Here is a 72089-nt window from a genome sequence, read left to right as displayed (position 1 = left end):
CCTTCACAAACATGTTTGGCAGGTGCTTCAAGAGGTGGCAAAGAAGCAACCATACCAGATTTTTGCAAACGCAGCAAACTAACAAAATTCAAATGACCAAAACGTGCATGCCAAAGTTTTGCATCTGAAATAGCCCTTGAATCAACAACTGCATTTGCAAAATTTTGTCCACACTTGTCATACAAAGTGAGGTTATACAGCCCATGGCACAAAAGCCCAGATGCAACAATTTCATCACCAAAACTGAGATCATGAATTGTACATTTGTCATCCACAAATTTGACTACAAGTCCAAGTCTAGCAAGTGCAGATACATACAAAAGATTCTTCTTGATCCCAGGTACATAAAGTGCATCAACAAGTGTGAAAGGACTGCCATTTGCAACAGTAAGCACAATCTTTCCAACTCCCTGAACAAGATAAGAGGCATTGTTGGCATAAGTGACTGAATTCCCATGAGGGACAGACTCAAGAGAGGTGAACAATTCACGATGTGAGGTAATGTGCTGTGTAGCACTATTGTCGAAATACTACACATGTGAATCTATAGCAATCGACATGCATGCATCACAGACAACACGATTGTAAGTGCACTCTGTACTAAAAGCCCATTCTGCATCAACATCAACATCACAATCTCCTTTCATAGAAGACTCAACAATGGCTGCATTTGTAGTGGAACCAATTTGCAGAGTGGAACCACCCTCTTTCTTCTTAGCCTCTTCGGCCTTCAACTTAGGACACGACTTGATCAAGTGATCATTAGCTTTACAATAATGGCAACACATCTTTTTTTTGCCCTTATCACCAGAATTTCCAGACGAATTGCTGCCAACAGAAGCATTAGGAATAGGATTTTTGCCACTCGCTATAGAACCATAAGAAGAGACTGCATTGCTGTTACCACCCTTTCTTTGAGAAGCAATAGAAGCCTATTCAACTGCCCGCTGCCTAGTCCTATTTTTCCTGGAAAGTGACTGTTGCACGACAGCAATGTGCATAATGCATCAAACTTGACAACTTCAGGATTTCCTTGGGTCATAAGTCTCCAAGTACTAGCAAAAGTTTGGTAAGAATTTGGTAAGGCATCAAGAATAGTCTGCACAAGGGAACTGTCTAAAATGACTTCACCTGCAGAAATAAGTTGCTCATTGATATCCTTGACATCAGCAAGGAAAGTGTCCATATCATCTTCCTCATGGATAATCTTCGACTCCAGCTCTTTATGCAGCAAAGCAATTTTCGCCTCATTGCGACTTGCATAAAGATCAACCAAAATATCCCAAGCCTGTTTGTAGATTTTGTTGAACGAATGTGAGGAACAATGGTGCGCTTCACAGACAATGCAATCAACGCATGAGCCTGCACATCCTTTACATCCCAACGAGATTGTTCTGCCGTAGGCAAAACAACTCAGTAGCAGCAATCCTTGTAGCAAGACCTTCCACATTCTCAACATCGCCTGTATCCTCAGAACCAGGATGTACATCAATGCCCTGCAGAATATTCCAGACGCCCTTTGACACAAGAACATGTTGCATCATGTAAGCCCACATAGGGTAATTGTCCCCATCCAACATGTCCTCAGTAGCAAACATCTTGAACACATCTGTGTTGTTGTCAGCCATGGTAAATGCTGCACCAGATGTGAAAACTGCCTGAAAAGAGGAGAAATGAAGCTAGAACAACATGTGCTATATAGCACATACCGTAGAAGACTTTAAGGTACATGTTATGCAAAAAACGGCACTGACAAAAATTCTGCACAAAATAACGAAATAGCCTGTGCAATACTGTCTGTAGTGAAAACAGAGGCTGAAATGAGCCCGAATCAGAAATCTAAGCAGACTGAGCACTACGAGCACGCCCGAAATTTTAGTCGACCTACGAATGCTCGCCAAAGCTCACAGAAATCAGAGAAAGTGAGCAAGTGTGTGCTGGAGCTGCTGGCGACTGAGCCCGGGAGGACAACACCTGCGCTGATACCAATTGTTAGAATTAGGGTTGCAAGGAAATGCACACAACTTGGAGAAGACGAAGGAAGATCAAGGCACACAATAGAGAGTGTTTTACTTAGTGTGCAATGGAAAGATGGATAGCCCTAGAGTGATGGGCGTATATACAATGCACGGGGGAAACAACCTCCTAAAGAGGGAAAAAATGCCCCAACGGTCCTACTGTGTTCACACACATCACCACCACATGTATATGGTAACAAGGATCTCCTGTTGGAGTGAGAGATTAACGCATAGTTTCATGTGCTCCAAGGATTTTCAATCATCTCTTTGAGAATTCCAAAGAGAATCAAGGGTGTGAAAGCCCTTATTGTTAAAATTCCTAGCTATTTCAATCTAATGATCATTAAGGCCCAAGCCTTCTACGATGGGGCCTCAACGAGACCAATGTCTTGCCGTGCCTTGCCACTACCTAATCTCTTCCTTCCACTTGAGTGCCTTAGCGTCTTTACTACATTTTTCAATAAACTTCCCAGTAAACCCACCTACTTGAGCCTTCACAGCGGAGGGGGGAAGAAGCCTGTTTTGAATGTTAAGGTTTGACCATAAACCACCTTTAGACCTCTTGTGTGCTTCCATTATGATTTCCCTAGCCATGAAGCCCAAGTCTTATCTGCAATGGCAACGGTGCAAAAAAAAGAATTGCGCATAAAGTTTTAACCATAGGTTTGCTTTGGATCATAGTTTTGTACTTAAACTACATTGATTCTTTGATATAAGCTTTGGAAGATCATAAAATACCTCCTTGTCTACATTTTGAAACCTGTAATTCTTTTACTTATACTTGTAGTAGGCATGGGCACTAAACTTTGAAGAGAATTCTCCCTTTTTCAAGTGTTGCTTCCTAGTATGTGTCCCCAATTTTGGGAGTAGGTGGATAAAGGGGTATCTCTTGAGATACTCTTCATAAAATTGAAGTGGAAAAGGCGAAGGGAGCCCGTGGAAAGAGGTGCAGTAGACAGGTGGAAAGTGGGAGAGGGAGAGAGAGAGAGAAATCTCATTTCCTAGATGCAGACGGAGGGTGTGGACATGGGTCGGCAGCTGCGGCAGAGGGGAGAGCGAGAGAGACACAGAGCCAGCTCGTCTGAGTGGTCTGTGTAGCTGGAAGAGGGGGATGCGATGGGTGCGCAGATCCGGCAGCGGGCAGAGGGCAGAGCCAGAGATACACGGAGGGAGCTTGTCTAAGCGACTGTGTAGCTAGAACAGGGGTCGCGATGCATGCACAAGTCCGGCAGAGGGTAGATGCGAAGTCCGAGCTGCAGAGGGTGAGGCCATCGCTGCGCAGGTAGGGCAGAGGGAAGGGGGTCGCGTAGAGGCGAGAGAGAGGAAGGGAAAGAGAGAGGAGAGAGAGGGTATCTGGGTAGATTCGGTGTAATGGGGCCGTAGTAGGGTGGTACGTTAGAAACGAATGGATAATATCAAAAACTTTTCTTTTAAGAAGCTATAATCATTTTACTAATTTTTTTAGAAATGACTTAACCTTTTGGTGAAGTTTTAAACTCGAGCCTTTTCATGATTCTCTTAGTATGGGATTTATTTGACACAGAAAAACTCTTCAACTTCCTTTATGTTATTACCTAACCACACAATGAACAAAACCTCAAAATTTTATTTCTATCTTCATAAAATAAGCCTGGATATTTGGTGGGGAAATAGGACACTTAAATGTCTCAAGACACACGAATCTCCAATTATGGGGCCCCTAGTGCTAAATTATTTAGATTGTCATCATGATTAAAGCATTGTGCCCTATTGCTATGATGTCAGTAGCTTACAAAATTATTGCCAAGGCGATTGCCCTTAGACTAGCCCCCCTACTAAACAAGGTAATCTCTCCCCATCATCATGGGTTCATTAAAGGAAGATCCATCTATGACAACATCTTGGCAGCAATGGTGGGCATCAAATACGCAGTCTCCACCAAGCAAAATTGCATTCTATTGCAACTTGACCTTGACAAGGATTATGACAGAATAACATGGTCATATATAGAAGATATCATGGAAGCTCTAGGATTTGGGCCTCGCCTATGTCGCCATGTTCGCACTCTGGGAACTAGCAGCCTTCGAGCATGGGGTTAATAATGAAAATTCCACCTTGACTCTTTGGTCTCGCTACCCATTCCCATTTCCCCCATTGGCAAGGGGTTGAGGATTTTGTGTTGTTTTTCCACGGGAACTATTTGATAGGCTTCAAAAGTTCTCTCCAATTGGATTTGCTCAGCTTTAGCAACGATGATACAAATGAGATGTACGGGATCATGAAAGCATTGATCACCGTGACTCTGCTATGGAAGAAACTTCCACCTTGTCATTTTGCTATTTATTTTGGTCAAGACCCAATCAAATATTTGCTTATCTGTGATGCTCACCCAAGAGGAGCGCACAGGTGCTTGAACACAGTGCCTTTGCCTATAACTTCCCCTGACCATTTTGTGGGGTCGAACCAGTCGCTTTTGGAGAGAGAAATAAATCTTGATTTCTTAATACTGCACATTGAGCCAAAAGAATAAGCAAACAAATGAACAATCCCGAGGGCTTTTCTTAGCATTTTTGAGTTGGCTTTAAGAAAGAGCAAAGAGTAGTTTGCAAGCAACTTAGCAAGCAGTTGTTTTCCTCTAGGGAGTGACAGGCCTTGAACTTCCCCTTTCCTCATGCTATCCTTGAGTGCAGTCACCAAAGGGTGAGAGTCAATTGCAAAAAGCAGCGGGGCAAGGGGGCAACCTTGCTTAATCGAGCGCTTGACTTCAAACCCTTGCACTATCTTGTTGTTGAAGAGACGCTCATAGTAACTTCCTTCCCCAAGCGTGTGAACAATCGCACACATTTTGGGTCCAAAGCCCAAAGCTTTCATAATAGCCTCAATGTAAAACCACAAGATTCTGTCGTAGACCTTATGTAGGTCAAGCTGAATGAGGATACATTCTTGCTTGGTAAAAGAAGTGTACTCTATGCCAACCATGGCAGCGAGGATGTTGTCATAGATCGCTCGTCCTTTGATGAATTTGTGTTGGTGGGGGGTGATGATTCTGTTCAAGGTTGAAGCCAGTCTTGATGCAACTACCTTAGCCGCATGATCTTGTGTGCAACTCTCATCATGGAGGTAGGCCGTCAGTGCTTAATCAGCGAGCAACAGACAAACTTGGGTATAGGTTTGATCAGTCCTCTTTTAAGGCTGGCATCCAATTGCCCCTCCAAAAGAGCTCTGTTAGCTAGTTGTGACATTGGGATATTGAGATCCTCCAAGAATTCTTTGAAGAATTCAACAGTGAGTACATCCCACCCAGGGGACATTTCCTTCCACATTGCTTTCAAGGTAGTCCTACATTTATTGATAGAGATTGGTCTCTCAACGACATCTGGCTGACCAATAATTTTACTGAGATGGTCAAGCATGAGTTTGGCCATAGTGTTCTGGTCTCTTCCTTTGTTCCCCCTCTCGTCAGTGATTGTTGTGATAGAGTCTCTTCTTCTTCTGACTTTGAGAGCTCTGAAGAAATGAGCATGGTTGGCGGGTTCGGGTTTGAGGGCAAGCTCTCTGGCCAACGATAGGGTCATATTGATCTCCTCTCCTTGCAAATTAGCGAGACGTGCTTTGGCCTCAAGCCATCTTTTGTGCTCTTCCTTACGAGCTCTCCCTTCTTGATTTCTTTTGGAGAGCTATTCCACTTCTTCCTTCATCTCCTTGTTGGCAACCTCTCGAGACATTTTATTGCTGATTGGATTCTACAAACCATTGAGGGCCAAGCTCGAGGTTCAACAACTTCCACATCCTATCATAGCTTGCCAAGAGCCACCTTGGCTAGCGATCTAAAAAGGGAGTCCTAAAAAATATGATCCCTTGAGACTAAATTCTTCTTCCTTCCTTTCGGGGAGCAAGTGTCATTGCTAGCTCTGGCTATGTGAAGTTTCAGAGGAAAGTGATCCCACATACTCTTGGAGGTATTGACACATAGCACCACAGAGGGGGGAAACCAGTCTGCGTGATGGGAGATGTAGCACCTATCCAGATGGGACACTGTATTGGCATATTGGAGGCTCGTGTACGTCAAACCAGGAGAGCTACTCCACGGAACCTGCATTCCACAAATCCAGTACCGCCCATTTCTCACAAAATGCTTGCCATTTGGATTTTTCAGAGCCAGCCAATAGACTAGCCAGCCCCGTCTTATCCTTTCAAGCTTCCACCATGTTGAAATCACCCATGATGCACCAGTCTCCTTTGAGAGGCTGCTCCCTGACTTCCACCCAGAGTTTGGCTCTCCCATTGGCATCACATGGAGCATAGATGTTAATAACGGTAAAGGACTAGCCTGCCCACTTGATCTACCCCCTAGGACTCTTCTCAAGGCATGGTTAAACACAGCGTGGGGCTCTCTCTCTCTATAAAAAATGAAGAGCATCACACTAGGCCCCAAGACGCCATCTATGTAATACACCAACTTATTCCCTATTGCCTACTTCCTACAACAGGAAGCGTCAAGATGGTGCTCTTGAATTAGCCAACAATTTGTATCTCCTTTTTTTACCTCCTCCCAAAAGAGAGAGCTTTTCTTCAAATATTTTATGCCCTTCACATTCCAAGAGTGATTATGTAAGTCATCCATTATGGGGAGAGTGGAACAAATTCCTTCACGTCTAGAGAAACACACCTAGCCACCTCTCTTTCACTCTTCTTCTCTTTCACAGTCAATCGAGAGGAGGATAGCTCTGAGGTAAGTGATCCCTTTGGATAAGCACTTCAAAGGAATTATCCATATTGATGGGGGCTTCTTGCAATGGAAGTTTCTCCGCGCCAATGTTTTTACTCTCTTGCATTTTATCATAGAAATTTGATGCCAACGCTCAACGGCCTGGGGGCTGGGGACAAGGCAAGTTTTTGACGAGGCTTCATGGGAGGCTTGACCATAGGGAATGTTGTGAAATGCAAGCTTGGTGTGGCTTGATTGATGTTATTGTTCGGGCTCGGCTCAGCAGTCGGATGTACTCGGGGAGTGTCCTTATGAGTGCCCATCTTGTCGGACTCGAGCACTTCATTATCTTTTATGTTCCCACCGTCTCCTTGCTTAATAACTTTAACTTCCATGTTGGATACTGGAAATCCTTGTGTTTGTTCAGCTCTAGCATCTTCCCTAGTACCATTTAGATAGGAATCTCTAGCAAAGTGATCGAACCCATTTCTCTTAAAGCATGCTCCAAAAAAACATATCAAATCTAAGAGGGATCACTTTCAGACGTGCACCTATATTAATTACCATGCTCTCTAAAGAAGGTTTACGTATATCCCAACAAATGCATACTTTATTTGCCGCGGTCCCCACCTTCCTGTGTGTTGGAACGAATAGAGGAATACTCAAGGTGCTTGCAAGCTCTCTGAGGTTATCCCATAACCACATAGGTAAGTTGAAAAAATCAACCCACACGGGACACAAATCCTTGAAGGCCTTGGGGGATTCAAAAGACGGGTTCCAAGACAGGGCACAAATTGGGGAGCGGTTGAGGTACAACGAGATTTTGGCAAAGATCTTGTCAGTTATAGTGGGGTTGTTGAATCTAACAGTGAAGAACCTTTTGGTTAAATATTGGATGTAGTCAATCATTTCGCCATGGTCTAGGACCATCGGACCAGAGATCCACCTGATGAGCTCTACTTGTGATGGTATTCTACCCATAAAGCCAAATACCAAGACGCATTGGCCACCGCAGCAAGCTGCTTCTTAATCGCATCGATGGGACAGATACCTTGCATTTATTTTCCACTTCTACCACTTGTGGTAAGATTTTCTTTAGGGCCTAGAAGGCCGTCTCCCCAATCAAAGGTATGTGGGTAGACTCACCTTGCCTCTTCCAATAATCTTATAAAAATTGTGTCTCAGTAGAAAAAATAATACTTGAAAAATCCATGACATTTGAATTGGGGAGCTATGGTTCATAACCACGCTTAATGATAGAAAAAACATATGTTGCCTGTATATTAGAATCAAAGGACTCAATTATTGAAATGAGGCGTTGTTGGTCCATCAAGGAAAAATAAATGACTAGAAGAAGATATGCATATCCATAGGGCAAAATAATTTCAATCAAATCAAAAGCCTTGTTGTATCGTTGTGCATGCCTTGCATACCTTAATTAGAATCGACCTTGTCGCTCATCAACCAAAAACGAGCCATGGAATCATAGAGAACCAAACCAAAGTATACATCCACATACATTAGTTGAGAAGGGGAGCCACCGGCACACGAAGATACGGCTGACAATGGGAGCCACCCAAACAAAAAACAGATTCGTGACCTGGAAATGCCACCAAGGAAGGAGGATCTACCACATCCTCAATCTCATCCACCAAGCCATTGAGAAACAGACGTACCAGATCAACATAGAACCAAGCACCATAAGGATCAATGCAACACTAATCATAATGAAATCGAAGAGAGGAGCTAAAGCCGTCGACAGGGCAAACTCCAAAGCCTCCATCACCTCGCAAGAGCAAGTCAAAGATGTCTTGAGCTTGAGCCCAAATCGAGATCCGCACATCTTAGAAGCCAAATCTTTGAAGCTTGAAGCAAGAACCACCGAACTAGAGTGTTTCGCTAGCCTGTATAACCGGAAGTGGATAACATACTGGTATAAAGGTACAAGCCTTCAAGCACTCAACAAGAGCAAGCATTGAACAAGAGTATAGATCCGTAAAGAAGATTATAGAAATGAAAGGTGAGAGAGAGAGAGAGAGAGAGAGAGAGAGAGAGAGAGAGAGAGCGAGCGAGAGCACTTATTATTTGTTTTGCACAAATCTTGTTACGCCAAGTGAGTGTAAGTGACTGAAACGATTTGATGAAAATACTATGCCAAAAAGCTGATGAATTAAGAACGGAACTTTGAATGTAGCTTGCAATGACTTCTTTAAAATGAAATGGACAAAACTTATGTGGAGAAGAGGAGGAGGACTATATCAGTAAGATGCTCTTCAAAGTTGCACGTGTGGGTAACTGGTTGACAGAGAAATAGCCCAAAACGAATTGTTTAGCTGACTGAAGGTGGTTGAGGACCACATTAGAGTAATTTAATTCTATAGTATCGAGTAGGCCGAGCACGTCCGCAATCTACACGAACAACATACAATGGTGTTTTGTGGAGCAACTAGCCAGCACGGCGATGTCGATGGTGATTTGTCGACTAAGTGTATTCCAAGTGATGTAATGAGGATGCCATGGGGTAGGTGGTTGAACTGGCCATGGAATGAATTCACTCCATTTATGCATGTAGTGTTAGAGCACCCGCTCTTGCAAATTTGGGTAAAGACATTATTGCAACTTGTACATTGCAGTCTCAAATTCTGGCTGCTACTCAATCAGATCAGTTGGAATTGGCCTACCCATTCTAAACTGAAAAGAAAAATCATTTAAATCAAAGCAGTTGATAAGTTGTCATGTCTGTCATAGTTTGAATGGAAACAAAAAGACATTGTTGTAGGCAATGAGCAAAGTTATGTGACAAAGACAGTGAGCAAAACAATGAAATAAAGACGGCAGTAGTTCGTAGCTATATTTTCTTGTGATTTTTCAAAAAATAATATATTCTCAACCTTGGTGGATGTCCGGAACAAACGTTATAACCTAATGCAGTTGTTGTTTTGTGTTGTTTAATATAGAAATGTTCTAAGTTTCTAGCTTTATGTATATTGGTGCTAGTTGCTAAAGTGGTAATTTCAAAATTGTCCACAAAAAGACATTGTTGTAGGCAACGATCAAAGTTATGTAACAAAGACAGTGAGCAAAACAATGAAATAAAGACGGCAGTCGTTCGCAGCTATATTTTCTTGTGATTTTTCAAAAAATAATATATCCTCAACCTTGGTGGATGTCCGGAACAAACGTTATAACCTAATGCAGTTGTTGTTTTGTGTTCAATTATTAATCAAAGTGAGTTTTTGAGCGCTGTGACTGTGTCAGAGAGAGAGAGAGAGAGAGAGAGAGAGAGAGAGAGAGAGAGAGAGAGAGAGAGAGAGAGAGAGAGAGAGTCTTATCTTCTTGTTGCGCGAGCTACGGGGCCGCCATTGGAGAAGCGACACCGCCATTGTGTTAGCAACGGTGAGAGCTACGCACAGATACCAAGAGTGCGCGCTATCGGCTTCTACGTGTGGTAAGTTCCTACGAGCTTCGGTGTGAGTTTTCTTCCAACTCGTGTGTCGGAATAGAGCGTGCAGCATATCTATAGAACCACAACGAGTAGAGCTACACATTAGTACCATCGGGGTCAAGTTTCGGTCACCTGTATTTTTCGGCCTGTCTTCATACGCGTTTGCCGCACGGAGTGGTTATAGGTTGATTTTGCAGTTCAAGTCTTTAGGGTGTTGTTCTTACCTAGTGTATAGACTTCCCCTTGAGTTTGAGATCGATTCAATGATTCTAGATCCTGTTTCGTATAGCATTCGTTCGTAGTACGGATTTCAGTCACTTGCGTATTTTAGAACTTAGATTTGATTTCCTTAGTAGTGATTGTCATTAGAAGATCGAGTAGGTGATTTGACACCCACCTAGTTGTTTCCATGCGCCTGCGGGTCAAGCTCCGTCCTCGTCTGACAAATTCTGTTGTTGGTTAATATAGTTCTAAGTTTCTAGCTTTATGTATATTGGTACTAGTTGCTAAAGTGGTAATTTCAAAATTGTCCTCGAAAGGAATGTGTGTCTGCATGTCCACTCGCATTCTCTTTGAAGGATTGCGCTTGTGCTGGCCAATGCGTTTATGGATGTTATTCGTAACTCCGATATATCTCCTATCGTTTTTCGTGCATCGTATATTGTAGACTATGTATTCTTCCCGCGACGTTGCTTTTTCTGGGGTGGAAGGACGATGCTTGTCTCTGGTTGTTGACGAGTGTCTAAATCTGCAGTTCATGTAGATTGGTTAGGTAAATAAAAAAATGACAGTGCTACGGAGAAATGAATGGAAGCTAGTGATACTTGTTATCCATACTTGCCTTGGTCTGTTGCAACTAGCTCGTATGGGGAGGCTGGTTGGCCGTAATTTACTGCCTTGTGTTCACTGTAGCGCCATGCTACCTTCCGGATTGTGATAGGTGGATTAGTTGCATCGTGCGTGTGGTTTGTCGAAGTCATGAAATTTGTCAATATAGCGGCACATTTTTCTTGAGTAGCTTTTGAAATTTCAACCAAATCAATGTTGTAACCAAACCGCAGCTGCTCCATCGCGTACAATGTAATTCCTTCAGTTTTTGTGTCGATGAGTTGTTGTGCTTCAACATTACGTAACATACTCTCATCATCCTTGTACTGGATATCAAGCTCTTCAAGTATTTGCTTCATGAGACCTGCAGGATGTAGGAGCAAGCTGGTTAGCACAACAGACATAAGGCATTATATTTTCCTTTTCTAATAGTACCTGTTGTCATCCTGTTTGTATTTGGTGTGGCCATCGTTTGGTCTAGAGCTTTATATCTTGCGTCGCACTTATTCATGAAGTTGCGACGCTCTTGAAAAGTATGGAACCCCTCAATATGCGCATGGGGTTTCTCGCCTGTTGAGTTTGCCAATCTCATATGCTTAGTCGTGAGGTAAAATCTCTTAGGTTGTATCATTGGTTGCGTTTCCTTTGCATTGTTCGTGTATTGCTTGAGAGCTGCACAGTAAGATGAGTGATTGTTTCGCATGTGTATCACAGGCAGGTGCAAGATCAGACAAGCGTGCAAAATGTACTGTGTTGTGATCCATTGTTTGATTTAGTTTCCTGCATGTAAAAAAATTATTTTGATGACCTCTTACAGTTTTTTTGAAGCATAAGATCCGACAAATGTTTAAACACAAATGAATGAAGTGAGGAAAGGAAGAGTAGTAAATTTACAAAAGGTGGATCAGAGTGAGCAGGGGTGATAGGGAAGATGTCTCAGCAGTGCAACATATTGAACATGACAAGTCGACAGAAGAGAAGATGAGCAGTTGAACAAAAATTTCTGCTTTGTATAGAAGGCAGTTACAAGGCGATTCAATCTGTTTAATAGAAAGAGGAATTGATACTGAAGAGGGGGAAGGAAACATTCATGTTTAGATGGTCAAAAATCTAGATGGTGTGAACATCTCTGGCGTAGGGAGCTCTAGTAAATGTAGCAGGGTTCGCTCAGTGACGCGTGGCAGCATCACTTATAGAAGGCCAAGGGCGAAAAATTCTTTTACAATGAGCAAAACGTTGGTGTTTATTGTTGCGCCTTGGGACTTGTGTCCATTCATAGCATAGGCGAGAGCTACTGGGAATGTGGATTTATGGTACCAGTGCCCATTGAATGTCCGCCTGCTATGCTTAGACCATCGAAGTGTAAGTTCCTGTTTGGATGTTTCCAGTGTGACTTTGATTGCTTTGATGCCTCCTTCTTCATCTTGGAGGATTTCGTCTACGCGACATATTGATCCATTGGCTACTGTAATTGTTAAGTCTATGTTCTCTGTTATCAGCGCCTTTGCTCCTTTTGCTATTATGTCAATTGTGTGGAAGTCGGGATCTTCAAGCCATTCTTGGAGCTCAGGGACGTTGTGTGCATTTGTTTTGAGGCCAATTTGGATTATGTGACTATGCCGATGGAAGCGTTTCAAGAGAAGGTTATTATAATATCGAACGTCACTCTTGTGTGTGCAAATGATTGTCATATTCCTATCCATGTGTTGCTCTATTTGATCCTGCTTTATGATGCGGTCACCGAGCGCATCTTGGATCTCTTTCTTTGTGGGGAGCCTGACTCTTGTTGTATTGAGGAACTCTATGAAAGAGATATCATTTGCATGGCGCACTGAGAAAGACATAATGTACGTAGTAGCAGTGGACCAATAAGTGGAGCTTGTGATGTGGCATGAGTAGCACTGATCACTTTTATGCCTGCATACTGGTGGCAATTGTGCCAAATCACCGAACAAGAAGACCTTTTTATCTTTGAATGGGTCTAGCAGTGTGCCGTTGGTGACATTCACAATTTGTCGCACGATGAGATCAAAAGTTTGCTTTGTCAACATAGAAATCTCGTCTATGATAATCATGTCTGCCTCTTTAATACTGACGTATTTGTTATCAGTTTCGGAGATTGACAGGGGATATTGTTGTGTGCGCACTGGTATCTTGAATTGGTAATGGACAGTTGTTGCGATGCTACTTAACCTCGTGGCTGCTGCACCAGTCGAAGCAGCGACTGTGATAGTTTTTCCTTGCATTATGAGTTGGCTTGTGATATATCTTATGAGGAAGCTTTTGCCACTCCCAGGAGTGCCTGTGATCACATGCAGTCCACCCTTTGCCGCTGTGAGCTTCTTATAGATCTCTGCTTGTTCAGATGTCAGTGACGCGTTTTGAACGTTTTGAAGCTCGTTTAGAAGGGCAGAGATACGAGATGATGTGTCCTGTTGCTCGTAGTCTGTTTGCACATCTGGAGATTGAAATGAGGCAGCCTTTGTTGAGGATGTCTTCTGTAGTATCATGTTGTGAAATTGGTGTGTTTGGTCTGTCGTGAGCATATTTTGTTGTGTGTACTTTGTGATGTACATCTCAAGATCCTCATCTGTCAGTATCAAATTTCTAAGTTTGCACTCAAGATAGTATGACCTGGACGTGTTCTCTGGTGGGAGCAGCTGGGATTCGTTTCTGAAGGTGATGCTCTTTAGCAGCACGTTGTAAAAGAAAGCCTCCGGATGATGCCCTGGGTGAAAGTCTCTGAAACGGACCAGTCGGTGTTGCCGCTGCATCGATTGGCCATAGGAATTCTCCCTTGAAATATTTTTTTTCCTTTCTTTTCCCTTTGTTACTATGTAATTCTTGTGGAAGTCGTAGAATGTAAGCTTCTCCAGAGTTTGTGGTCGTGCGCAATACAGATCAACAGGGTGCAGGACGACATCATTGTTGTAAGAAATGATTCGTTGTCGTAGTGCCGGGGGTGATGAGTCAACGTATTGGACGCTATCGCTCTTTGAAATGATTGGGATTTGCAAACAGTTTAATGCCACTTCTGTTGCTGAGATAGGTTTTGACAGTAAAGAGGCTGAGATCAGCTTCAATTTTACAGTGTCAAGGCCACCTAGGCCTAAGCGCTCTGCATCTTCTGAGCGGATGTTGAGATGGCCCATTGGTTCAGTTTTGAGTGCATACTTCAAGAGGTAGTAGGACAACGATGAATTGGTGACCCGCTGTATATTCATATGTGCACCCCATAGCAAGAGCAGTGTAGGGTGGTATGGTACGACATTTCTGTCTTCATGCCGGGGCCTAAAGTATTGCCATCTGTGATTTTGTTCGTTGAAGACTGGGTTTGGATTTGGCTGCGCATGACATGGAAACCCGTGTTTACATACTCCATCTCTTTGACCGTGGTAACAACTTGTACGGCACTTGTGAAGTTGTTTCCTAAGTACGAGTTCTCGGAGCCTACTTACTTCTAGCAAAACCACAGAGCCAGTTTCTGTCGGCATATATGCAGCTATTTCAGTAGATAGTTGCTCTTTGTCTTCTTCATGGATCCGCAGTATGATATGAGCATGCAGTGATCCTCTATTTTGGACCTCGTATCTAACCAAGTGGTGTTGCACACGGCCCAACACACCTTTCCCAAGTATATATTTGGACATAAGCATTTGGAACTTAGAGTGGAAGGTGACGGCGCATTCGACTGGGCAGTCTGTCCAAGTGAAGAAGGTGTTCAACTGACGTGCAATTAGCTCGATTGTGTCAATCTCAGGCCATCTTGTGTCTGTGACCTCATCAGCAGTGAAAGTCAAGAAGAAATCAGGCATTCCCCATTCGTCCACCATTGCTATCAAGTCCTTTAGGTTCTTGCGGTGCCAGGAGCAGGAACCTGGCATGCTTGAAGGGGTGCTGTACCGAAGCACATGTCTCACAGTATCTTCTGTTAGAAAATAAGACGTAGATAAATAGATTTTTGAGTAGATTACTTAATGGAGAGAGATAGATTTCACACACAAGAGATTATAGAGTAGAGAGAGAGAGAGAGAGAGAGAGAGAGAGAGAGAGAGAGAGAGAGAGAGAGAGAGAGAGAGAGAGAGAGAGAGAGAGAGAGTACACACGATATACGTGGTTCACCCAATGTGGGCTACGTCCACGGGAAAGCAACCACTCAATGGCTTTAGAACTTCAAAAGAAGAAGTAGTTTACAAAGGGATTAAACCCTTGATAGAGCTCCCGCCTTGCTTCACTCTCACCACCTCACACTCACCTTGTTGCATCAACTTCACACTATGAAATGTGTGTAGAAATGGCCTCCTTTTATAGGCCAAAAGGGCTGCCCTCTCTTATGAGAGACAGCCATGTATAGCCGCCCTTGTGCGAATAAGTCCAAATCGGACCCTCCAATCCGCCCATGTGTGGCCGCCCTTGAGAAGACAAGTCCGCTTTTGAATTCGGCCACCGGCCACCGGCCATTGGCCATTGACTATCGGCCACCGGCCAACCGACCGGTTGTTATCCGACAACTTTCCGGCCGTCGTCCAGCCATAATATTCCGGAAAAAAGGAATATTCCGGCGAAAAAAAAGTCTTGGGGGCCTCCGCCCCCGAGGCCTCTAAAGTTACCCCTGATTCTTGTCCGTGAAAATTTTGGTTTCCGGTGAGTGATTTTCCTTCATGCACGATGGCTTCTCCTCATAATGGGGACCTTACAAATGTGCGCTTTTACCACAGAAAATTACAAAGGGTAAATCAGGCTCCATACTTAACAATCTCCCACTTGGAGACTGATCTCCAAACCAAACCTGTGACTACTTTCCATTCTGGCTTCTTATCCTTGAATGCCGATTGGAGATGAGCAAAAGCTCAACTTCTCCTTGTTGACCACCTTTGTAAACATGTCTGCAGGATTTTCACTTGTATGCATCTTTCCTAGCTTTAGCAGTCCCTCTTCCAAAAGAGTGTGTATGAAGTGATATCTCACCTCAATGTGCTTTGTCCTTGAATGAAAGGCTGAGTTCTTCGCAAGATGGATAGCGCTTTGGCTATCACTGTACAAGACACAATTGTCTTGTTTGAATCCAAGCTCTTCTAAGAATCTATGAAGCCACATAATTTCTTTGCTTGCCTCCATCATTGCTACATACTCTGCTTCCGTGGCAGAAAGTGAAACCACTTTCTGCAGCTTTGAAGCCCAGCTTACTGCTGTGCCTCCAACCGTGAACACATAGCCAATAGTGCTCCTTCGAGTATCTTTGTCACCTGCCATATCTGCATCAGCATACCCTTCTAGAAAAATATCAGTTCCTCCAAAATACAAAGCATTTGTTGTTGTCCCTTTTAGATACCTAAGTATCCACTTCACAGCTTGCCAATGCTCTTTACCTGGGTTGTCCATGAACCTACTCACAACTCCCACTGCATGTGCAATGTCTGGCCTTGTACAAACCATAGCATACATTAGAGAACCTACCGCTGCAGCATATGGAACTTTAGACATATAGGCTATCTCCTCTTGTGTCTTTGGACACATATCCTTCGTTAGTTTAAAATGACCAGCCAAAGGTGTAGAAACTGGTTTTGCATTTTGCATTGCAAACCTTTCTAGTACCTTCTTGATGTAATCTTCTTGAGATAGCTTTATTGTCTTCTTCGTCCTGTCCCTTGATATTTTCATACCAAGTATCCTCTTTGCAGCACCTAAATCTTTCATTGAAAAAGATTTGGACAGCTCCTCTTTTAGGTCTTTGATGTCCTGCATGTTAGCACTTGCAATCAACATGTCATCAACATACAACATTAGGATGATGAATTTCCCATCTCCCAAATTCTTCGTGTAGACGCAGTGATCCGATTTGCATCTTGTGAATCCATGATCCAACATCCATCGAACAAACGTCAAGTACCATTGTCTTGATGCTTACTTTAAACCATACAAGCTCTTCTTTAATCTGCAAACCATTTTCTCCTTACCTTTTACTTCATACCCCTTTGGTTGAAGCATGTAGATTTCCTCCTCTAAGTCACCGTGAGGGAATGCCGTATTTACATCCATTTGATCGAGATTTAGATCGTGAGTAGCCACAAGGCTTAAGACAAGCCTAATTGAGTTCATTTTTACAATAGGAGAAAATATTTCATTGAAGTCAATACCTTTCTTTTGAGAAAAACCTTTTACCACAAGCCTAGACTTGTACCTTTTCTTCCCACCTTCTTCTTCCTTCAGCTTGTACACCCATTTGTTTTGAAGTGCCCGCTTACCTTTAGGCAACTCAACCAACTTCCATGTTTGGTTGCGATGTAGTGAGTCCATCTCCACTTGCATGCTCTTCGTCCATTCTTCTTTGGATTCATGTTGCATAGCTTCTTCGTATGATTCCAGCTCTCCAGAATCTGAGATCAAGAGATGGTTGAAGGAAGGAACAAACCTTTCTGGAGGTCTACTTGCTCTTGTAGATCTTCGGGGAATAGGTTGAGGCTCCTCATTTGGTTGACGTTGTTGCACATTGTCACCGTTTGCAGTCCTTGAGTCTTCACCGTCCTCAAGCTCCATGTACTCATCACCTGTTTCTTTTTTTTGTTTTCTTTCCAAGTAATCTTTGTACATATTTTGTTCGTTAAAAATTACATCCCTACTCCTTAAGATTTTACCATCTTCAGGATTCCATAGGCGATACCCAAAGTCTCCTTCTCCATAGCCAATGAAGAAACACTTTTTGGACTTTGCATCTAGCTTTGATCTTAGGCTTCTATCTATGTGCATGAAAGCTTCACACCCAAACACTTTGAGAAATGCATAATTCACCGGTTTACCTGTCCATGCCTCTTCTGGAACTCCCCCATTCAATGTCGTTGAGGGTGACCGATTGATTAAGTACACAGACGTACTTACAGCTTTCGCCCAAAGCTCAAGCGGTAGGCCTGCATGTAGCCGCATGCTTCGTGCTCATTCCATGATTGTCCTGTTCATCCTTTCCGAAATCCCATTCTGTTGAGGTGTCCTTGGGGTTGTCCTTTGCCTCCGAATGCCATTGCTAGCACAAAAGCTTTCAAAATCTTGGCTGCAATATTTGCCTCCATTGTCGGATCTGAGGCATTTAACCTTGGTACTTGTTTCATTCTCCCCAAAGGCTTTCCACCTTTGAAATATGGAAAATACATTGGATTTATTCTTCATGACATAAACCCATGTTTTTCTAGTCGCATCGTCTATGAATGTTACATAGTACAATGAGCCACCAAGTGATGGTGTACTTGCAGGACCCCAAACATAAGAATGAACCAACTCAAGTTTTTTATTTTTTCTTTCATTTCCTGATTTTTGAAATTTTACCCTCTTTTGTTTACCATAAACACAATCTTCACAGAACTCTAAGTCCACTTCTTTCAAACCTGGTAGAAGCTTCTTTGTTTGAAGGATTTGCATTCCTTTGGCACTCATATGCCCAAGTCGATAGTGCCACATTGCACTATCAACTTCTGTAATTGCTGCACAAGCTGAAGGTTGTGTGCTAACAGTACACAAGTAAAGTGTACCAACCTTTTCTCCCTTGGCAACCACCAAAGATCCCTTTGAGATCTTCCACCGTTTGTTTCCGAATGCAATGTTGTGACCTTCATCGTCCAATTGTCCTGTAGAGATTAAATTTTTGCGAAGAGAAGGAACATGCCTAACATCTTTAAGCTTCCATTCATTTCCGTTAGCAGTTTTGACAGAAACTGTACCTTTGCCGACAATCTCACAAGCTTCATCATCTCCCAAGTATACATACCCAAAATTACCTTTGGTGTAGTCTTGGAAATGTTTCTTGTGTGGTGTCGCATGGAATGAAGCCCCGGAATCTACTATCCAGGAATTAGACACATTGTCTAATGATAGAATTAGAGCATCTTGCTCTACTTTACCTGCCACATTGGCCTCCGATGTTGGCTTGTTGTCTTGAGACTCTGTCTCCTTCTTCTTCTTGGACCAGCAATCCTTCTTGACATGGCCCTTCTTGCCGCAGTTCCAACATTCAAGAACTGATTTTTTGCGTGACTTGCTCTGTCTTGAGCGATCACGACCCTTTTGGCTTTTGAACCTCTCCTTAGGCCTTCCTCTGGTTTCCACTGATAGTGCAGCACTTGATGATTCTCCTGTGCTTCTCCTTCGCATTTCCTCGCTTAGGAGAACACCCACAACATCATCAAACTTAAGAGTATTTGTGCCAGAGATAGAATTACTTACAGCCATCACAAGGCTGTCCCAACTATCCGGTAGAGATGATAGTATAAGGAGAGCTCGCACTTTGTCATCGAAATTGATTTTCACTGATCGAAGTTTACTTATGTTTGTGTTAAAGGCATTTAGGTGTTCTGCAACTGAACCATTCTCTGCCATCTTTAGATTGAACAAGCGCTTCATAAGAAATACCTTATTGGATGCCGATGGTTTCTCGTAGAAGTCGTCAAGTGACTTCATCAAGTCCTCCGTGGTCTTCATCTCCGAAACATTGAAGGCCACCGTTGACGCCAAGCTTAACCGGATTGTTCCCAGTGCCTTTTGATCAAGGACAATCCATGCTTCATCTGCCATTGTTGCGGGCTTCTTCGCAAGACCGCCTAGTGGCAAATAGAGGTCCTTCTGGTAGAGATAGTCTTCAATCTGCATCTTCCAATGTTAGTAGTTTTTGCCGTTGAACTTCTCAATCTTGAGCTTCCCTTCCTCCGCCATAACTCCCACTCAATTCAAGGAATCCTTTCCTTGAGATAATTTAGCTACGAGCAAACCTTGCTCTGATACCAGTTGTTAGAAAATAAGACGTAGCTAAATAGATTTTTGAGTAGATTACTTAATGGAGAGAGATAGATTTCACACACAAGAGATTATAGAGTAGAGAGAGAGAGAGTACACACGATATACGTGGTTCACCCAATGTGGGCTACGTCCACGGGAAAGCAGCCACTCAATGGCTTTAGCACTTCAAAAGAAGAAGTAGTTTAGAAAGGGATTAAACCCTTGATAGAGCTCCCGCCTTGCTTCACTCTCACCCCCTCACACTCACCTTGTTGCATCAACTTCACACTATGAAATGTGTGTAGAAATGGCCTCCTTTTATAGGCCAAAAGGGCTGCCCTCTCTTATGAGAGACAGCCATGTGTAGCCGCCCATGTGCGAATAAGTCCAAATCGGACCCTCCAATCCGCCCATGTGTGGCCGCCCTTGAGAAGACAAGTCCGCTTTTGAATCCGGCCACCGGCCATTGACTTCCGACCACCGGCCACTGGCCAACCGACCGGTTGTTTTCCGACCACTTTCCGGCCGCAGTCTGGCCATAATATTCCGGCGATAAGGAATATTCAGGCGAAAAAAAATTCTCGGGGGCCTCCGCCCCCGAGGCCTCTAAAGTTGCCCCTAATTCTTGTCTGTGAAAATTTTGGTTTTCGGTGAGTGATTTTCCTTCACGCACGATGGCTTCTCCTCATAATGGGGGCCTTACAAATGTGCGCTTTTACCACAAAAAATTGGAAAGGGTAAATCAGGCTCCATACTTAACATCTTCGTCAGTTGCTGTACGATTGGCCCTCTTATAGTTGTCAATGTCCTTTTGCAACAAGCTCGTGTGTGTATTGTTAGCCAACATAACTGCCTGCTTTAGTTGGTACAATATGAGCAGGTATGGCTTGTACAGGGTGTAAACGGAGAACAGAGTCGATGCACGTATCTTTACATATATACTGAAGTTGATTTTACCATCATACTGGCCTTTCCCAAAAGGGAACATGAATGGGAATCCTGCCGTCTCTATTGTGACGTCGTTCACAGAGCTTGATGCAGCAGGCATGCTGTTGGGCTTGAAAGTAATTGTTCTCTCAAGCAGTTGTTGACGGCCACGGAGTTGTAGAGAAGCAAATTCGTAAGTATCGCTAGCGGTGAATGCTCTTCTCCTGGCTGGTTCAACGATGTTTTTGATGATACCAAACATCAAACTTGTGTCAAGCTGCGCCATCAGTGCAAACGGTGCGTTGTCTTTTTGTTGCTGAATGATCTTGCTCACACTATCTTGACTTAGTATGCAGAGGCCAAGCTTCTTATTCGGTCGTTCAACCATCGACATGTACTTCTGTAGTACGAAGTTGTTCTCAAGATTGAATGCAAGTATGTCTGCCACTTGTGATGTAGCTAGGTCTTGCTCTGTGAAGGTTGTTCTATGCTCTTTACTCCATGATAGCAAAGGGTTATCTAATATTGAACGTCTGTCTAGTGTACCTCGTGTAATTGTTGTCACTGTTGAGATGGCATTGACAGATATGTCAATGACGCTCAGTAGCTGTATGTGAAACTGATTTTCGTTCAGTATTCTTCTTGTGTAGTCTGGAAGTAACGGCACACAATATCTGCGACGTGCACTTGAGTTCTCACAAGTGGAGCACTGCACCCATTGCGTTTCTATGTGTGTAGCCTCTAAGCTGGATACCAATAGACTGTTAGCAAACATTGCAATCGATGTCTCGTCTGGAGCTTGAGTACAATCAAAAGAGGCACTTCTTTGGATGAAAACTACACCACAAACAAAGCATATGCTTAAAGGTCTGAATACCGCTACTAAATTGACGATATCAATCCATGATTGTGAGCATGGTAGAAACCTAGCCTTCTTCTTGATTGAAGTGCGATGTCTCGCTTTCGATCTGCTGAGGTGTATCCTACGCTTTCGGTGATGGTCCATTGAAGGCTTAAGTCAAACTCAATCTTAATGATTCAATGTGATGAGAACCTTGTGATTTTTACTTACTAGTCATGTCTAAGCAACGGACAGTTCAAGCGTTTGAAACAACCATGTACCTGGTGCTGGATTGCGCTGTTGCGGGGTTTCGACCTGGGAAGAGGCAAGCGGTAGCTGATTTCTTGAATGTCCCTTGCACAGAATAAGTACGAAGCGTTAGAAAAGTAATAGCACAATGTTTAAGGTTCTGAGAGTAATCTAATTATTTGTATGTGTTCTTTACTTCTTATGTTATAGAAAAAAAAAAACGTGTTAGTGTCCCTGCACGGGGGAGTTTGCACAGTCCTCCCCAATTTTTATAATACGAGGGAACGTGCCATTCCCACGGCAGCATGCAATTTTCGGTGTGTTCCTTTTTACTGTGTCCTCAATGTTCAAGATTAAAATGTGGCACTTTGTACTCACCGCACGCTGCAATATGTCGCCGTTGCAAATGAAGAGGAGATTTGTCCAAGTTTCTCTTGATCTGTTTGCACTGAAACACGGTAGAGTTAGGCCATAAATAGTTGCGCCTGCAGAAACGAGCTGAGTAAGGTAGTTGAACGTGGACATGATACACACAAAGCTACTATAATTGCCAGTGAGACCCCTTTATCCTCAGCATGGATACCCCTTACCCGTGCATAATAACTCTCCCCTCCTAGACGTTGCACAAGGTGGACATGGTCTCAAAACATCAAATTAGTTATCCATGCAAGATGCAGTAGCAAGTAATGAAGATCTACAGGACAATTGGCAGCATTGTGAAACGAGGAATCACCAAGCAAACAATTAGAGCTGATAAGAGGGATTCGCTAGTAGTGTTGTGTGCTGTGACTAGCCCTGTTTTGTAGCCCTGGTCTGCGAACGCCATCTGTGTACTCCATGGCCCTCGAGGTCCGCCAACTATTCCTACAGACAACATGCAGTAGAGCGTATTGCATCGACGCTACTACCACACCCTGCATCATCGCCACAAACCCTGGAGCATTGAATTTTCGAGAGATGAATAGTGCAAAGTGGGACAACAAATTGCGCAAGATCTGATTGGAAAAGCCAGCAATGCATTGTCACCGAGTTGAGCCCCTTAGAGCTCCTACGTATCCACAACAATAATCACCTACACTTGCATGTTCACGGCTACTCTAGAACAAGAACGCAAGAAGTAGATTTCGAGAGTGTTGCTCTTTGTCGAGTTGCATGCCCGCACTAGCTCTGTGACACCTTGATTTATAGAGCCTCTTTGTCATCCCAATCCCCTTACCCGCTTTTGAGCATCTTGACATTGTTTATGAAACCGAATTTAGCTCTGTGGCACCTTGATGAGATGTGTGTTTTATTTAATCTTAAATTCACTATCCGATGGCATTCTTGAAGGCCTCCCATGGTTCCTCTAAGGGTGCCAAGCTCTTTTTCCTTTACGGTGTTGCCTATGCCGCTACGGAAGGCTGGATTGGAGTGAATGTGGAGCCCAGGTCAAGCCCGCCAAGCTCTGTTTCCTTTACGGTGCTACCCAGCCTGGCCCCGACTGTGGAGCAATTGTGGATAAGAGAGAGAGAGAGAGAGAGAGAGAGAGAGAGAGAGAGAGAGAGAGAGAGAGAGAGAGAGAGAGAGAGAGAGAGAGAGAGAGAGAGAGAGAGAGAGAGAACCTGAGGCTGCGAACTGTGAAGGCTGTTAACCTACGAATTGTGAAGCGCTGTCAACCTGCGAACTGTGAAGCTGCTGTCAATCCTGCGAACTGTAAACCTGCTTGTGGAGAAGATCGACGGAACTCCGCTATTTTTATTAATTTGATAGGGGCGTAGCTTTTGACGGCACAGCTTTTGGCAGGAGCTCGTTTTTTTAGCGTTGTAAAGCGCTGCCACGTGGGTGAATGAGAGGGGAGGGATTGTGAAAACGCTACTACGCTAACGAAGTAACCATCATCCCCTTCAAGCTATTTTGCAAGAGAGCCAAGCCCCAACAAAAGGTGTGAGGAGCTAGGTCGAATCAGAGCTGTGAGATGCCTCCATGCAACCTAAGGCTGCCACCCATCAGGAGCATCTCGCAACAACACAAGATCCACCCATCCAACTAGCAGAACTGAGTGCCAATCTACCCCCCAAGAGAGGGGCGGGAGGACGCTCTCTCTTGCCATGCCAAAAAGAAGGGCCGGGGGGGGGGGGTAAAGGCTATGGCAAAGAGCATGGGCGGGGCTGCAGGGGCCTCCCTCCCAAGGCAATCCCAACCCCTCAGGCTTCTCCCCTTTCCCCAATACTCCCCCAAAACTAGCAAGCATAGCGCCGAGCCCACCCTATCACAATCCGCCCTCTGCGCACTTCACAGGCTGGAAGCAGAACGCAACGAAACTCCCCGCAACCCTAATACTCGGGGAAAAATCATTTTCTTTCCCGTTTTCAAAGATTTTATATTGATGCTTTACTTGAGAAAATTAAGTTTGAGGCTTCTTGAGAGATTATATAATATAGACACTCAAGCCCCAACAATAGTCCACTTTTTCATCAAACCACAAGAGGATACCTAATCAAGACTCCAAGCTTATTCCAAAATTTTGTCTCTAAATTGGGAGTGTATGGCTTTTCTTATTGGTGCTAACTCACAATTGGCTCATTACCCAAGGTGTTGCCAAGAGGTGTGCACGGTAGAAAATAAGATTCCCCTATGAGATAATAAACATAGAGACCCATTGGCCTCTATAGCTAAGCTCTGTTGGAAAGAATTTTTCAAATTTTTGACACAAAATGGTAGCTTGCATTGTATTTTCCAGAAAAGTTTATCTTAGCTTACAATGATGTTGCTTTGAAATAAAAAAATAGAGTTTGGAAGCGAGAGAAAAAGGGAAAATCCCATCTAGATTTTGAGATAAATAGTGTAAAAATTAACTCAAATTTTCATTTTGGATAACTCATAAAAAGGAATGATTTCTGTCCCATTGAGATTATATGGAGCCGCCAGTAGGTCAATTGCTTTCCATCTCCTCGAAATGTTGTCCCAAAAGTGAGCCAGATATCTAAGTCCCTTGTTGTTGATCTTTCTAGTTGTATTCCTCCAGAACGGGTTCATAGAAATGTTACCTGCTTTAGACAACCAAGGGGACCACTGGTTGATAAAATTTTAAAGATATATGTTCAACTCCCCTTACTCTAGTGCCTCTGAAGCTCTATTGCATTTCTAGACTAACTCACCCGCAATTCCTTCAAGACTAAGTCTAGACCATAGAGAGGCGAGAAGCTTGTTGCGCACCTCGAGGCCTTCCCATTGTCCAGCTTGAGAGAACAATTTGCCTTGCTGACCATGTCCTTATTCATAATCTCCCATGTCTGGTCTTGCTCGAAAATAGTCGCAAGGAATCTAGCACACTTGGCCTCTGCATGGATAGCAGGGTTGAGAATTACTATTCCTCCTTGCTCGATAGTTCTCACACTGATTCGCAGCTGGTCCACTACCACGGCGTCACATCTTTGGTGTTATTTTTCCATAAGAATCTTTTCATTGGTTTTAAGAAATCCCACTTGGCAAGTTTGAGCAGCGGACTAGTGAAGGCTATGTAGGGTAGCATAAATGAATTGATCACTTTCTGTTGGGGTTAAGGCCTATGTGCCTTGACCGGTCGCCCAGGTCATGGGCGCCCGCCCACTGTTACCCTATACTTATAGTGAGTATACTGTATAGGGGGAGCTGCCACTTCACAGTCTCCCCACCCACATTGTGTGTGTGTCTCCTTCTCTCTCTCTCACTCTCCGTCTGTGGTGCTCCCCGATCCCCTACAATTGGTATCAGATCACAGTAGCACATGGAGTAAAGTCTGGCGGACTTTACATGATTTATGTATCAAATGTCTCTAAAAATGTAATCAATGTAACCGAGCAGCCGAACGTTTCTTTGTGGCATAGCCGGTTAGGACATATGTCCAAGAAGGGAATGGAAATCTTGTCTCATTCTGGTTATTTACCTGGTTTTTCATTTAATGATTTTGAATTCTGTGAACATTGTCTGTATGGTAAGCAAACACAGCAGCCACATAAGCATAGAAGCAGTAGAAGAGATACACACTTGGCACTTGTTCATAGTGATTTGTGTGGACCTATGCCTAACCTATCTCTAGGGGGAGCTTCTTACTTTATTGACATTGCGGGAGCTCTATTTTGGAGTGTGTCTCACAGGTTTTACATTGTGTTTCTGGCCATATTTGTAGACAGTTTCCAGGTGTTGTTGGTGAGGTGGTTTTGCTTTCTAGTTTGCTACATTGTGCTCATGGCAGAGACAGGTGATCGCTCAGATTATGATCTCTCCGAAATGTGCATGTTTGATGGGTCAGACTTTGCAGCATGGAGAGAGTGTATGCTTGATGCATTGACACAGCGAGGGTTGCATCGACCATTGAGTGGTGATGCAGGTAGACCTTCAAACATGTCTGACGATCAGTGGCAGGAGCTAGAGGAGATGGCACTATCTACACTCTCTTTGCACCTCGCGGAATCTGTATATGCTCTTGTTATGTATGAGACTACTTCGAGAGCACTTTGGCGCAGATTACATGATATGTATGATAGATCTAAGTCATCACGGACTCGTGTGAGACATGTACATTCACGAGTACGCCGACAGGTTATATGTTGGTATTGTGGTCATTCTGGACACGTTAGACGGCGCTGTTTTCGTCGTATGCGACATCGTAGGAGACATGGCAGTCTCAGAGATGTATGTAGTGATACCATGGACTCAGTTGCTTTGACATTTGAGGCAGATGTAGTGTCGGAGTATACTAGTGACGGGGATGTCACTTTTACCTCGAGTTATGCACGAGATGCTATACATGTGGATAGTGCACTCCCTTCGAAGTGGTTGCTAGACACAGATGCTATGTTTCATGTCACGTCGCATCGTGAATGGTTTTGTAGCTATTCTAGCGGGATGCTTGGCAGTGTACGTTTGACCGATGGATCGGTGCATGCGATAGCAGGTGCAGGAGATGTGAGATTGTCATTACCGAGTGGTGCATCTTACTTGTTACGACATGTGCGCTATGTACACAGTGAGTTTGATCTCGATTGGTCAGCTTAGAGATTGTGGATGTCAAATTTCGCTTTGAGAGCGAGATTTTGTGATGCATTTGGGTTCGCTAGTGATTGCGAGAGGTGCCAGGAGTGGTACAGGTAACCCATTGCATGTGGATCACGTAGAGACGGTGTTGTCTCTGTGATCATGCATCCAGGTAGAGAGCGAGAGAGCAGGCGAGTCTCTTTTGCTTGTGGGTTGTAGGATGCTTTGCATGGAGTGCAGAGCAGTGACCTTGTTGTGCAGGTTGCATCTACGGATGCACAGGTAGAGCGGGACAGCTCTAGTGAGTCACAACAGGATGAGTCATCAGAGGTGATGACAGAGATGACTCACATGGATGCTGAGATGTCGGCTATTGTGGAGTCATTTCTTGATATGCTTATGCCAGAGCTTGATGCAGATTCATGACAGATGGATACTCTTGGTACACATGTGATATGTGGTGGGCATGAGGAGTCACTCTAGAGCTCGGAGTCAGAGTGCCATGGTCGCTATGATAGGGGACAGGATTGCCATGAGTTGAGTTCTGAGTTGGAGGTGGCAGAGGTTGCCAGGGTTGCATCAACATTCGGTGTCCTCATGTACGAGATGCTGATCTCGAGGCCCGACATAACAGCTGCAGTGGGAGCATTTGCAGTAGGGTTGATTAGTTGTTCGATGACTGATCTCGGCATAGAGCATAGGGGAGGTTTGCAGGTATTGGACGGATACTTGCAGGAGTGCATGAGCTCTTGTAGACTCTTTGCAAAGCTTGGAGCTAGCTCTGTGTGGCTTCCGCAGCGGGATATTTGTCTATCAGTAGAGCAGGATGCACTAGCTCATCGAGAGTCAGTGGGCATAGGTTGAGAGAATATCTCACCTTCTATTAGTTGTACACTAGTAGATCTTGCTTAAAGGCACATTGGCCTTTAAGTGGGAGGTTGTTGGGGTTAAGGCCTATGTGCCTTGACCGGTCGCCCAGGTCATGGGCGCCCGCCCACTGTTACCCTATACTTATAGTGGGTATACTGTATAGGGGGAGCTACCACTTCACAGTCTCCCCACCCACATTGTGTGTGTGTCTCCTTCTCTCTCTCTCACTCTCCGTCGGTGGTGCTCCCCGATCCCCTACACTTTCATGCTTCTCAGGAAGGGGAGCAACATATACTTCCATCTTTTCATCTTGCACCTTATCCTGTTCAGCACCCGTTGGAATCTTTGCATGTGTGTTGCCTCAACCCCAACAGGAAACCTAGGTGCCGAAAGATCGTATCTTTCGTCTCACTATCTCCGTGGACCACATAGAGGGATCAAAAGAGTCATTCTTTGACAAGGAAATCAATCTTGATTTTTCAGTGTTGCACTTTGAACGAGAGGCTATGGTGAACTCTTGCACAATCTCTAGAGCCATTCTAACCACTAGGGGGCAGGCTTTGAGGAAAAGAAGAGTGTCATCCTCAAATAGCTCCGCAAGCAGTTGGTCATTGTTAGGAGGAGAGGCGTTGGATCTCCCCTCTCACTGCAATGTAACCAACGGGTGGGATATGATGGCAAATAGCAAGCGAACATCCGTGTCAATCTACGATAACATCTTGGGAGCCATGATCAGAATAGAATACGTAGCATTCACCAAGAAAGAGTGTGTATTACTACATTTGGATTTGGACAAAGCCTATGACATAATCACATGGTCGTTCATCGAGGGTGTCATGAAAGCTCTAGGCTTTGGCCCTCGGATGTGTCGGTTAGTAATCTCCGTGAGTGGTGGAAGTCATGTGATTGTTTAATAAAATGAATGAAAGCTTATTCTTAGAGTTGTCACGAGCTTGTGGCATGCAAGTTTTCTTTATATAAAACGCTTGAACCTTGCAAGGAGGCATAAGGCATTAACTATATTTTGGTAGTACATTTACTTAACATAATATGGCGGAGGGGACTTCCCCTTCACACGTGGCGCGAGCTGCCAGATGATTCCAAAAGAGGGAGAGAGAAAGAGAGAGAGACCGTCGAAGGCGGTCGGCCGTACTAGTACACATATAATTCTGGTGGTATCCTCCTCCATGTTTCCATGTTTGTATGCGCTTCTTTTTTAGCCAATCTATGGCTATATCATCGTCAGACTTCTCCACGTTTTGATGAGTGTTTTTTTTTCCTTTTTCTTTTTGCAACCTATAGGTTCCATGTTTTGCATCAAGGTTTGTGTTGGTTGCTATGCCGCATTGCAAATAATGAGCTCATAAGACTATGGTAATTTTTTCTCGAACACTGACTATGAAGTTCTTTACAATGCGAGCGGGGTTTACTATATGTAAAACTCTCTGTATCAAGTGCATTCAAAGCCTATTTTGAAAACCCCTGATTTGTAAATTCTTCCTGAATAAAGTGTAGCCTTTTTATTCAATCTTCGAGTACCCACTGTAAAAATGCAAGTGTTTTGCATGTAAGAACGATGTTAAATTGGAATTTTAAAACACCTTTTGTTGGACTCTCATGCTTTCGTTGCATATATATATATATCTATATATATATATATGGAAAAATTCCCAAAATACCCTCAAATTCCAAAAATTCTCTAAATAACCCTAATATTTTGTCATAAATTCCCAAAATGCCCTTCAAATTTTCTAAAATTCCCAAAATACCCCTAGTTGTGCGAGTAAATTTCTCCAAAAATAAAAAGAAGTTGTAGCTTTTCATAAGATGACTAATTGTTTATCGTACAAGATGCTAAAACTAGAATTTGAGTTTGTTATCTAGGCTTTGGGGATGAATTGTTGCATTATTTTTTAGACATAACTAGTAAAACGACGCTGCTTTCGGCGGCCGCATGGCCCCTCTTACTCTCAAGTCTCGTGCAGAACAACCCGTACCGTTGCACGACGTCCACCATGCCAACCCTTGTGGACGTGTACACTTAGAGAACGCAAGCACATATATAGGTAGCACCACAACAGCGTGACATAGAGAACATCTATAGAGACACACCCGCCTTTAATGTGTGCTACCAAGAGCACCTACAACTCCCTCCTAGCCATGGTGGTGAGAACCTTAGCCTCGTCGGGTTCTGCACTGCTCATCATCCATGCAACGAAGCCGCCTCCATGGGATCTGAGAACTTTGGAAGGCATTTATAACCTACAAGAGCGTGCATGCACATCTTGTGATTCCCATCTACACACACGCGCGCTTGCTTGCCCTTCCTCCCTTTATAGTGTTCAAGAAAAATCATTTTTCCAAACATACTAAAGTCCTTTCCTTGAATTTGCCAACACAAAATTTTAGAAAATTAGGTTTGTTTGCTGGTTTTTATACACTGTGTTTCTCTATTTTGGTGTGGAATTTCTTCTTTTCCTCTCGACCTCCACCGGAAATTTTGAAATTGAAAACGGCACGATATTAAGCTGAGACACATTTTTCCCGAACAATATCCCCTAGCTACTGCTTCATGCAAGTGAACCCTAAGCAGATATCGAATCCAAGCTCACGTCCTTGATCACTCCCATTGAAGAAAAGAAATCGCGTATACGGTATGGTTGTGAAAGTGAGTGGGAAATCGAGGCGCCTTGGCTCCAAATATCAACTTATCAAATGCAACCACAATGGCAGTCCACACCACATGCCATGCTAGTTGTCCTTAGCCAAATCTCTTTGATTAATCGTCGTTCAATAGCATTGCTTTCATAACCATTTTTGCTCTTATTGCGGGTGTATTTCTTTCTCTCTTGTTGTTGCTGCTGTGAAGCAAATGCTCAAGCAGTTTTTGTGATGACCCTCACAAAAGCAGACCAATTGCGGTGCAAAACGTGCAAGAAAAGAGGGTGAGAAAATCATCCAATTAGGTCACAAATGTGGCAAGTGGAAACTAAAAAGAAGCTTCCAAGACCTCGAGTCCTCGTCACCCACATCCAGCCATAGCTGCCTCTGTGCGTTTGTGAGTTTGGATGAGAAAAATGTCCTTCGTGCTGAGGGGATGCAAGATATAAACGGCGTAGTGGTCGGATGCAAGTGACCATGCCTTTCCTTGGACTCCAGCTTTGCGATCACACGAAGCTGGAAACGCTTAGGCATCTCCTTCAGTTTCATCTTGGCCACGCTGGCCAACTCCTCTAATTTCTGGCAACGGTCAAGCATCTCCTTTGAGTTCATGTCCACCATGCCGGCCAGCTCCTTTTCTCGTTTGCCGCTACGTCTCGCCCTTGCGTTTCTTCTCATCTTAATGTTTTACCTTCTAGTACAGCCGGCGGCCGGAGGCTGCCTCTCTCTCTCTCTCTCTCTCTCTCTCTCTCTCTCTCTCTCTCTCTCTCTCTCTCTCTCTCTCTCTCTCTCTCAGCAATTCCATATCCATCTACTTTAGTCTTGAAGGATCAACCATCAAATCTACGTTTTGAGTCTGCTCGGCAGTCGTCGCTGATCACCTCAACGTAGGAGGCAGTGCTAGCTATCCAATGTTGAGCACTGCTAAAAGACCTCTCTCCCTCTCTTTATAGATATCTCTCTCTCTAGCATGAGAGATGGAAGGCGATGTTCTCTCTCTCTTTCTCTCTCTCTCTCTCTCTCTCTCTCTCTCTCTCTCTCTCTCTCTCTCTCTCTCGGAAAGTGTGCCTCCAGTGTTCAAGAAAAGTGTGCCTCAGCTTCTAAGGCCTTGAGCCGGTTGAAAAACCAAATCAGCCGATTGAAGGGGGGAGAAGGAGAAAACCTGCTTAGAAAATCTAAAAAAATAGAGTAAAATTGCAATAATCATGGTTATTCTACCTTAAAGGAATTTTTGTATGTTTGTGAAATTGATTTTTCCCGTACAGTCTGCTCCCCGTTGGTAGTACTCTCTCTCTCTCTCTCTCTCTCTCTCTCTCTCTCTCTCTCTCTCTCTCTGCTCCAGTTGGAACTTGGAGGATTTTGAGACTATGCTCGCCGCTCAGGTTGCGCTCTCGGTTGGCTCAACTAATGCACTAATGGAGAGACCATAATCTCTCTCTCTCTCTCTCTCTCTCTCTCTCTCTCTCTCTCTCTCTCTCTCTCTCATGAATGCGTAGGAGTGCATACGGACACGCCATATACGGATACTGGTGTGATGATGCACGGATGCAGGTACGCTTGCATGGAACCAAGCCAGCTTCGGGGCTCCCTGTCACACGGTCACGGTTCACTGGTTTGAACTTTGTCCTCACTGAGCGGCGGCAATGAGTAGCGGCAAATACTCCTTGCATTCGAAGTGCGCAGGCCGGCCCAGGCAGTGACCACTCTCTCTCTCTCTCTCTCTCTCTCTGTGTGTGGCTCAGACAGTCTCTCTTTCTCCCTCTGTCTCGCTGTCCATTTGCGTCACTGCTGGGCTTCAAGGAACATTGCCAGAACTGAGTTGCTGTTGCCATGTGTAGGGGGAGGGGGGAGTCAGAATCCCTCTAATTTGTAGTGCGCATGCCGGACCATGCAGTGACCTCTCTCTCTCTCTCTCTCTCTCTCTCTCTCTCTCTCTCTCTCTCTCTCTCTCTCTCTCTGGCTCAGACAGTCTCTCTTTCTCCCTCTGTCTCGCTGTCCATTTGTGTCACCGCTGGGCTTCAAGGAACATTGCCAGAACTGAGTTGTCTAATTTGTGGAAATTCCCAAAATACCCATCAAAATTTAAAAAAAATTCTAATTTCTAATTTATCATTTTTGGCCGGATTGTTCAAGATTTTCTAATCTTTATTCCTTTTCGATAACTGCAATCCATTTTTGAGTGCTAGCATCTCTCTGCAGCTCTGTTGCTCTATGTGTCTCTCTCTCTCTCTCTTAGCACTAGTTTGGTACCAAAACGGGACACATAAGTGTCCTTTTTTTACAAATTTAAATTAAATGCTACTTGCATTATACATTTTAGTTAAGAAAACCCTCTTATATTCTCAAAATATGTTAGCTAGAGGGTCTTTTAAAAATATAACCTTGCATTTTAGAATCTACCATGATCAGGAACTATACTCATCAAGTTGACCCTCGTAAGAATGCGATTGATGGTTTTAAAAAAATTGACTTTATAAGCTCAAGAAAAAATGAAATGACCTTGTAGAAAATTTTAGGTGTCTTTTTCACAATTTTTCTATAGATAATTGAAAGTTTCATGTGCAAAAAAATTGATTTGGGAGTATATAAAATAATGAAAAGCTCTATGTGTTAGATATAGCCATTTCAAGCATATCTTTGTATAGAAAGAAAAATATGTTTTTGATGTATTTGTGAGTTTTAGAAAGTGATGCATTGCTTACCCTTTCCATGGAAGACTCAAGGTGGCAAGTAGAAGGGCTTTAGTATGCATCAATTATTGGATTATTTTAAATATTCAAAACTGCATAAGAGAGAACTTTGATATTTTCATTCTTGAGACATAAGCATTCAAAACCTCAAATAATATCAAACTTTTTATGTAGATCAACTAAATGTATCAAAGTACATGGTACATAAACAATTGGGGTGCCCAAAACCTTGGTTTTGATGTTATTATGGAGAACTCTAGATTTTCAAGAGTTCCACGATAAAAGAATCAAGATAGAGTTCAAGCAATGAGATTTAATTGAGTTAGGGAGCCCAAAAAATACGTAGCTTCTTGGTTTCAACATATAAAGTCATTTGTAATTGTCAAATTGCAATTCCACGAGAGGACCTTTGGAAGACCAAAATTATGCTCTTATTCAACGCGTGCTTAAGTATGAAATTATGTTTATAACTTGTGTGTGACTTGGGAACTTGTCTTTAAAGTGCATTCCATTGTTTTGTAACACTAAGAGCTAACACTTGGCTTTTATAAACATAAAAAGGGACATCTTTACAAAAAGATATTAGAATTTTTTGGCAAAACAGCTTGAAATTTTACTAAAATTTATGATTTAGAACTTACCAAAATTCTATCCATACCGATTGTATTTTGACATGGAGAAAAACCGAGTGTTTTCTTTCCCTCATGACCAACCTATGGTAGAAGCAAGGTATAAACAACTTCTTTCTAGCTTGACAAATAAATTGTCAAAACTTGGAAGGAAAACGGGACACTTAAGTGTCCAATTACAGAACTAGTGCTAATTAGGAGTTCCTCTCTCTCTCTCTCTCTCTCTCTCTCTCTCTCTCTCTCTCTCTCTCTCTCGTCTCCAGTCACGCAGTATTTGGAAAAAACCATTCTTGAATTTTCCAAGAGGAAATTTAAAAAATTAAGGCTCTATTTTTCTCCTTTCGCGCTTGGTCTCAACCGGCATTTTTGAAATCCAAAACGGCACGATATTAAGCTGAGACACATTTTTCCCGAACACTGCGAGTCCAGTGCTATTAATCGCCCGTGCGCCGCTGCGCTCTCGAGGACCTTAATGAGGCCGGCCCAGACAGTGACCTCTCTCTCTCTCTCTCTCTCTCTCTCTCTCTCTCTCTCTCTCTCTCTCTGGCTCAGACAGTCTCTCTTTCTCCCTCTGTCTCGCTGTCCATTTGCGTCACCCCGTTGGGCTTTAAGGAACACTGCCAGAACTGAGTTGCTGTTGCCATGTGTAGGGAGAGGGGGGAGCCGGAATCCCTCTAATTTGTGGAAATTCCCAAAATATCCATCAAAATTTAAAAAAATTCTATTTCTAATTTATCTATTTTGGTCGGATTGTTCAAGATTTTCTAATCTTTATTCCTTTTCGATAAGTGACATCCGTTTTTGAGTGCTAGTATCTCTTTGCAGCTCTGTGTGTCTCTCTCTCTCTTAGGAGTCTCTCTCTCTCTCTCTCTCTCTCTCTCTCTCTCTCTCTCTCTCTCTCTCTCTCTCTCTCTCTCTCTCTCTCTCTCTCTCTCGCAGTATTCGGAAAAAACCATTCTTGAATTTGCCAAGAGGAAATTTAAAAAATTAAGGTTCTATTTTTCTCCTTTCACGCTTGGTCTCAACCGGCATTTTTGAAATCCAAAACGACACGATATTAAGCTGAGACACATTTTTCCTGAACACTGCGAGTTCAGTGCTATTAATCGCCCGTGCGCTACCGCGCTCTCGAGGGCCTTAATGAGGCTGCGAGGATTTTGAGACTGCCAGTCTCTCTCTCTCTCTCTCTCTATCTCTATCTCTCTCTCACAGACTCTCTCCCCTTGGCCCTGTGTTGCCTGTGTCATCGGTTGCAGGGCTCCCCCCCCCCCCCCCCCCCCCCCCCCACACACACACACACACACACACCACCCCTGGTCAGGCTCAACAGGCCAGTGGTGCATTGCGCGTGCTAGATCAGTCACGACCTGAATACTCAGCCATCAGACAGTTACCTCGCAGTGTGGCATTGGCTCCGTCTTATCTCTCTCCCCTCTCTCTCTCTCTCTCTCTCTCTCTCTCTCTCACACACACACACACACACACACACACACACACACACACACACACACACAACACTCTGGGCTGCAGGGCACAATCCCGCGAAATGAAGCAATTGTCGATCGTGTCCGAGGGGAGGGGCCGGAATCCCTTCCCCCATTATCTATTAGTATAGATTACCTTTTTTGTGAGGTAATTTGTGACAAATTACATGCTAAGCGCTCGAAAAGGGATCTCATTTGTAAAAAAAAGGAATAAAAATTAGAAAATGTTGAACATTCCAACCAAAATAGATATAAGGGTATTTTTGAATTTTTGAAATTTGAGGGGTATTTTGGAAATTTCCACAAATTAGAGGGGTATTTTGGTAATTTTCCCTATATATATAGCGTCCCGCCCCCGCCGCCGCCCACCCCCCTCGCCCCCGCCCCCGCCCAAAAGAACAAAAACAAAAACAAAAACAAATGAACAAACATTGACACAAGTTTTGAATGAAAGCAACACAAACTGTAAGCAAAGTGAGTGTTGCACATAGCATTTTGTTAGTGCTCTTGGCTTGTCCGTTGCATTGAGCATGATATGGTGCCAAGTGGTTATGTGTCTGTAGGTCAGTGGAACCCTAGTTGCCGAGCGGGATGCTAACAAGGAACAAGCCCAGTATACCATAGGGCAATTAGCTCTTTTTTATTTTAGTAAAAGGCTCCTTTTGTTTTGGGAAGGAAAAACCTTACTACCTACATACACCAGAAGATTTAGAAATTTTCTCATGTAGGAAAACGGAGTCCTTTTCAATGTTTTTCATACAATGCATAACATCATGAGCTTCTGCTCGAGAGGCACCGCATACCTAGCCTAGCTAGGTACAATTGGGAGCAAGGTCCCTTGCCCCCAATCGTACCTAGCTAGGTATGCGATGCCTCCCTCTCAGAAGCTCATGATGTTAAGGTAAGTCACAATGTGGGAATTATTGTGACAATTTATCCAAAACTTCTTGTGATATGGTTGAGCAATTGATGACCAATACTCTCTCTCTCTCTCTCTCTCTCTCTCTCTCTCTCTCAAACAGACAACAATGGAATTGCAATTTGAAACAATCCATGGACAGATGAAGAATCAAATGAATTAAAATGAATTTTCCAATGGAGCAATTTCTCTTGCTATCTCTATCCTCTTCCTTCTCTCATTCTTTTGTACATAAAGTGAAAACATGCAATTCTCATTCTCTTTGTGTACATAAAGAGCCCATAGTGAGGAACTAAAACTAAATTATCCTTCCCTCTTCCACTTGTGCTACATAAGAAACCTTGTAAAGGCTTATGATGGAATATGATCACAAGCTCCCTTCAAAGCAATGTAGGACACATCTTCATGTTGATGTTAGCCTTGCCACTATTCTTTACTCTGCTAAGCAAACTCTCTAAACTCTGATGCTAGCCATGTCTATCCACCACTCCTCTCTATTCACTCCTACCTACCTTCGTCTCCTCCGACGGAGACAATGCATTTGTATTGACGTCCACCTTCAACGCACATGCACCGCTATCTCCCCCCCGAAGCCTGTGTGTATTCTCCTTATGCTTTTGGCTCTCATGCCCAATGCTATCACCTCTTTGCCTTCTCATTTCCAACACTTTCCTGTGCGAATTTGAGTGCACGCTCTCTACAAATGTAGGACTCGCAGCTGGCCTATATTCGTCGCATAGCCTTCCCGACTTATACCGCACTCCACATGCATTGCATAGCGTCTTCGGCCCCATCGGTCCTGCCCTCCATTGCGGTGTCTTCTGCGTAGCACAATGAAGACACTTCCTTACTGGGGTAGCATCCTCCACCTTGGTTTTCTTAGGCTTGGGGTTGAAGAGTTTGGTAGAACTCTTTGACTTACTGAAGGAGGAGTTTTTCACCTTCATGGCAGAATTCTTCATTCTCTGATTGCCTTGAATGCGAACAAAGTCTTCATCTTCGTCGTCATCGTCATCATCGTAGTCGTAGTATGTGTTGTACATATTGGACTCAGATGATGCAGCTTGGATGGCATATGTGGTGGAGGCAGTTTCCAGAAGGCTTTCGGAGACTTCAGGAGAGAGAATTCGCGTATTCCAGAAGCAAACAGCAGTGCGGCAGCGTTTGCTGCGTGCGCGACCGGGAACAGGGGACATGTCAGGGCTGAAGCTGAAGGATGTGCAATGTTTACCTCTTGGAAAAGTGTTGCTTTCTAGAACAGAAACAGGGCTTGTCGTTCGGAAAGACTCGTCGCTGCTCCGGCGGTGGTGTTCGCCCTTGTCATCATCACCTAAGCTGCCATGACTGCCCCAGCCAAGGCAGGCAGGAGCATCACCAGAGGAGAAGGACTCCTCTACAAAATTGGAGAGCCATTCAAGCTCTGCCACATCATCACACTGGACAAAAACCAATAGGAGACAGCCAAGTTAGTTACTGCCCAATTAATGCAAACTGAATTGCCAAGGACAATCAAACCAGAAGCTTAAAAATCGTTGCCGATTGTCAGAAAAATTTTGCTAGAGAAGGGAGCATACAGGCACGCAGAGCGAGTTGGAGTCGAAACCGCACGGTTGCGACAGCTTTCTGTCAAAGGCAGGTAAGAGAGGTGGCTCAATCTTAAGCTCACAGGAGGTGGCATTGCTAAGGCAGGGCTCAATGGGGCCACCTATGTCCTCATTTGAAAAATCCAGGAGGTCATCAATCGCCAAGAAGTCGGAGTGCTCGGTATCTGCCGCTGTTTGCGCCGCATTGGACTTGCCGGTGGGCTTAGCAAGTGGGGGCGCATAACTGCCGTGAGCGGGTGGCAGAGGAGGGGCAATGTCCATTGCCAGGCCAAATTAGGAAGAGGAAGGATGCAGAGAGGGGCTATGGAAGAGGGGGTGTGATTGATAGCCTTGTGTGTGTGTGTGAGAGAGAGAGAGAGAGAGAGAGAGAGAGAGAGAAGGGGGGGGGGAGAGAGAAGCTATTGGCACACAGAATTGAGCACAAAGAATGGCTTCTATTGACTCCTATCAATGGGGAAGTTGCTTATTGATGAATTGGTTGGATGGAGAGAGAGAGAGAGAGAGAGAGAGAGAGAGAGAGAGAGAGAGAACGTGTTTTGTGTGGGTGTGTGTGTGTGTGTGTGTGTGTGTGAGAGAGAGAGAGAGAGAGAGAGAGTGTAGACACGGTGCTTGGGCAATAGGGCAGTTCATGAACAGAGAGCAGCAGGGCAGGAAAGAGTTGCAAACACAAGTACACTTCTCAAGGCACGGAGCGCTTGGTTATAGTAAATGTGCCCAGCGGTAGAAGAAGAAGAGAGTTGTAAGTAGTTTGCTATTAAAGTTAGAGAAGGCCCCCTATTTTAGAGAGAGAAGGAGAATGTGTGTGTAAATATGAGAGAAAGAGGAGAGAGAAAGAGAGAGATGGTGGTGGTGGTGGTGGGCAGGGATGATGACGAACATGATGCCGACAGAAGCGATGGGTAAACAGCAAGCAGCCCCCCTCCTCTTTTCCCCCTCTCTCTCTCTCTCTCTCTCTCTCTCTGTGCAAGCTGTTAGAGAGAGAAATCATGTTGTGTTTGTGCTTGATAGAGAGAGAGTGCCCATGTGTTCGATTCTGCTGACATGCTACTTACTACCGCAAAGGTAGAGAGAGAAGAAGTGCTTGCGGTACAGAGAAGCAATCACTCGATCACTCCCTCTCCTCTCTCTCTCTCTCTTTCTCTCTCTCACACACACACATTCTCTCTTTCTCTCTCTAAATTCAATTTTCCTCAAAATAATAAGGCTCAACAACTGCAAGAAAGAGAGTGAAAGGGGAGCTTGGTCTTATTATTAAATCAGAGCACTGTTTGTTAGCTGTTAGCCACGTGTGTGAGCATGTATGTGTATGTGTAGATGGCTCAGTTAAAACGCTCACACGTCCAAACTGACGCTGATAGACTATTTGTAACTTCCCTCTCTTGTTCAATTTTCTCCCTCAACCTTAATGTTCCCCTTCTCAAACCTCTTTTTTGGTGATAAACACGTCCGAGAACGCTACCATGGTCGCTTGGTTGCACTCGAACCCATGACCCAGGTCACGATGGTCGAGTACTCAACCAACCAAGCTAGTTCCATGAGATGCGATAAAATGAGATGAAACATCGTCACCTACGACGGAAAATCCATTCCAACTAAAACTTTCATTAATTTCTTGTGTAATTATCGATAGAGCTAGTGATCGGGAAAAGTACGTCTCAATTTAGCATTAAGCCGTTTAGAAATTCAAGACATCCGGCTAAGAGGGGAGTGAAGGAAAATTCTACTTGGATTTTGTAAGAAATAGTGTAAATATGTGGAAAAATAAACTTTATTTTGCAAAATCTCTTGTTAAAAATTGGTTTAATGGGATATGTATATGTTTGGGATAAAGATTTTTTTACGAACACTACATATAGCCAATCGTAGAACTACACTAGTACTGCCAGCCGCCAAAGGCGGTCTCTCTCTCTCTCTCTCTCTCTCTCTCTCTCCTCTTTCTCTCTCCCTCTTTATCGCGTGCACAGGAGCTTGTCTTATTTTTGGACTTTAGCCTTCAACTCGCAGAAGTCGACACTTGTAAAGGGCTCCCACTTCCGTCATATTATGTTAGTATAGATATAGATGCGCATTCTAATCAAGAAATAAATGTTGATTAATTAGCAATTGAAGAGGAAAACAAAAAGATTAGTGATGTTTGAGAGAGAGAGAGAGAGAGAGAGAGAGAGACTTTTGTGTAGATTGCAATAGCTCAACCTATAGTTTGGCAAAATGTTGTATAGAGTTACCGAGGTATTCTACACTCTGCAAACGAGGGACGGCGAGCCATGCCCGAGTGAAGTCATAGGGTGCTTCGTAACTCCCAAATCTACAAAAGATCAATCAGTAATTTCCTTCAACCAAGGTTTGCTATCCATATGTGTGTGCCTAAGTGTTTAAGGCATGAGTGGGGTCATGGGTTCAAAATTGAAGCTATAGTAGTTATGTCATGAGAGGCTTCATGGGTAGCTAGGCACCATACATGTGTCTCACAATGCTTGCTTTAACTTTGGACTAATGATCCTCATGATTCCTGAATCCAATTGTGGCGATTCTACACCAAAGGTGCAACCATCCCAAAGTTCACCTGAATGTTTTAACTTCAATTTTTTTTTCTTTTTTCTTTTTTCTTTTTGTCCATATCACAATTGTGAGTTGAGAGAATTTGTATTAACTCCAAAAAGGATACAATTGCCATCAAGCACTACATGTGTCTTGAGGGGGCTATGGTTCCAACAAAGGCTTGTACACCAACAAAGAGGATACCATGATAAACCTACCGTCTTGAGTGTTCTACGCAACTCAATGCAGGAATCCACTCTTCATCCTTGCTAGCTGACCCTCTTCTTGCTCCTACACCATGGATGAGCTCATTGCTCAGACGCACAATATCATCAAAATGAGCTACAGCTAGTTTGGCTTCAAATACCCGAAGGTTCCTAGACTTCCAGACCTGGTTCAGGTCGCAGAATCTAATAATTTGGGTGCACACCAAAACGGCCTGACTTTGGAATCCATGCCCTCCCAAGATGAAGTCATCACTAAAGAAAATGATCTTCCAAGTCCTTCGTACCCATTTGCAAACCTTAGTGGCCAGCCCCCGTGAAGTAGGGCACTTGTTGAACAGATGAAGGGGGCCTTCAGAGGCTGACCTGTAGCCAAAGCAAGTGGCACTACCAATCCCTCTAGCGTGCATCTTGATCCCAGTAGGCAAGGATCCCCAAAGCACCTTCCAGATGGATACCTTCATGTATTTAGGCCATTTAATCTCCCAAATGACATTAACATTCTTTTGCCAGCGCTCTTTCGACCAGTTTTTCTTCTAGATTCTGGTGAGTGGGGCAAACCAATCCGCTTTGTATACGAGCACATTATAGGTACTTTGGAACTTGGGAAGCAAGAACACTCTGTTTTTCGGTCAATGTCAGGCTCTCCAATCTATTTTTGATCTGCAGACAGGTGGAGGTGAGGATGACATCACTTCCAAGAGTCAACCGATCAAAAGCCTTTCATAGATACCCAAATTATGCTACAACACTACGAGATCCACATCCTTCCAGCAAAAGCTTCTGACATTCCAAAGAAGAGAAAGTTTAGAAATTCCTTTGTTGTTTAACTTCCCTCCAAAAAGGGTCCAAGGAACCCCTTCTTCCAAGCTTGGAGAGCCAGGGGGACCAATTGAGAGAGGAATCCCTGAAGTATCTGAAATTTCCCCCCGTTCCAGGGCTAAAGCTGCTTTGTTACACTTTCATGCTACTTCCCATGTGCAGTCGCCAAGCTTGAGGAATGTCCAAAAAGGTGCCGAAATCTTATCATGCATTGTGGCCTCCTTCCATGTCGAAGCACGCTTTGTTTCGATTATCATATCCCATGCCATGATAGCCATTCGTGCTTTTGGTACGTCAAAGAGACAACAAATTGGCACACGAGGCTTTTGCATGCCTCACATTGGCGTCAATAATTCCAATTCCACCTTGATTATTTGGTCTTGATACCCAGTCCCATCTCCCCCATTGGCAAGGGATTGTCGCTTTAGTGTTTCTTTTCCACAAGAATCGTTGTATATGCTTCTACATGCCTCATGGGGTCAATAATTCCAATTCCACCTTGATTCTTTGGTCTCGCTACCTAGTCATATCTCCCCCATTGACAAGGGGTTGTGGCTTTAGTGTTTCTTTTCCACGAGAACTGGTGTATAGGCTTCAAAAAAAAATCCAATTGGATTTGTTGAGTTTTAGCAGCGGTGATACAAATGAAATGTAATGGATCATCATCGTCGTGACTCTACTATGGAAGGGGAGGATCACAAAATTACATCTTGTCATGTATTGATCTCTACTTATCTGTAATGCCCACCCAAGTGGAGTGCCTAGGTGCCTGAACACATGCCCTTGCCAATAACTTCCCTGACCATTCCGCGGGGTCGAACGAGTCTCTTTTTGAGAGAGAGAGAGAGAGAGAGAGAGAGAGAGAGAGAGAGAGAGAGAGAGAGAGAGAGAGAGAGAGAGAGAGAGAGAGAGAGAGATATCAATCTTGAGTTCTCAATATTGCACATTGAGCCAAAATCAGAAGCATAAAATTGAACAATCTCCAGGGCTCTTCTTAGCATTTTTGACTTGGCTTTAAGAAAGAGCAAAGAATCGTCTGCAAACAACTTTGCAAGCAGTTGTTTTCTTCCAGGAAGTGAAAGACCTTGAATTTCCCCTTTCGTCGCACTGTCCTCGAGTGAGGTCACCAGAGGGTGAGAGCCAATTGCAAAAAGAATTGGGGCAAGGGGTAGCCTTGCTTGATCGAACGCTTGACCTCAAAAATGGGAAAATCCAACTGGAAAGAAGCGATGGCGGAAGATTGTTAATGCCATTTGGGAGATCAAATTGCCTAACTACATGAAGATGTTTATTTGGAAGGTGTTGTGGAGAGCCATCCCTATTGGGAATAAGAGGGATTGGCACCAACACTTACTCTGGTTGCAAAACAGCTTCAAAGGATCCCCTACATCTGTTCATTAGTAATTGCCTTGCTTCGCAGGGTCTGGACGCTAAAATCTACAGATGGGTGTGGAAGACCTTTTTATAGATGACCTAATCCTAGGAGGGCATAGATTGCAAAAAGCCATTCTGATTGCACACAAATCACCATATTTTGTTATCTGAATTAGATTTTGAAAGCCAAGAACCTTCATGCATTTGAGGAAAAGGTGGCTCAATTTTATGATATTGTGCGTGAGAGCACTGAGCTCATTTATGTTGTAGGATCCAAGAGAGTAAAACCACTAATGTCCAAGAATGGAAGCATGCACAATGCATTAGCTACTTGGGAGGTTTTACTTAGTAGCTCTATGTTTGGGTTCTGTTATGTTTGTGATCGAGGCCCCTTTTGGAATCTTTGCCCCCTCAAGGCACATGCACTGTTGGAGGCTGATTGTATATTCTTTTCCAAGTCAATATAACATCACTCACAATTGTTTGTATGGCAAAAAAAAGGGAATTTTACCAATCTATCTTCTGGCCATATGTTGAGATGCTCTACTATCTAAAACCCAAGAACCATCAACAATTGGATTTTGAACTCATGAGCATACCTTTGTTGTGGACGCCCATAATTTATGCTCCACTTCAATATTTTTGGCTGATTCTTTCTTTTTCCAAGAAGCTTTCAAGTTGTTGTTCTTCTGATCTGCTTTTTCTTTCTAAAATGTTTAATCGCATGAACTTTCTTATCATAATAGAAACAACTACGAATAAAGTTCTTCTTGTTTTTCTTCTTCTTTGAACCATCTATAGAACACAACCCCTTTCCCTTTTCATTTATTGTGAATACATCATCTGAGACTGCCACTCATCAAAAAATCCCTATCTCACGTTCTTTCAAGAGATTATAAATAAAACCCCACTGTGTGCCTACTAAAACAACCCAACCCCCCTCTAATGTGTGTAGTTTATAAATATTCGCTCTTGTTAACTCACATCATATGATACACGTTTTGAAAAGTGACCACCTAGGGATGCATCATCAGCTGGGGCCATCCCCATCTTGCCTAGTCCTTAGCTATAGCTCTTCCTCAAGCAACATTGCACTTAATTCTTCAAAAGTTAGAGGGGTTGGATGTGCCTGAGGGTTGAGCCTTGTAACAAAGACATCATACGTGGCTAGAAGATATACTGCCATGCCAAATCCTCGGGAGAGATTGGAACATCCACATTAGCCAATTGAACTTGGAGGTGTGTGATGCGCTTGATAAAGGCCTTCACTTTCTCCCTTTCAGCAAGCTAGAAACAAGTTAATTTTCCATATTTTTAGTTTTGGCATGATTGCAAGCCTCATAAAAGCAAGCCAAGATGTTTCATGCTTCATGTGCTTTGGTGGTGTGATGAATCAAAGTTGGTATAGAATCACTTACAAACATCACAAACATCACAATGGCACACAAAGCAAGCCAAGATGTTTCATGCTTCATGTGCTTTGGTGGTGTGATGAATCAAAGTTGGTATAGAATCACTTACAAACATCACAATGGCACACAAAGCATCCACATTTTCTCTTTTTCACGTGTGTATACCAGCTAGATCTGGTGGAATCGTTTGGCTTGAATTTTTTGGATCATTTATTGGCATGGGTTTGGGGTCTGCACCATTCAACCCCAAAAATTGGTATAACCCAAATTTGAAAAAATCTTGAATTTCCACAAGGTTTTGTTTGTGCCATCAGGTCTGCCTTCTATGAATGCCTGGACAAATGTGTAGGTGTGTATCATCAATAACATTTGAAGACGATGCCATTGCTTGATGTAAAGGTAATTTGCAGCTTGGCACACTGAAACCATACAAGAAGATAAAATAGCATCTTGCAATAAATGAAATGGTAGAGAAACAATGCAAAAGACAACAGAAAGAATAAAATTTTGATTACATACAATGTGATGGAATTTTCCACCCAAGGCCTAGCTTAGATGGCATTTTAGATAACACATGTAGCAAGGGATGGATATCCACAATTCAGGATGGTTTAGCCCATGGCCATAGCCTCTATTTCTAGTGTTGAGCAAGGGTAATTGGTTAGTGTATTTGAAAATGGTTGGTTTGGGCGACATTGGCACACTAGTTGCTGAAATCAGCCATGACCACCATCGACATCGGCTACCGTCCACCAATTGTTAGGCCAGGGGCCAATCTAAACAACTTGGGGGCGCCTATGTAAAGGCACTGGATGGGCAAAGAGTAGAGGTTCAGACTCCTTCTCATCTCAGAGAGGTAGCAAAGCTAAGTTAAGCAAGCCATGGTGCTAATTTTAGAAGGATGTGCATGAAGCCTTGCTAAATTTGGGCTCTCAACGTGAAGAACCCTTAGGAGGGGGAGATGCTTCAAGTCGACCTGCACAATTTTGAGTGTGACTTACCCCATTGAGATTGCACTATTGAAAGATCAAAAAGGCGTCACAGTGGCACTATCTTTGGCGGGTTGTAGCAAGTAGAAGGAGTCTTTCTTCCCCCACCAATGCAATTGACATTGCTTGTACAGGATTTTGGGTGTGCTTTCTCATTTGAATTATCAAAGTTGAGTGCCCACTTGGACATTTCTCTTCCAAGGGTGGGTGCCCCCCTCCCCCCCCTCTATCTTTGGTTCCAGAGCAAGTGAAGTGCCAACCACACCATTAAGGGTGGTAAGCAAAGTTTGGGGCAAAGCTTTTCTCTCAAATGTATGCGCAGTTTTGAAAACTTCAAGAATTTTGAATAAACGGGTTGCGTTCGATTAGTTGGCCCCACTGCTAGCAACACCACGTTGACATCTCGGAATTAACAGCTTCTTGACAATGATATTCGACACGGTCTTTTCCAACGGGCTTTCAAAAATTGGTAAAGCTCACACTTGGATGGAAAATTATGATGATTCTTAGTTGACGTCGATGGTTTTCTATGACTTGGAACTATAGAATTAGCAAGCCTCTAGTTGGTTCCAAATTGTTCCCGGCATGCGATTTTCTCTAAGATACGTCTTTTCTCTTGCTAGCACATCACAAAATGACATGGGTTCGGATATTGATATGCAACATATGTTTGACTTTGAAAGTCTTGCATGAGTTCCACCTGTTGATGGTCCACGGTCGACTACTCTCTTGGAGGGTACCCGTGCGGCAACAAGGTCAGATGATAGCAATGAAATTCTTGATATCCACAAGAGTTTAGAGTGTAGCAAACATGCATGACTATTTTAGAATCAACGTTTGCACAATTGAATGCGAATGTCCCCCAAGATGTTTGATATGCTTGTGCAATTCATGAAACAATCGGCCAAGGGCCAAGTTAATGAGCAGATTTGAGTTTCCTCTTTCTTCGTGGAAGCACACTTGGTTTGCAGGAGCAAGGCTCCAATCTAGAGGGGTTGCACCTTCTCTCTCAGAAAGAGGTGGATGACTTGTTAAAGAATATCAAGCCACCGATCTTTAGAGGAGAAAAAAGGGAGCGCAAAAAAGATACTATGAATATATTCTTAAGCAAATGGGATGGAATTCACAATGTTGGCAATCAATGGATTGTAAACGAGTCGGACACTAGAAGGCAAAGCCTACAAATGGTGGATGTCGCTCAAGGAGAAGGGCATTATACCACAGACTTGGGTAGCCTTCAAGAATGTGTTTTGATTTTTCAATAGATAATGGGTACCTACTCCAGAAGGGGAGAGCTTTTGTACCAATCGAAGCGGATCTTTTGTGCCAAAATTCTTTATGAATGTCACGATAGTCCTAGTGTACAACACCCAATCATAAAGAAAACTTATGCACTCGTACAATGACAATTTTACTAGATAGGTTTACACAGCTATGTTCAAAACTATGCCTTGCATTACCAAAAATGTCAAGTAAATAAAGCAGAGCGCGTGACAGCAGGGTAAATGGGAAAGTATCTCTATAGATTTCATTGTGGGTTTACCAATCACTGTACGAGGTCATGACTCAGTATGGATGGTCATACATCGATTGACTAAACTTTGCAAGTTTATCCAACAAAATACACAATTAATTAGTCAAGTTATTGTTGACAATGTGTACATGTTATATGGGTTGCCAAGTAATATTGTGAGTGATCGTTATGAGTATATGCTAGCAAAAAGCAGTGAAATTGGGAAGATTATCATACGTTAGCAAAAAGCAATCAGTTTGGAAAGATTATCTCCCTATTCTCGAATTAGTTTACAATAGTGCTACGCATATGATAATGGGTTTTAGTCCTTTCATGCTTGTGTATGCTTATGTATGGTTTTTAACATAGATCACCAGTTATGGTGGGGTTGACGACTGAGAAGCTTAAGTAGGTCAAGTATTTCCTTATATCACATGGAGATGCTGAGATCGGATCTTCAAAATGTTTAACAAGCGCAAGATTGGTATAAAAATTATGTTGATGAGACACATCAGCGTGTTACCTTCACGGAAGGGGAAAAGGTATTTTTGTGTGTGCTGGTGCATTCAAAAAGTCTGAAGACTGGGCCAACACCTAAATTATCTCTAAAGTTTTGTGGGCCTTTTAGGATACTCAAACGAGTTGGTGATATGTCCTACAAACCAATCTTACCTTCATCCGGTGTTTCATGTAAGTCGTTTACATAAACACTTACATAACGATGACAATATCATTGACCAATAAATTTTGGTTGATTTCATTGAACCTCCAACCAAGATGCATGAACTTGAGCATATTTTTTACTAACATTATCTACATACGCGTCATCATGTTCGTTGACAAGCATTAGTCAAGTGAAAAGACAGACCTAAAGCAGGTGCCACTTGGGAAAACATTAATGTTCTGAAGAAGAGATTTCCCACTTTTGTTTTTGAGGACGAAAATGATTCTCCAAGGGGGGAGTAATGCCACGCCAAGGGCCAAAGGCTAGGGACCAATCTAAACTGCTTGGGGGTGCCTATATAAAGGCAGTTGCTGGGAGAAGAGTAGATATCCAGACTCCTTGTGGTCTACCAAGCATCGACCATTCACGAATTGGTCACTTGCCATTGCCTAGTTTTTCACTAATGTAGAGAGTACATACATGATATAGCAACAAAGGGGATATTCTCAGGAACATTGTCTTTCAAAATTTGGCAAATAATATATCAAAAATTATTTCATTATCATCCATTATCACACCATCAACCACTTTGGCTTTTACATTGAATCCCACCAAAGATAAACGTGTCTTACAAATATGCACCATGATGAGATGCAAACATTGAGTACATACTAGCCGTACATAGTTTTTTTGGTCATTAGGGAGCATCATCAAAACCATTTCAAGTGAAATATCATTGGAAAAATCTTAGTAACCAAGGCTTAAATCCACAAACTTTGATAAATTTGGAGTTGACTTGTAGAAGTTATGGACACTCCACTAAAATGGGGACTTGGAAGAAGATTTCATTTATAAAATAGAATTGTCACATCAAGAAATGGAAATCTTTATAGAATATAAGGAATCTCATGGCATGCTATATATCAAAGGTTACATTCTAAAGAAAGATCTCCAAGCTTACATTATCATTCCAAAAGTTCTGAAAAGGTTGTTACCATATACATGTGGTAGTGATGTGTGTGAACACACTTAGGACCATCAAGGCATTTTTTCCCTCACTAGGAGGTTTTTCAGCCCGTGCATTGTATATATTCCCATCACTCTAGGGCTAGCTTATATTTCCATTGCACACCAAGTAATACTACTCTTTATTGTGTGCCTTGAGCTTCTTCATCTACTCCAATTTGTGTGTGTTTCCCTGCAACCCTAATTTTAACAATTGGTATCATAGTAGGCCGTGTCCTCTCGGGCTTAGTCGCCACAACATTGTCACGACATGCTTGTTTACTTTCTCATATTTCAGTGAGCTTTGGTGAGCGTTAGTAGGTCAACAAATACCTCAGGAGAGCTCGTAGAGCATGGTCTGCTCAAAATCTCCATTGGGGCTAATTTCAGCCTCCATTTTCACTACAGGTAGTACCATGTAGGCATTTTTGTCCTTTATAAAATTTTTTTGTCAATGCTTTTTTTTGCATAACAGGTCCTGTATAGTCTTCTCTGGGTTGTGCTATATAGCACATGTTAGTCCCACTTCATTTCTCCTCTTTTCGGGCAGTTTTCACATCATGTGCAGGCACTCACCATGGCTAACAACAACACAGATGTGTTCAAGTGTTTGTTGCTAAGGATAAATTAGATGGGAAAAATCACCCAATGTGGGCTTACATGAGGCAACATGTTCTTGTGTCAAAGGGTGTTTGAAATGTTGTGTAGGGTATTGATGTACGTCTTGGTTCTGTGGATACAAGCAATGTTGAGGATGTTGCAGGTTTTGGTGACAGGGTTGCTACTGCTAGAGTTGTTTTGACTACGGTTGAGCATGCTCGTTGGAATATTAGAGATGACTAGGCTCATGTATTGATTGCGTTATCTGTGAAGTATGTTGTTACTGCTCACATTCATTCAGCTAAATCTGCAAAATAGGCTTGGAATATTCTAGCTGGTCTTTATGCAAATCACAATGAGGCTAAAATTATTTTTCTACATAAAGAGCTGGAGTTGAAGATTATGCAGCTAAATCTGCAAAATAGGCTTGGGATATTCTAGCTGGTCTTTATGAAAATCAGAATGAGGCTAAAATTATTTTTCTACATAAAGAGCTGGAGTTGAAGATTATGCATGAGGAAGATGGCATGGAAACTTTTCTTGTTGGTATCAAGGATATAAAGGGGCAACTCATTTCTGCAGGCGAAGTCATTACAGACAATTTCCTTGTGCAGATTGTTCTTGATGCTTTGCCAGATTCTTACCCGATTTTTGCTAGTACTTGGAGATTTATGACCCAAGGAGATCCTGATGTTGTCAAGTTTGATGCATTATGCACATTGTTGTTGCAAGAGTCACTTTGAAGAAAGAACATGTAAACAACATGGAGTTCAACAAGCTTTGAGAAAGATGACATGGAAACTTTTCTTACTGGTATCAAGGATACAAATGAGAAACTCATTTCTGTAGGCGAAGTCATTTCAGACAATTCCCTTATGCAGACTGTTCTTGATGCTCTGCCAGATTCTTACCTGATTTATGCTAGTATTTGGAGACTTATGACCCAAGGAAATCCTAATGTATTATGCTCATTACTGTTGCAAGAGTCACTTTGAAGAAAGAACAGGGCTAAACAACATGCATCTCAACAAGATTTTATTGTTACTCAAAGAAAAGGTGGTAACAGCAATGTAGCCACTTCTCATGGTTCTCTTGCAAGTGTAAAATCACCTATTTCTAATGCTTCTGTTGGAAACACTTTGTCTGAGAATTCTGGTGAAAAGGGAAAAAAGAAGATGTGTGGTCATTATTTCAAGTCTAATGATCACTTGATCAAGCAGTGTCCTAAATTGAAATCAGGTTGGTTCCACTACAAATGCAACTCTTGTAGAGTCTTTTGTGAAAGGAGATTATGATGCTAATGCAAACGAATTGTGGACATTTAGTGTAGAGTGCATTGATGATCCTTCTATCCCATGATGAATGTATGTCAGTTGTTGTAGATTCACATGTGTGGTTGACAGTGGTGCTACAAAGCACATTACCTCTCATCGTGACTTGCTTACCTCTCTTGAGGATGTCCCTCACGAGGAAACAATCACTTGTGCCAACAATGCCTCTTATCCGGTCAAGGGAGTTGGAAAGATTGTGCCAACTATTGAGAATGGTAGTTCTTTCACACTTGTTGATGCAATTTATGTACCTGGAAAAAAAATAGTCTTTTGTATGTATCTGCACTCACTAGACTTGGTCTTGTTGTGAAATTTGTGGATTAAAGATGTACAATTCATGATCTCAATTTTGGTGATGAAATTGTTGCATCTTGTATTTTATGCCATGGGCTATATAAGCTCACTTTGTATGACAGTGTGGGTAGAAGTTTGCAAATGTAGTTGTGGATTCAAAGGCTATTTCAGATGCAAAACTCTGGCATGCAAGTTTTGGGCATCTGAATTTTTCCAGTTTTCTACGTTTGCAAAAATCGGATATGGTTGCTTCTTTGCCACCTCTTGAAGCACCTGCAAAGCATGTTTGTGAAGGATGCATTTTGTATAAGATGCAACATTCAAATTTTTCAAAGGATGGTTTAGTTAGGGCTACATGAAGATTGCAACTTGTGCATAGTGATGTTTGTGGGCCCATGCAAACTCTGTCCTTGGGAAATTACCTTTGCTTCGTGACTTTAATTCATGATTACTCCATGCATGCATGGGTGTATCTGCTTAAAGCTAAGTCCAAAGTGTTCATGTGTTTCAAAAAATTTCTAGCTATGGCTGAAAATGTCTTTAAATGTGCTATGGACACCCTCTATTCATATGGGGGTGGGGGGGAGAGAGTATATGTCTCATGAGTTTAATGCATTTTTGGCTAGTTGTGGGATAAAATACCAATGTACATTGTTGTATACACCTTAACAGAATGGTGTTGCTGAAAGAAAAAATAGGTCATTTTTACAGAGATGGCACGATGTATGGTTAAGAGTCAAGCTTTACCACATTCGTTTTGGCTTGAGCCCATCATGTGTGCTAATTATGTACTCAATAGGTGTCCTATCAAAGCTTTGCAGTTTATGACTCCATATGAAGCATGGAATGATAGAAAGCCTTCTATTGATCACATGCGTGTTTTTGGTTATTTAACTTATAAACAAATTATGATTTGGTGCCACAAACACAATGCAAGAAATTAGATGATGAGGTTGTTAAATGCATTTTTGTTAGTTATAGTACTGAAAGCAAAGGTTACAGGTTGTACTATCCGCAAACAAAGCATATCTTGGTTTCACGAGATGTTGTGTTTGTGGAAGATTCTGTTCAGCCCTTGTTTTCATGTACTCAAGATAATAATGTGCGCTTATAGGACATTTATGACAGTTTATTGCCTCTTTTCAATGGTGGAAATTTGAATGTAAATTCAAATGAGGCAAATGTACAGTCTATGGGGGTTTCAAAAAATGCTACGGGTCACCCTTTTATTGGAGCAGATGTACTTGATGTGGAAAGGGCTGAGAATGAGCAGGCTAGAGGTATGCCAAAATGGATGGTGCATACTTTGCATGATAGTAAATTAGATGCACCTTTGTCTAGCCGTACTCATTCAGGTTCTCACCATGCATCTTATGCATCCGATTGTTATGCTTTGGGTGTTTCTAGCTTATGTGATTTAGAGGAACCACTATCTTTTGATAAAGCACAAAATTTTGAAAATTGAATGGCTTCCATGAAATCAGAATATGATGCACTTATAGAAAATGAGACATCATTGGACTTATGTGATTTTCCTACTGGCAAAAATTCCATAGGTACGAAGTGGGTTTACAAGTTGAAACGTAAGCCGGATGGTGAAATTGATCGCTATAAGGCTTGAAGTTTTGCAAAAGGTTATTCATAGTAGAAAGGCATAGATTATGAAGATATTTTTGCACCCACTTGTTTCATGACTACTGTGTGTTTTCTATGTGCTTGGCACTCATTTTGGATGGGATGTACACCAATTAGATATTGTTACTGCTTTCTTGAATGGTGATATATGTGAGAAAGTTTATGTAACACAGCCTCACGGTTTTTCATTAAAGGTCAAGAAGATAAAGTATGCAAATGCAAGAAAGCTTTGTATGAGTTAAAGCAATCTCTTCGTGCTTGGTATGAGAAAGCTGACACTCATTTGGTTAAACAAGGCTTTCGTAAGAGTCCAATAGAAAGCACTTTGTATGTAAAGCATGAGGGTGATGTACTTCTCATTGTCGTTCTTTATGTTGATGATTTGTTGATCACTGGACCCAATGAGACATATATTGTTGAATTTAAAGCTGATTTGAATGCTACTTTCAAGATGAAAGATTTGGGACTGTTGCGTCATTACTTGGGCATATAGTTTAAGCAACATGATGGTGGTATTGCCTTGTGTCCAAACAAGTTACATATAGACATTACTATATGTAAGTTTGGACTTGAGGATTGCAAACCTATTTCTACTCCCATGGAACTAGGTTTGAAGTTGAGTCTTCATGATGCTAGTGATCCTGTCGATGTCACTCTTTACTAGACTATTATTGGATGCCTTATTTATATATGCAATACAAAGCCGGATATTCATTTTGTAGTCTCACAGGTCAATAGATTTATGCATAGCCCAGGGTCTAAGCATTGGCAGGTTATCAAGAGGATTTTTTTTCTACTTGAGTGGCACTGTGAATCTTAGCTTGTTTTAGGCCAAGGGAGATCATTGCTGCCAGATTTACATGCTTTTTTGGACTCAGATTGGGCTGGTTGTTTTGGCACGCGAGTGTCCACAAGTGGTTCTTGTTTCATACTCGAAAGTTCATGCATATCATGCTTGAGCAAGAAGCAACCTACTATGGCTACTTCCAATTGTGAGGCTAAGTACAGAGAAGTCCTCATAGCTACAATTGTGTGTGTATGACTCAAACACCTTATGGCTAGTTTGGGTGTTGGATATGACACTACCAACATCATCTACACTGAAAATTAGAGCGCATTGGCAGTTGTGAGGAACCCAATTTTTCATGCTCGCACAAAGCACATTGAGGTGCATAACCATTATGTCAGGGAAAAACTCTCAGCAAGAGAGATCAGCTTGGCTTATGTGCCAACACAGGACGACCTTGCATATATGTTCACAAGGCATTGCCTTGTGAGAAGTTCAAAGCTTTCCGCAAAGCTTTGAGCTTACTCCCCTTTGTGGATTGATCATGCACTCAGGGCATGTCACTTCCCTATACATTATGTGCCAGCTCTTGTTCACCGCATCACTACCAGGGGGATTTGTTACCATATAAATACGGTAGTGATGTGTGTGAACACACTTAAGACCGTCGGGGTATCTTCTCCCTCACTAGGAGGGTTTTCCCCCGTGCATTGTATATACCCCATCACTCTAGGGCTAACTTGTCTTTCCATTGCACACCAAGTAATACTACTCTCTGTTGTGTGCCTTGAGCTTCTTCATCTTCTCCAAGATTGTGTGTTTTCCTGCAACCTAATTCCAGCAAAGTTCATTTGCAGAAAATGTTATCGTGCACCCATTTTGGAGAAGAGAGAGTATGTGAGCATGCTTATAGGGCCTCTTTGAGAATCCAAATTTTCCCTTATGGTTGTATTTCTCACTTATGTTTTGTAACTTTGATCAACATTTTGAGTAAGGAAGAAGAAGACGCATCTTTCAACCTCCATCTCCATTGTATACTCTCTTGGCTATGTCCATGTGTCAAAGACCTCACTATCTCTCCTTCTCCATCTCTATCCATGGTATTAGAGCCTAGTTGTGGCTATTTAGTTGTGAGTAGCACGGAGGAGAAGCAAAAGAAGTGCTTGAGGGTTAGGGTTTCTCCATTTTCCTGTTTTGCATGTTAGCAATACACCCACCCCTAGGATTTTCACGAGGCGTTGGTGAACATCTTTGATTTCAACAGCTTATACGAGGGATGGTGTGATTTGGGATTCTGATGGTCATTTGAACTATACTTTGGTACCTAGATTTCCATTTTGGGTATATTTTGTCCTCCATTTTAGAGTTGGAGTACGTTTGTGTGCAGGAATGCTAATGTTCAATTTTTTGTAGATGTATAATTTTGGTGTTGCAGGAAACTTGACTAGTACTATTGTTTTTACGGGTATTGTTATAGAATGCAAAATTCCACGGGGGCTTAGAACAAACTGCTCTTGCTAGATTGACTAAAAATAATAAGCCAAGAATGTTGTAGTTGAAGACAAAATTGACTATTGTGCAAAAAAAGTTCTATCTATGTTTGATCGTGTTCTCAAGGTTAATGACGTATGTGAATCCCTTGCATCCATTGGTGTTTCTTGCATGGTTTCACACCATTAATGCTCAAGAAATTTAAGACCTCTATTCATATTTGGGAAAACATTTCAAATTTTATATATCTTCTGTCTATGTTGTAAGTGGAATAAAAGAACATTGGTCAAGAATCATCTTGAAAAGGAGAAAGTAATTATGAGGAGGTCTTATACAACAACAATAGAGGTCGAAGTAGAGGAAGAGATGCATTCAAGGAGGTGATCATAGCCATGGAATCAAAATCAAGGCAGACAAGAGATACATGATAATCAAAGATAGAATATTGGTGGTAGATAAAAAATTCAAGGCAAGAGGAGTCAAAAAGGTCCTAGAACTTTCATTGAAACAATGCAAATAACAATGGAAGGATATGGTGGACATGGGCAGGCAATGCACCAAGAAAGGAGCAAAACAATTTATGCTACTACTACTAGAGGTGCAAACAAGCTAGATGATTATTTGATATGGAGTATATGATGAATGCTATGTTTGCAAATGTATCAAGTGCGGTGATATTGTATGGTATGTTGATTCAGGTGTATCAAATCACATGACCAACCATATGAATGATTTAAGGACTTGCAAACCTTGGATAGCCTTGGTTATGGTTACACTAAGGATGATATAGTGTATCATATTGCACATATAGGACATGTGCCGTTGTCATTAATATATGGCAAGGCAAATTCTCACAGGATGACGTAATGCATATGCCCAATAATACAAAGAACTTAATGTTTCTTTCTCTAACATTCCTTATTTTACAATTTATATTGTAATTACCACTAGTACTAACACCCCTTTGTATGTGCAAAAATTCACAATTTACAATTTATATTGGAAGTACCTCTAGTACTAACACCCCTTTGTATGTGCAAAAAATAAAGTGAAGAGCTTCACAATATTGTACTAATAAATATTATGAGTCACTTGCCAAGATATTGTCCGCTAGCTTTCTAAGGTAGAGGCAAAGTGCGCTATTGAAACCCCCTCACATTGTCCTAAGGGTCCCCAAAGTAGAGGCCAAGTGCACTATTGCAAACTGCCCATAGCTTTTCAACAAGGTGTTTTCCATACTAGACCTACTAGTCTAAGCTACAAGAGGATTAGTTTGTAGATACATGTGATGATACACTCCATAGAATGATATTGGTGACATACCACTCTTGAAGAAAGGTGAAACTTACCACACCTTGGGGGATTTTCAACATGTAGCTATCACAGAGAGTTCAACATCAGTCAACAGTTGGACACATGACCACATTGTCCTAAGGGTCCCCAAAGTAGAGGCCAAGTGCATTGTTGCAAACTGCTGCCCATAGCTTTTCAACAAGGCGTTTTTCATACTAGACCTACTAGTCTAAGATACAAGAGGATTAGTTTGTAGATACACGTGATGATACACTGCATAGAATAATCTTGGTGACATACCACTCTTGAAGAAAGGTGAAACTTACCACACCTTGGGGGATTTTCAGTATGTAGCTTTCACAAAGAGTTCAACATCAGTCAACAGCTGGACACGTGACCAATTGGAAGTTAGCAATAGTGACCGATGATTCTCACACTTTAAACAAAGTCCAATATTAAGATTCTCTACACATTATAAATGTGTAGTGCTCCCATAATCTAAACATGATCCTAGATGCATGCTTTTACTGTGTTCCTTGTAAAACGTCCATGATCTTGATTCGGTGCTAAGAATGCTTTAAGGGATTGACGTCACTCTAAACTCCCTGCTATTGATTCTTTAAGGGACTGACCTCATTTTAAACTCCGTGTTATTAATGCTTTGAGCGACTGACCTCATTCTAAACTTTCTGGAAAAAGGAAGTCTACTGCTAGCCTTCTACTGTTATTTTCAAAGGCCCATCTTTGTCTTAATCCTTGCTATATATAAAGGATGAACAAGGTTATCGTCAAACTACTCCAAACTAGAGATATAGATGCAACCATGATAGCATGATGGCATACTGATCAACTGGACTTAGTGGTGTAGATTCGAAAGCTCAAGGAGTCAGAAAACACATGTGGGTCGTGGCAAACCTTATGCATTTGTGCTAGGCATCACGAATTCAATTCCTCCGGCTATTTCTTGCAAAACAGATAGTCTATATTAAATTCGAAAACATGCAATGAAAGAGAGATCTCTTTGAGAATCTCAATGCTCCACACATCAACCGTTGTAAAACAAAGATAAGTGCTATGCGAGGATTGACAATTGGCCAATTCATGCAAAATGAGGCACTACTTTGGTCATGAGAAAGGATGTTAAAGCTATGTTTGAATTGAATTTGGTGGGAAGAAGGTCGATTTTCCATAGAGCAATTCCAACAAAACAAAAAAAAATACCATCGTTGAATTGACAAATGAAGGTGTTTAGATGGTCCAAAAGTGAGGGAGACTATCTGATAAAAGCATACTTTGGGCCATTGCGTGCATGGGGGCTGATTTAAATTGACAACGGGAGGTGTTTTGATGGCTCATGTTGTGAGGGGGACGGATCTAATATATATGCACGTGTGAATAGGGCCTTAGGAAATGGGGTTAGAGTAAGGGACGGTACCTCCAAACTGGGCTTTTGAGGCGGGGGCCTACGTGATGGGTCGTGGAGGTTTGCGTGCCTGCATGGGGCACAAATCCACCGGCAGCCACTAGAATAGCAGCAGCTGCGCTACATCTAGCGACATACGCTAAAATAGCAGCAGCCCCGCTAAATCTAGCGGAAAGCAACCCTTCTTTTTATCATTTGGAAGCTTCCACGGTTCCACCAGTCCACTGTCCCTCCGTCTGTCTTCCACATTCGCACCTTTGCTTTTTCTCAATTTCTAATAATTAATAATAATTTATTTTGTAAAGCCTTACTTTTTTGCGAGATAATCCGACCACATGCAAGGGGAGAAAGTGCTAACCAGGATTGGCTTGACTTTTCAAGGCCCCTTTAAAAATAACCAATGCTATCTTGCAAGCTCAATTGATAATTAGTAATTAAATAATCTTTCTTTTTAAATTAGCTAATAATTGGTATTTATTCTATCTTTTGCAAAAAGTGGGTTTAAAAAAGAAATTTAAATCCACCTTTTCCTTGGCTAAATGTTAGCTTGCACATGCACACCATTTTGTTACCTGCCCCAATGCACGTGAGCCCATTTGCCTCTTGTCAGTGAGTCCCCTCCCCTCCCCCTCACCTTTCTCTTGAGTGTCAAAAATTTTAATTTTCTTGTCCTATAAAGCCTCAACACACAATGCCACTTTATTCCACCACCAAGTTTCCTATTCCAATTGTTTGGATCATTTCTTCCAGTTGGCCAACTTATTTTGAAGGTACTTGCCACATTAGGTCGACCATCTATGGATGGCCCCATTAACTTCAAGGTCTTTTCCATCATCGATATCGGTACAAACATTGCAGAGGCCAACTTATGAGGTGGAGCTGAGCCGGTTTTGACGATTAGTTGGTTGCAAACCATGATAAAGGTAGAAGAACCGACAAATATACAGAAATTTAGTTCAAAAACCTTGTAACTTTGAAAAATTCTACTAGAATTTCCGGTTTGCAACTTCTCTAGGAGCAAAACTTGGACGGCTAGAGAAAAAAGACTTTCCTAGACACTAATGAGGTGTTTTTGTGCACATGGACTGTGCTCCATGCTCATCCTCAATTTGAGTTCCCCCCCTCACAGAAGAAAATTTAAGGGCAAGTTTTAACCTAAATAGTGCAAGGTTTTTGGAGCTTAATAAGTACTTTTTGGAGAATATGCGTGAATATATTAGCAAGACGAAATACACGAGACAGAGCTCGTTCCAAAAGAGAGGGAAAATTACACCCGAGAAGGCACACTGCCTCAATGAATACCGGCGGGAACACATTTAGTTGCAAGTATGGGGGAGGACCAAATTTAAACCATGATGATTTCGTATATATTTTGATAGTTAAGAAGCATTTTTGCCCCTAAATTTAAAAGCCAAAAAAAAAGGGAAAAAAGAACAAGATCGGCATGTTGGCTCTCTTTCCAGGAAAGGAAAGAGGGAATATTCCTGGCTTGCTAGAGCAAAAAAGTGGATGCAGAAAGTCTTCTTGGATGGTAGTAGACAACTAAGGAGATGACTTTATTATAACGCGGAACTAAGAAAATTGAGTCCTGCGATAGACTAAAAAAGTTTTGGTAGATTTTAAAGGTTTTTTTGCAAGCATGTTTTGCAAACAAAGTAAAATCAAATGTGAGATACAAAATTTCAAAAGAGGGAGGAGGGCCGCCCCCACGTTGCTTTCAAATGCTGGGTTTGAACGTTGAACATAAAAAGGTGGGGTCTCTTGTAGCCTACATTACAAAGTCCCAAGTCGTGTGCCTCTGTAGGTAGGTCGTGAGCAAGTTGAGGTGGACAAGGCTTTTGCCATTAAACTACAAAAAGCTTAGAAATTGTTCAATTTTCCAACAAATGCGATGCCTCTCTCCCTACCTCTGAGGCCGTTGTACATAGGGTGTGTGCGTGTGTTTCAACGTTCCTGCACTCTCTATTAATTTTTTTTTTAATAAAAAAGAAATGTCAATTTTAATAATCTCCATTCTAAGCATCCTAAACCTTTGGCAACTCTCCTCCCCCTCCTCCCTTTGGCCCAAAAGGTGCCCAAAGTGTGGCTTAGTTGGCCCACCTTCTCTATTTTGGGCTTTGTGCTTTTGAACTGCTTTTCAAAATTTAAAACCCTAAACTTTTCACCGGGGTTTTCCAAACAAAATTGCATAGAGCTATGCTTTGTGGCCACATGCCTTTGTTGGATGAATTGAATGTGAGAAAGAGAGGTCTTTTAGGAGTTGTTTTATGCAGCTATGCTAGTGACTTCCTATTCTTTTACGAAGGCTTTTGGACCAAAATTGTATAGAGCTTTGCCATGCAACCACGTTCTTCCATTGGATCATCACAAGTTGTGAGAGATGGGGAAAACAAGCTCTCTGGAAGAGAATAATATTCTTACAAATGGTAGGCAGAAGTTTGGAAAAACCCGAGGGACCTCTGGGTAATGTCCAAGTCACTGCCCTAATGGGTCCACCTCAAAATATGTAAGTTTAGCAGGTGAGTTGGGGGTTTTCATATTTCAAAGAGTTACATAATTACATGTACAAGAGGGGTTAGAATAGGAAAAGTTTCTTTTTAGGCAGTACTCACAAACTGTGACTTGAGATAAATTATATCACAAAATGTATTACAAAGCAAGCCATGGCTCCCACAATGTACAACCGTACGATCATTCAGGCTAACAGGGGAGCCACCCCAACATGAGAATTATAACATTACATAATACGACAAATACATGATAAGCGAGCTGAATAGCCATACCACCGTTTCAAGGGGGAGCCTAAGGCTCCATCACCTGCCACTACATTACATAATACTGCAAATACACGATAAGCCAGTCGAGTAGACATACCACCATTACAAGGGGGGAGCATGAGGCTCCATCACGTGCCACTCGAGATCAAACACATCATTGAAGTGACGTCAGACACGAGTAGCCAAAACCAATGATCACTAGGATTCTTGGAGAGTCAAGCCTCCATCACAAGGACATGCGGGGAGGCATCCGAACATACCGAACACCCTAAAAGGCCGATTGAAACAGAATCAACAAGGAGAATGGTGGGCCACCAAGGGCCCCCAATTGCCACCCAAGGACCACTTGCCCCCATCCTCACCATAACCTTCAGGTCTTTCTGTAGAACATCATTCCTTGGCGAGTTAAAAAATGAAAGCTTTTAAAAAAACTTAGTATTTTATGAAAGAAAAGGGGTTTTTAATTCATGGAAACATATGATTGTAGAGGGGTTCTATAAATACCTTTTGAATGTACGTGCAATATGTATTTTTGAAAGTGGATTCCCCAAGAGTCACTAGTTGCAGTGTACAATACATGTTTACCTTCACTATAGTAGATTGAAGTAGAGAGGCCAATTACCACATCAGACTGGGACAATCTTTCAAGCAAAAACTTCTAGTAACCATGCAATCAATATGTATTGGGGCAGTCACTTTCTTCACATTCTATTTGCCTGCAAATAATTTTTTCTTCTTTGTAGACCAATAGGTGCTACTCTATCTCATTAGCAAACCTTGGAACATGGGTAGGATTATAATATGGTTTATCACCCATCGTGAGTTTGATTTTGAATGTGCAGCACAAAGAAGGGTGCTAAGCAAGGGCAGACTATAATTCCCCACTTACATCAAGAAATGAATCAATTAGTGTAAATGATGATCTCCTTGATGCATCTGGGTGATAGCATGTTTAGGTGGTACCAAAAATCAGTGTCTGGGAGGAGATGAAATGGGTGGTGGGTTATTCATTTTCATTTCATAAGAAGGAAATATAAAATCTTTTTGGTTGAAAGGTTGGAATTTAAGCGGGCTTGAAATTCCATTTCACTTTAATACTAAATCTTAAAGTAGCAAACTGCCTGCGCATTTAAATTCCCTCTCGCCACCACTGCTCTAGGCTCTCTGCAACGTTGCCTCAATGGGTCCCTCCACCTCTTGTGCCCATCTCTCTCTCTCTCTCTCTCTCTCTCTCTCTCTCTCTCTCTCTCTCTCTCTCTCTCTCCATATAGCCTCCGTTGTCAGGCTCGTGCAGCATCTGCAGGCTTGCGGGCTCAATGCTCTCTCTCTCTCTCTCCCTCCCTCCCTCCCTCTCTCTCTCTCTCTCTCTCTCTCTCTCTCTCTCTCTCTCTCTCTCTCTCTCTCTCTCTCTCTCTCTCTCTCTCTCTCTCTCTCCAGTCCTCCATAGCCGTTGCAGGTGCTTGCGGGCGCAACACAAAGCCATATCAACCAGCTCCTCATTTCCAGCCATATTCAACTTCAACGAAACCTCTCTCTCTCTCTCTCTCTATGAGTACTATGGCACTGCTTTGATTGTCTTCATTGTCGTGTCAATAGCATCCTTGCCGCACGTCCACATGGAATCACATAATACTCATAATGGCAGTACAAACAACCTTTACCTTCCTCCATTATCTGCTACACTGCATATCCCAAGGGATATACTACTGAGTCCATGAAATTACTGGGTTGCAAAGAAGAGGGAACAAACAAACATGCAAAAAAGGATGGCACGAGTGGGAGAGGATGGTGACATTGATGAGCAAGAGGCAAAGAAAATATGTAGGAAAGTTGCTAAGTGTTGGCGTAATCAAACAAACGATCTTTCCGAGGGTCTTCATCAATGGAGGATTCTACAACAACTTCTCAGTCATCCAACGTTCCCAGTGTTGCAACCCACATCGGAGACAGTTGGGAGGTTGATTTTCTCTAACATTGTCTGAAGTGAAAACTCCTCGGTCAAACAATGAGCTATTTTTGAAACGGGCTACTGCCATGGCATGCCCCAATGGAGTCAATGGGGCTGACAATGTAATGAGCAATAACGATGTTGCGAAGGCATTAGGACTTCATTGAAGAAATGTCGCGGGAGCCAATTTCCGCTGCAAACTAATATGGAGGAGGGGTCGCTTCCCTTAGACACGTGTCAACGCCAACGACATAGGACCAGTACCTTAACAAATAAAATCAGAGAAATCATGTTTCAATTCTGGTCAACGGAAACCAGCATCTCCCCAAACAAGAAAAATGTTGTTTTAAACAGAATCAGCAGGAGAGCACATGTGGTGCACCTGGTGCATCTCCTCGATTTACCTTAGGTATATCAGCCACCATAACATCTTGAAAGTGTGTCACAATGCTTTGCTTAGTAATTTTGGGTGCTGCAAAAGCTTTGAAATGCTTTATAAGTGTCTCAAAGTGCTTCAAAGTGCATCACTTAGAGCGTGCAAATGCTTGAAAGCGCCAGAAAAGTGCATCTCTATGTGCATGAAAGCGCTAAAAAGTGCTTCGTAGTATTTCAGAGCGCTTCCAAAGTGCACTAAAGTGCTTCATGGTGCTTCAAAGTGCCACAAAGTACTTTAGAGTGCTTTATAAACTCTAAAGTGCTTTGGAGTGTTGCAGAGTGCCATAAATACCTCAGAATGCTTTTAAATAGCACGGAAGTGCTTTCATAGAGCCCTTAAAGTGCACTTTAGAGTGCTTTCAAGTGCCCAAAAGTGCTTTAAAGTGTTGCATAGTTCTTCAAAGTGTTTCAAAGTGCTTCAAAATACTTTAGAGTGCTTCAGAGTGCTTTGAAATGCCACAGAGTGCCTCAGAACGCTTTGAAGTGCCACATAGTGCTCGAAAGTGCTACCAAGTAGTTTAGAGTACTTCCAAGGTGCACCAATGTAGTTCAAAGTGCACCAAAGTGCTGGAAAAGTGCTTCAGTGTGCTATCAAGTGCCACAAAGTGCTTGAGAGTGCTCTTAAAGTGCAATGAAGTGCTTCAGAGTGCTTTCAAGTGCCCCAAAATGCTTTGCAGTGCTACAGAGTGCTTCAAAGGGCACCAAAGTGCATGACAGGTTGCTTGAAAGTGCCATGTGGTGCTTGAAAGTGCCACAAAGTGCTTCATAGTACTTTCAAGTGCCCTAAAGTGCTTTAAAGTACTGCAAAGTGCTTAAAAGTGCCCCAAAGTGCTTTAGAGTGTTCTCCAAGTGCACTTCTGAGCACTTTACCAGTCCCCTGTACCACTTGACCAGCTCTTTGGACCACTTAGGACCACGTGGCCAGCACTTTTAAGCACTTTATACTACTTAACATGCACTATGAACCACTTGGCCATCACTTTATACCACTTAACAAGCACTCTGAACCACCTGACCAGCACTTTGAACCACTTGACCAACCCCCTAAACCACTTGGACAGCACTTTGTTCCACTTAATCACAGTTTACCAGCCCCCTGAAAAACTTGACCAACTCTTTGGACCACTTAGGACCTCCTGACCAGCACTTTTAAGCACTTCATACCACTTGACAAGCCCCTTGAACCACTTAACCACCCTCGTGAACCACTTGGCGAGCAATTTATACCACTTGGCCAACATTTTATACCACTTGACAAGCACTTTGAACCACTTGACCAAACCCCTGAACCACTTGGACAACACTTTGTACTACTTGACAACCACTTAACAACCACCTGAACCACTTGACCAGCTCTTTGGACCACTTTGGACCACCTGAGCAGCACTTTATACTACTTGACAAGCACTATGAAGCACTTGACCAGCTCTTTGGACCATTTAGGACCACTTAGGACCACCTGACCAGCACTTTGAACCACTTAGGACCACCTGACCATCACTTTTGAAGAACTTTATACTACTTCACAAGCACTATTGACCACTTGACCACCACCCACCTGACCACCACTTGACCACCACCACCACCACCACCCACACTTTTCCATGTGCCAAATTTCAGTTCATTTGTTCAAGTTCATCCATCCTGGCATCAAATGGACATTCCCTAATAGTCTTGGCTCTCTCAGGAGTCTCAAACCAGTGTATTATAAATGAGGCGACATCTTCTTTGAGAAAATTTTCCCACTGCCTCTCATTTTGCTTTTCTATCCCAGGCAGGATGACAAAGTTACTGGATCATTGGAGTACATCTTATAAAGGGAATCATCCAGCAGTAAAGTGTTAGACTTATTGAACTTAGGAAAGAGGTGGCAAAAGGTTTCAAGTTTTTTGAAGAACATTTGCTTTGGGGGGTTTCCAAATTCCCAACTACTAACATGGCAGCAGTTCTGTGCCACCCACCCACTCACACAACGCTTGGCCTGAGATAGCCACTTGTCCATACCCTTCTCAAGATTGTGACACGCACGCGACAACCACAAAAAAGTATCTGCTATCTAACTGAGTCCAAGCAAGAATAATTTTGCATCGTTCCTACATAGTAGATGACATTATCATCCCCCTTTACTTTGTCAAAGTACATCGTGTTTAAATCTGGAACCAATCCTTTGCGCTTATTATGCACACAAGCAAGCACATTGTTGAAGTCTACAATTACTGCCAAATCTCTATGGACTGGGAAGTGAGACATTTTGTAGCAAGGAAGCTGGCGATCTTTGTGCTCTACCTCATCAGTGGGCGGGGTTTTGAGCCAACCACACGAATTTTAACTACAAAGAACAAATGGAGAGAAACTAAGAGAGAATACTTAAATTTATATTGCTGGGAAAAAAGATACAAAGCTACAATCTAAAAAAGATAGCATGAAAAAAAAGATACAAAGCTTCAAGAAACTAAAGCTTCTTGCATGCTCTGATTTTTGGGGGGAGTATGCCAGTACTTTTTTTGGGGTCCTGGGACAGCTCGTCCTCCATATGCTTTTTTCTCTTCTTCCGCATCTCCACCACTACAAATTGCAGGGTTGATTCTATTTCAGGATCCTCTACCTCAGCTACAATGTCCTCCTTACAGGCATCAATACCTGGGCAGCATATTGTGACCACAATGAACACGGTGACCATGATTCAGACATGGGAGGAGACAAATATACAAAACTTATATTACGTTGGTTGTTTGTGGACGGAGTTGTCTTCTTCAGAATGTCTCGGTCACCACCCTCAACAATTTTCCCACCTTCAAAGTTCTTGTATTTCAACAACATGGTGTCAAGGTCAAAGACCTCGTCCACATCGTGCATGGATGATGTGGAAGCTTCTTTCTTAGCCACTGGCTCAACTGAACCAATGCACACAATTAGTATCCACAACATATTAGCATAAGTTTTGTTGTATAAAATGACTAACCTACCTTCAAGCTCCTCATAAGAATTCCCAAGTGCCCAACATCTTGCTATATGGGGTATCTCCCATTTACAGTTTGGTACAACACACTTGGGATCAGTCGCGCTGACCACTAAAAAGCAGAACGGATGGTATCTGTGGGCACATGATAGTTGAAAGACACCGGCCACATACTTTCCTGACAACTGGTAACCACAGGCCACACAATTTCTAGACAATAAAAAATATCCACATTAAATTAGACTTGGAAGGTGGAGTGGCCACAAGAAGGGCCCTGCCCTCTCTTTTCATGAACTTGCTCGACCCCTTCATGAAGGAGGTGTGCCTTCTGAACTCACCAAGCTCCCTGTCCATTTCCTGAGCTATTTTCTATACAAAATGAAAAAAAAAGGAAGATTATTGCACAACCAACCATAATAAGTAGGCACTTGCAAGCACCATGGAGCACTTGCTAGAACATTCAATTACTTGTAGACGCTTGCAAGTGCCTGCAAGTGCTCTATTTGTCCACTTGCAGCATTTTGAAAGGCACTTGCAAGCACTTGGAAGCTCCTTTTAGCACTTTGAAGCACTTGCAGGGTCTTAAAAGTGGTTAAAAGTGCCTCAAAATGCTCTGAAGTGATTGCAAAATAAACTTTTAAGCACTTTGAAAGAATTTTGATGCAAATTTAAGCACTTTGAAGCACTTTCAACCACTTGCAAAGTCCTGCAAGTGCTTGAAGGTGCTTCAAAGTGCTTTAATATCCCTGCAGGTGGTTTAAAGTGCTTGCAAGTACATAAAAGTTAGGCCCTTTTAGCACTTGCTGGCATTTGCAGGTGTTAACAAGTGCTTGGAAGTGCTTCCAAGTGCTCAATCTGTCCACTTGCAGAACTTTGAAAGGCACTTGCTAGCACTTGGACGCTCTTTTTAGCACTTTGAAGAAATTTCAAGCACTTGCAAGGCCTTAAAATTGGTTAAAAGTGCTTTAAAGTGCCTCAAAGCGCTCTGAAGTGTTTGAAGAAAAACTTTCAAGCACTTTGAAAGCATTTTGATGCAAATTTAAACACTTTGAAGCACTTTCAACCACTTGCAAAGTCCTGCAAGTGCTTGAAGGTGCTTCAAAGTGCTTTAATATCCCTGCAGGTGGTTCAAAGTTCTTGCAAGTGCATAAAAGTAAGGCACTCTTTAGCACTTGTAAGCATTTGTAGTTCAATCTATCCACTTGCAGCACTTTGAAAGGCACTTGCTACCACTTGGAATCTCTTTTTAGCTCTTTGAAGCACTTTCAGCTACCTGGAAACTCCTGTAAGTGCTTGCAAGGTCTTAAAATTGTTTCATAGTGTTTTAAAGTGGTTAAAAGTGCTCTGAAGTGATTGCAAAAAGAACTTTTAATCACTTTGAAAGCATTTTGAAGCGAATTTAACCACTTTAAATCTTCTTCAAGCACTTGCAAGAGTTTGCGAGTGGTTGAAAGTTCTTCAAAGTGCTTTAATGTGCCAAATGGTGATTCAAAGTGCTTGCAAGTGCATAAAAGTTAGCCACTTTTTAGCACTTGCAGGCATTTTTAGGTGTTTAAAAGTGCTTGCAGGTGGTTAAGGTGTTTGCAAGTGTTAAATAGTCAATAATTTTTTAGCAGTTGAACTTTTAACAACTTTTATGCACCTACAAGCACTTGCATGTATTTCTAGATGTTTGCATGTGCTTAAAAGAGCCTGTAGGTGGCTGAAAGTGGTTGCAAGTGCTTAAAAGGTGACCACTCTCAACGACTGTTAGCACTTTCTAGCACTTTATACACTTTAAAGACAGAGAAGACTAGAGTACCTGCATGGCTGACACCTCCCCCTTCATCCTTGTAGCATCATTGGATCCAAAGGACCTGGAGAGTACCCTTGTAAGGGCTCCGATTTCAGCCTCTTTTTTGGCAATCGTAGCTGCGTTTTTTGTTGGAGAGGCTTTCAGTTTCTCCACCTCCTCTTTGAGGCTCTCAACCTATGCAGTGATGGGTGCACAAGCTGAGGAGGTACCTTCATTGCGTCCCCATAAGTCCCGCTTTGCAGCAACGACTATCTTTGCAGACTTCACCTTCTCTTCTGCCTTCACTTCCTACTGCTCAAGGTCATCGGCAAGATTATCCACCTGTCATAATAATCAATATCTAATTCTCCTAAATGATTTTCTCATATTAAACTGATCATTTAATGTGGGGAAGTGCAAGGGGAGAAAAAGCTAGAATATTGGTTAAGCTAGCAGACCGGCCACAGTAGGTATCCAAAGGAGGGAAAATAGGGATCCAAAGGGGGGGCCATGTGCAAAAGAGCCATGTGCAACAATGGGCTAAAAAGACCCTAAGGTTCAACCCATTAAGACTTCCAAAATGCTAAGGTTCCAAAATTCAAAGGTTGTGTCCAAAGGTCAACCCTAGGGGAGTTGGATGCTTTGTGTGTGACCCAAAAAGTCTTTGCAATCCCTACTTGGGAGGGGGCGAGCCTTTCTTGTAGGGGATGAGAGAGAACGTCACACACACACACACACAAGCTCCCTTTACACAAAGGGAATGAGGGACACATGTTAGCTCCCTAGGCCAGATGCCCACAAGGTGTGCCCAATTCCTATTGGATGGCCTTGGAGGTGGACCAATGAGAATTAGTCTAGAGTAAATCTAGTTTAATTAATTTAAAAACACTTAATAAAAGAACCAATGAGAATTAAGTCTCCTAGATGGCTATTGGACAGTCTCCCAAGGGGTCCAATGAGCATTCAGCAGCCCAATGGCTTGCCTGATTGCTATTGGCCAGGAGGCAAAGGGGTCCAATGAGAGTTTAGTTGAATTATTAAATTACCTAAAGCTCTCATAAAAGGGGAAAGGGGGACACATGTCAGAAGGCTATCACTTATGTTGCTTAATAATCATTGGCTTGACTTGGGGAGGCCCAATGAGGGTAGAGGAAGACCAATTAGCAAGGGGGCTTGCCCGAGAGAGAGAGGGGGCTGATTTTTTCAAGGCATTATCACACACACACACACTCACACACAGTCTATGTGTGAAGAAAAAGAAGACTATCTCTTCCCAAGCTTTAATGGAGAGCTCATCACCTACTCCAAGCTTGTGAGATAGAAGCCTACATCGACACAGTCTTGGCATGTGGATGCAAATCCAACCAAGAGCCAAGCTTCAATGCATGCTCATCTCCTCTACCAAGCTAATTACTAAGCTAAGCTATGCTAATATGAGTGATTATGTGAGGAGATGTACATCTTCTCGTAAGATACTCCTTCTTTCTCTCAATCTACTCTCATACCCTGCTAGCTCTCAACATCTTCGAAGGTGTGTGAGGTCTTGGGTCTGAGACATGGGATAATTTAAGTTGTGTTTGCTAAGTGTTTTGCTTAGTGCATGAAGCTTTCATCTTCATTGCACTAGCTAGTCTTGAAGGAACACAAAGAATTGTATTGTACAATGTCTCTCTTGATGGGAGAAACCATAATACAAAGTATTTTGGAGGGGGGACCGGCTCCATGCAAATCCGGTCCTCAACTATTGTCAATAGCTTAATTTCTCTCTCTTTTGAAAGTATTGTTGATGCTATCTAACTAGGTGTTATGCTTTTTGTTGCTCTCTCCACCCAAGCACTCTTGTAATTCTCATTAGGAATCTATTCTAATGAAATGCCCACTATGTTCATGCTAATTTCTGCTACACACAAGTTTTTAGGCCATTAAATGTTACATTGGTATCAGGGCACAAGGTTTATCTTTTCTTGCTCAAGAAGGGAGGTCCTCAAGCTAGCTATAAATGGTTGGTATTATTAATTTCTTGTGAGTAAGTAGAATAGGGATTTTTCAGCCTTGCAGTGCGCCTGCGTTCGTGCAGTTAACGGGGCATCACCGTCGAGAGCTATGGTCTTAATAGTGGAGTCCTATGGGGCTTTCCTACGGCTTAACCACTATTGAGCTATTAGAAGCTTGACAGGAGCCGGTGCTGTTTTGGTGTTGAAAGATAGTCTCTTCTATTCCTTGCAATTAATCGTATTCGAGCCGCGGGTACGGTAGCTTGAGTGCTTTTTCTAAAGGGGTAAAGAGGAGTAGCAACTAGGGCTTGAAGTGCCAAAGTACACCTAAAAAGTTTACACCTAAAAGTTGTTAGAATGGCTGACAATAGTAAAGAGAGTGAAATTAATGTTGATAACTTTGATTTTGCTAATGAGCAGGCTACTAATGATGCCCCTATGCTTGTTAACTACCTTGTTTCTAGGCTTCAACAAGCCATGGGCAATCCATCCCTCCAAAGTGAAGTGCAACGGCAGCTTCGTGCTCATGGGATTCTCCAAACTCCCCACCATGACGAAAAAGTATCTAGGAAGCCTCCTTGTGAGATTCCCAAAAGAGGCCTCTCTCCGATTTGGGAAGAAGAAGAGGATCCATATGAAGAGCTCAAAAATTTGATTCTTGATGACGCATCTCCTTCCCAAAGGAGAACTCAAGAGCCCCCACTGAAGGAACAAGAAAGAAGTGAGTCTCTTGCTCGACAGAGATGGCTCCACAAAGACGGCGGGCTAACCGCTCTCCATCACCTCCTAAACGGAGAAGACCATCGCACACTTCTCCACACCATAATTCAAAGAGGAATGATACAAAGCAAGAGAAGAAAAAGGCGAGAAAGAGGACACCCTCTTCTCCATCTTATTCATCCTCTTCCTCTTATGAAAGTGATGGTGAAGACGACGAAGATCAAGACAAGAAAAAGGCGAGAAAGAGGTCACCCTCTTCTCCACCTTCTTCAAATTCTTCACCTTCTGAAGAAAGTGATGGTGCAACCTTTGGACCATCAAAAAGAAGAGGCCATAGGAAATCCTATGCTGCATGGAAGAGGTCATCCAAGCTAAAGAAGTTCAAAGAGGGAGGGAAGAGCATCTCTTTCCTTACCTATGATGGTACCTTTGGTGCTATGGACAAAGTCTTGGCCTTTATCCAACAATTTGATGCGGCGTTTGGAGATGAGGGCTTCACAGAGTCCTCTAAGCTACGCCATGTAGCTATGCACTTTCAAAAGTTCGCCAGGCAATGGTGGTCTAGCCTACGAGCCAACGGTGAAGCTCCACGAACATGGAAAGCTTTAAGAGCTTCCATTATGAAGCAGTTTTTGGCCACCGATGCCAAAGACAAAGTACTCACCGAATGGCGAAGCTTAAAGCTCTCTCTCTATGAATCCATCCACAAATATGTAGACAAGTTTTGGGACCTACAACTCAAAGCCACTGTCTTCAAAAAGTTGGATTTTGGAGAGCAAAAGCAACAATTTTGTGCGGGCTTAATCGAAGAAATGGCGGAGTATGTCAACTCCCAAAGGCCACGTACTATATCGGTGGTAATACACCATACTATGGTGGCCTCTCTAATCAATTTCCAAACGGGGGATAAAAGAAATAATAAGCCCACGGAAAACAAGGGTCCCAACGAGCCTAAGGGGAAGGACAATGTCCAAAAGCCTCCTAAGGGCAACTCCAACAAAGCTAAAGAGAAGGGAGTTTACAAAGGTAAAAACAAACTCTCTCCTGAAGAGCTTGAGCGTTATCGCAAGGATAACCGGTGTTTCAAGTGCGGCGAACAAGGGCATGCATACCGCGCTTGTCCCCAAAAGCACAACCGCCAAGATCCTCCTATAGCTTCCTTGGTTGAAATCCAAGAGGAGGAGACTCACCAAACTCACCACAAAGGATCTCCTCTATGCCATGCTTGGGGAAAGGTAAGAGAACATGATGCTTTTATTCTCTTTGATCCTTGTTCTACTCACAATTTTATATCTATAGAGTTGGCCACCAAGCTAGGCATACAAGCTTACGAGATGGGAGATGTCCTACCCGCGCAGACAGTGCCTTCAAGGGCCAACAAGCTTCAGTCACTTCCTTAATCGGGAAATTGAGGCTTCATGTCCAAGGCTATGTGGACAAAGAGGACTTCTTTATCTCTCCTCGCAAGCATGAGGATGTAATCCTAGGGGCACCGTGGTTTGACCGCCTGGCTGCCAATGTTAAATTTCATGAAAGGAGAATCTCCTTTAAGTTCAGGGAAAAAGACATGTATATAGATGCTAAGGAAATGGGTAACACTATCCCCATTTTACATACACCAGCTTTCAACAAGTCAATAAAGAGCTCTATTTCCGTGTACATGATTTTTGTTAAAGATTCTCAAATTGAACCTAATGATTTAGCAAAAGAAAATAAAAGCAACCAAAAGGAATTAGAGTTATCCAATTTTCTCAAGGGGTTTCAAGATGTTTTTATTGACGACATCCCTTGTGAGCTACCTCCTAAACGAGGTAATGATGACCATGCAATTGAACTTCTTCCAGGAAGTTCACCGCCTAACAAACCTCCTTATAGAGTTTCTCAAGCTCAACAAGAGGAGATTATGCGGCAAGTGCATGAGTTAGTTGAGAAGGGCATGATTAGGCCTAGCTCATCTCCATTTTGCTCACCTGTGCTATTAGTGCAAAAGAAAGACGGCACATATCGTATGTGTGTCGACTATAGAGCACTAAATAGGATCACTATCAAGAATAGGTTTCCCGTTCCATGGGTAGAAGACCTATTTGATAAGCTACAAGGATCGACCTACTTCAATAGGATTGACCGTGGCTATCATCAAATAAGGATAGTTGATCAAGACATTGTAAAGACTGCATTTCGCACCACATTTGGTCTTTATGAATACATTGTCATTCCTTTTGGCTTGACCAATGCACCAGCCACACTCAACCGCTTGATGGAGAAGCTGTTCAGGCCTCATCGAACCTTCACTGGAGTTTTCTTTGATGATATTATCATCTACTCTAATTCATTAGACGAACACAAGCAACATCTCCAGGTAATATTTCAAGTTTTGAGAGAATAAACTTTATGTTAATCGAAAGAAAAGTGAATTTTTCTTGCAAGAGATTCAGTATTTAGGTCACATTATCTCTCAAGATGGCATCCAAATGGATCCA

At 42.5% G+C, this 72089-nt stretch overlaps 2 protein-coding genes across 2 annotated transcripts; both read right to left on the bottom strand.

Moving 5' to 3' along the window:
• Window positions 1-12168: 12168 nt before the first annotated feature.
• On the bottom strand, window positions 12169-14811 carry LOC147447360 (uncharacterized). The gene has a single exon (XM_086523609.1). The coding sequence runs from the start codon at window positions 14809-14811 to the stop codon at window positions 12169-12171; it is 2643 nt and encodes an 880-aa protein (XP_086379735.1).
• A 21329-nt stretch (window positions 14812-36140) lies between these two features.
• On the bottom strand, window positions 36141-38291 carry LOC147447359 (GATA transcription factor 4-like). Its single transcript, XM_086523182.1, has 2 exons — window positions 37578-38291; window positions 36141-37439 (listed from the first exon to the last, which is right to left on the bottom strand). The coding sequence occupies exons 1-2, from the start codon at window positions 37866-37868 to the stop codon at window positions 36498-36500; spliced, it is 1233 nt and encodes a 410-aa protein (XP_086379308.1). The 5' UTR covers window positions 37869-38291; the 3' UTR covers window positions 36141-36497.
• Between the last annotated feature and the right edge of the window lie 33798 nt (window positions 38292-72089).

This window comes from Adiantum capillus-veneris, chromosome 11 (genome assembly GCF_014529385.1).
Source record: "Adiantum capillus-veneris isolate H3 chromosome 11, ASM1452938v2, whole genome shotgun sequence".
NCBI lineage: Eukaryota > Viridiplantae > Streptophyta > Polypodiopsida > Polypodiales > Pteridaceae > Adiantum > Adiantum capillus-veneris.
This window is presented reverse-complemented; position numbering and strand designations above follow the sequence as displayed.

Bases quoted from the DNA above. Each gene is read 5' to 3' on its own strand.
- LOC147447359 (XM_086523182.1), bottom strand. From the start codon at position 37,868: ATGGACATTGCCCCTCCTCTGCCACCCGCTCACGGCAGTTATGCGCCC. The intron at 37,440-37,577 runs GTATGCTCCCTT...GTTTTTGTCCAG, and splicing joins CCAACTCGCTCTGCGTGCCT to TGTGATGATGTGGCAGAGCT.
- LOC147447360 (XM_086523609.1), bottom strand. From the start codon at position 14,811: ATGGTGGACGAATGGGGAATGCCTGATTTCTTCTTGACTTTCACTGCT.